Below are 70,596 nucleotides of genomic sequence, written 5' to 3' on the forward strand. Positions count from 1 at the left end.
TCTATAAACGGTTGCCCGAAGTAGCTCCCGAGTCCCTGGTCTACCTGGTTGCCCAAAGTAGCCCCCTGAGCCCCTGGTATCCCTGGTTGCCCAAAGTAGCCGGAAGTCCAGAGGAGATGGAAGGCAGGTCATTGGTTCTAAATGCAAATCCACTCAAGGGATCCAAATCCCGGCGTCGGGATCCAAATCCCGGCCTCTGGATCCAAATCCCGGCCTCTCCATGGAAGCCGAATGAGGACTTGGAGCATCCAGAAGGGGGCAGTAAAAACCCTCCACCCCCAACCCCGAGATCTCTGCCCTGGGGATGGAAAAACCTTCTGGGTGGTCCCAAAATGACACAGAAGTTTATAGGACTGAAATTCTCCTTCGAATCACGGGCGATTGTAGAAGAGAGAAAATTAGAGTTTAGAAGGGTTATGTCCATCGATGAGTGGTCCCAGGTTGGATCGTTAGAGGAAGGGTCAGGGCTGGAGAGGGGAGAGTCACGGGTGTTGGATGGTCCAAGCTGGGTCACGGGAAGGACAGTCAGGGACAGAGAGGGGAGTGTCGGGGGGGTGTGGAATGGTCCATCCCTGGCCATGAGGATGGGGGACCGGGAGATCGACCAGCGCATGGTCACACCCGATGTCCTGGCCTCTTGTCCCCCTCTAGATTATAAACTCGTTATGGGCGGAGAATATGTCTAATAATTCTGTTGCCGTCTCCCAAGCGCTTAGCACAGTGCGCGTAGTCAGTACTCAATAAATACCGCTGATCAATTGATCGTTAGCAGGTCCGACTTCAGACATTTGGCTACTCTCAGGAGGGAGGAATATGTCTCCCCTCTGTTTCCACTGACCGTCATTCCGTTACAAGGCATATATCAAACCACACGTGTCTGACATCACGGAGCATATTTGAATCCCTAAATCTAGAGCATTATTTTGGGGGGAACCCTGACCTTGGTCCCTGTTCCTATGAGACACTTCTTTATATGCTAAGTGTACTATGTGTCAAACACCGTACTAAACATTGGGGTAAGACACAGTACAACTGGATCAAACCCAGGGTCTGCCCCACATGGGTTCACGGTCTAAGTAGGAGGGAGAACAGGTATTAAATCTCCAGCTGAGAGAGGACGAAACCGAGGCGCAGAGAAGTGAAGCGACTTCCCCAAGGTCACACAGCCCGCAAGTGGTAGAGCTGGGATTAGAATGCAGATCCCCCGACCCTTCCGCCCGTGGCCTCTCCTCAAAGCTTCACGGCTAGGTGTGCCATCTCCAAATCTGGCGGAGATGAGGAAAGTGGGGGCCCCCCCTCAAGATGCTTCCAACAGAGGGACTTTGCAGATGGTGAATGACGATTCCAGGAGCCGGACGAACGAGTCACGGATGGACAATCCCCTTGCCCCCGGCCAGGGGCCGGGACCCGAGGGAGCGGCGAACCAGGCGTAGGGGGCGGGGGACCGGACACATGGTGACCCCGATCGACCCTCCCAGTCCCCACTGGGGTCAGCCCTGGGAGGGGTCACCTCTGACCCCGGTGACCCAGAGGCCTCCAGATCCGGCCTGACCCGCTCCATCAGGGCAGATGGTCCCAAGAGGGTGGGCGGAGAGTCCCCGGCGCGGCCACCTCGCGAGGCCGATTTAGCGGGGGAGGGAGGGGTGGTCGTCCCCAGGCCGGAGGACAAGAGGAAGAGAGACTCTGGACTGAGCTATACGGGAGAGCTGGGCTCCGGGAAGCGGGCCGGCTGGTGGGGGAGCAAGGGATTCAAAGGAGGGAGAGGAGCTTGGATCGATTTGAAACCTGTCAGCAGACCAAGGCCCCAGAGGAGTCCCCCTTCCTGGCCCGATTGCCCCAACTGCCCTTAGCGCCTTATCCAATCACCCCAACGGTCATTAGTGATTCAGAATTGATCGACTGTTGGTGCACTTTGGTGTTTTCCTGTGATTTTCCCTCTCGATCCCCACATGTACACACACTCCGGCCCGCCCGTCTCCTCCATTACATCGTAATAATAATTATGGTACTTGTTACGCGCTCACTATGTGCCAAGGACTATTCTGAATGCTGGGGCAGATACGAGTTAATCAGGTCGGTCGCAGTCCCTGTCCCACATGAGGCTCACCCTCTTAATCCCCATTTTACAGAGGAGGTAACTGAGGCCCGGAAAAGTGACTCGTCCCAGGTCACACGGCAGACGTGGTGGAGCTGGAAACAGAACCCCGGTCCTTCTGACTCCCGGGCCCGTGCTCTATCCACTTAGCCAGGCTGCTTCTCTAAGGTCCTCCAGGACAGGGATGGTCTCTTCAATCAATCGATCTATAATCAATCAATACTATCTATGCCTGGGGTTGTGCTCTGAGCATCATAAAAGCCCAACAGAGAGCTCTGTCCTCAGCAGACACTGCACAAAACAGGTGCCCGGAACAGTGTTCCGGGACCAGTGGATGTCCAGCACAGTGCTCTGCGCATAGTAGGCTCATTCATTCATTCAGTCGTATTTATCGAGCGCTTACTGCGCGCAGAGCGCTGGACTGAGCGATTGGAAAGTACAGTTGGAAAAAACGAGACAATCCCTAGCCAACAACGGGCTCACAGTCTAGAAGGGGGAAGACGGACGACAAAACAAAACAAGTGGATAGGCATCAAGAACATCACCATAAATAAATAGAATTATAGATACATACACATCATTAATAAAATAAATAGAATGATAAATATGTACAAATATACACAAGTGCCGTGGGGCGGGGAAGGGGGTAGACCAGAGGGAGGGAGTCGGGGCGATGGGGAGGGGAGGAGGAGCAGAGGAAAGGGGGGGCTCAGTCTGGGAAGGCCTCCTGGAGAAGGTGAACTTTCAGTAGGGCTTGGAAGGGGGGAAGTGGGATTGTTTGGCGGATGTGGGGAGGGAGGCCGTTCCGGGCCAGAGGTAGGACGCGGGCCAGGGGTCGACGGCGGGACAGGCGAGAGGAGGCCCAGAGAGGTTAGTGGAACCAGAGGAGTGGAGCGCGCGGGCCGGGATGGAGAAGGAGAGAAGGGAGGGGAGGTAAGAGGCTGACGCTTCTCTGCACGGTTCTGCCGACAGCTGCCAGCGATTAAAGCCGATAATTCGGCTACTTGATTCAGCCGCTTAGATCCTCTGACGTCTCATGAGGGAAAGGGGCCCCAGGCGGAGAGGCGGGGGCTTTCCACGACACTTATTAAATGCTCTTCCCGGCTCCGAACGACACCCTCCATCTTGTGTTTCACTCTCGCTGAATAAAACGTGTCATCCCCCCGTTCTCGCCGACGAAAATAATTAGCGTCTCGGCAACGGCTCCCCGCCGAGACCCCAGTATGGCGAGAGGGCCGGGTTCCCAACCAGCTGATGCTCGGACCCCCTCCTCCACGGCCCCTCACCTGGGGGAGGCCGCGCAGCACGAGGAGGGTAACAGGTGGCAGGTTAGCCATGATGCCGGCTCGTTGCTTGGACTCCTGGGGATGCTGGTGCCCCTTTTTAATAATAATAATAATAATGATGATGGTATTCGTTAAGCGCTTACTGTGTGCCAAGCCCCATTCTAGGCAGTGGGGTAGACACAAGGTAATCGGGTTGTCCCACGTGGGGCTTACGGTCTTAATCCCCATTTTGCAGATGAGGGAGCTGAGGCCCAGAGAAACGAAGCGACTTGCTCAAGGTCACGCAGCAGACAAGTCGCAGAGCCGGGATTAGAAACCAGGTCCTAAGCAGCGTGGCTCAGTGGAAAGAGCACGGGCTTGGAAGGCAGAGGTCATGGGTTTGAATCCCTGCTCTGCCACTTGTCAGCTGTGTGACTTCGGGCAAGTCACTCAACTTCTCTGTGCCTCAGCGACCTCATCTGTAAAATGGGGGTGAAGACTGTGACCCTTACGTGGGACCACCTGATGACCCTGTATCTATCTCCCCCTGCGCTTAGAACAGTGCTCTGCACATGGTAAGCGCTTAACAAATACCAACATTATTATTATTATTATTATTATCCACTAAACCGTGCCGCTCCTCCTAATTCTACTAACCGTGAGATGTGCTGAGCGCTTACTACGTGCCAAGCACCGCACCGAGCGATTGGTTAGACATGAGATCATCTGTCCGGACTCTGTCCCTACCTGGCCTGGAGCGCACGCTCTAAGTAGGAGGGAGAACGGGTTTCGGACTCCCCCTCTGCCCTTTAACAGATGAGGAAACTGAGGCATAGAGAGGCGAAGTGACTTGCCCGAGGTTACTCGGAAGGCAAGGGGCCAGAGCCGGGCTTAGAACCCAGGTTCTCTGATCCCCTAGCCGTGCTCTTCCTCCTAGGCCGTATTGGTTTTTTTGCGCTAAGCACTGCGGGAAGCCCTGGGGGAGGGATAAGATGATCAGACAGAGCTCCTGCCCCACACGTACTTAGGATCAATTGTATACTCAGTTTATAAATACTTTTAGGCATCTGCCCTGTTAGAGTGTAAGCTCTTTGTGGGCAAGGAGCGTCTCTGTTGCTTAGGTCGAACTTTCTTAAGCGCTCAGTTCAGTGCTCTGCGCTCAATAATGAGCCAAAGAGCCTCTCCCTGGCCCCGGTTCCAGGCCAGACCTGGGCTCTTTCTGCTTTCAGGCGTGCCCCCGTGGCTGGGGATGAGGGGCTGGGGTCTGCAGAAGCCCTGCACTTTGGGGGGGGATACACTGAGCACCTATTAAGGACTGTGAACTGTACTAAGCGCCTGGGGAGAACAGTGGAAGCTGAAACCGAATCCCTGCCAACAAGGAGCTTCCACTCTAATTGGATAGACAGATTCATTTACCCCGAGCAGTCGATCAACGGTACTCAGTGAGCACTTGCTCTACGCAGAGCACTATACCGAGTGTTTGGGTGAGCGCAATCCAAAGAAGTTGGTAGACAAGATCCCCGCCCTCCGCGGAGAAGGTTGCGGCTGTTCGGTTCCCGCCTGCCCCTGCCTAGATCGGCGAAGACCCCGCGGATCACCCACGGTGTCCACTAAGCTCGTAATCCAGACCGACCACCGTGCTAAGTGTCATGATAGGTACGAGAGATGCCGTTTAATCCACGATACGACATTTCCGTCAACCGACATCTCTGTCTCCTGGCGGGGAGCGAGGCCCGGGACTGGGAACCGGGAGGGAATCCGGCAGGGTATGGGAGCCTGGAGCCACCGGGCCTGGCGGGATTGGGAGATGTCTGCCTTGGGTCTCCCGGGATCGGCAGCCCCGTGGAGAGAGCCGGGATCTGGGTTTCGAAGGCCCTGGGTTCAAATGCCGACTCGACCACTTGCCTCCTGTGTGACCTTGGGCCGCTCACGTCACTTCTCCGGGCCTCGGTTTCCCCATTCGTAAAATGGCGATTCGATCCCCGTCCTCCCTCCTACTTACACTGTGAACCCCGTGTGGGTTGGGGACTTGGTCCCACCCGATTATCCCGTCTCCACCCCAGCGCTCAACCCAGCGCCCGGCACATAGTGAACGCTGAACAAATACCTCGGCCGTTATTACTATTGTTATTCTTCTCCTCTCGAACACTTTGGGGTCCGGAAGCAAACGAAAGAGTCCCCGTTTTCCCTTCCCCTTTTCTCAGGAAATTCGAACTGTGCTCAGAATCATTTACGCTGGCCTCATCAGAGCGCTGCATTGTGAAGAGGGATTTGTATCAAAGAGGCCTTGTGCTCCTTTGCTGTTTGTTCTCTCAGCGAGTCTTTGTTCTGCTCCCAGGAAGCCTTGTTCTGCCAACTGCAACCCGGGCTTGGCTGCCAAGGCCCCGGCTAAAGTTAGAATCCACAAACTTCCTGGGCAGGGCTGGAGCCAGAGGGCCCGGAGACCACGCCCACGGGGGGCCGGGGGGCCGACCCGCCGGACCGGCCGAGAGCCAGATCCGCGTCCGTCCGTCCGGGCCGCGGGGCCGGTGGGATCTCGGGGGTGTTTAGGAAGCGCGGCCCGGCGCCGTGGGAAACGCCGGGGTAGATACGAGCTTGCGTAAGGGGCTCGAGTCTAAGAGAGGGGAGGACTGGGTTACAAAAATGGGAGGAAACTGAATACAGGGAGGTTAAATGACTTACCCAAGGTCACCCAGCCGGCATGGGGTAGCGCCTGGGTTAGAAATCATTATTTACTTATTTATATTAATGTCTGTTTCCCCCGTTAGACCGTGGGCCCGTTGTGGGCAGGAATGTGTCTGTTTCTTCTTATATTGTACTCTTCCAACCGCTTAATATAGTGCTTTGCACACAGTAAGCACTCGGTAAATACAACCGAATGAATAATAATAATAATAATGATGGCATTTGTTAAGCGCCCCCTATGTGCCAAGCACTGTTCTAAGCGCTGGGTAGATACAAGGTCATCAGGTTGTCCCGCGTGGGGCTCACCGTCTTCATCCCCATTTTCCAGATGAGGTAACCGGGGCCCAGAGAAGTGAAGTGACTTGCCCAAAGTCGCCCGGCTGACGAGCGGCGGAGCCGGGATTAGAACCCGTGACGTCTGACTCCCAGGCCCATGCTCTTTCTAATAATAATAATGACGATGGTATTTGTTAAGCGATTACCACGTGCCAGCCAGCGCACTCAGCAGTGGGACGGATACAAGCAAGTCGGGGCGGTCACAGTCCCTCCGCCACGTGGGGCTCACGGTCTCGTTCCTCATTTTATGGATGAGGGAACTGAGGCCCAGAGAAGCGAAGTGACTCGTCCAAGGACACACGGCGGACGAGTGGCGGAGCCGGGATTAGAACCCAGTGACTCCCAGGCCCGGGGTCCATCCTCTAGGCCATGTTGCTTCTCTTAAGGCTCTGAAGGAGGGGAGAATCTCCTCAGAGGGGACCCCCACCGGTTAATTTTTCCATTCCCCCCACCCTTTCAACAAACACCACTTCAACACCTCGGCACCAGTTACTCACCCGTAGACTCACAACCACCTGTAAAACTTTCCCATCAATTTCCGTACACCTCTGTTAAGCACGAACTCATACGCGGATCCGCTTCTCTTTCCTCCTCCTGCCTGGAAATGATTTTGGCATCTGTCTCCCCGGCTGGATTCTAAGCTCCTCAAGGACTGTGAATAAGTCTCCCAAGTGATGTCGATGATGGCGATGGTATTTGTTAAGCGCTCACTACGTGCCGAGCAGTGTCCTAAGCGCTGGGGTAGATACAAGGTCGTCGGGTTGTCCCACGTGGGGCTCGCAGTCTTCATCCTCATTTTCCAGATAACCGAGACCCAGAGAATAATAATAACGATGGTATTTATTAAGCGCTTACTATGTGCCAAGCACTGTTCTAAGCACTGGGGTAGATACAGGGTAATCAGGTGGTCCCACGTGGGGCTCACAGTCTTAATCCTCATTTTACAGATGAGGGAACTGAGGCACCGAGAAGATAAGTGACTTGCCCGAAGTCACACAGCTGATGGGTGGCGGAGCTAGGATTCGAACCCATGACCTCTGACTCCTAAGCCCGTGCTCTTTCCACTGAGCCGCGCTGAGAGGTTAAGTGACTTGTCCAAGGTCACACAGCAGACGAGTGGCGGAGCGGGGATTAGAACCCACATCCTCCGACTCCCAAGCCCGCGCTCTTTCCCCTGAGCCGTCCTGTTTCCCACAAGTCTACTGTGCTCTCCCAGGTGCTTAGTACAGTGTTCTCCGCCTTCAGTAGGTGCTCAGTAAATACAAATAATTGTCTTTTTTAAAATAATATTTGTTAAGCACTTAGTATGTGCCAGGCACTGCACGAAGCACTGGGGTAAACACAAGCTGATCAGTTTGGACACACTCCATGTCGCACACGAGGCTCGCAGTCTTATTCCCCATTTTGCAGATGCACAGAGAAGTAAAGCGACTTGTCCAATATCACACAGCAGATAAGCGGTGGAGTCAGGATTAGAACTCGGGTCCTTCTGACTCCCAAACCCGAGCTCTACGATTGATTATATCAGAAGAAGAGGAAATGCATCGTCTACGCTCTTGACTCTGTCCCCTTTGGGCACTTGATATTCACCCCACCCTCAGTTCCACAGCACTTAAGTACAAGTTTATCGTTCATTTATATTCATGTCTGTCTCCCCCTCATGAATGTAAGCTCGTTAGGGGCAGGGAATGGGTACAACTCTGTCGCATTGTAATAATAATAATTATTATGGGGCTTGTTTAGCACTTACTATGTGCCAGGCGCTGTACTAAGCGCTGGGAAGGGTACAGAGAAGCAGCGTGGCTCCGTGGAAAGAGCCCGGGCTTGGGAGTCAGAGGTCATGGGTTCGAATCCCGGCTCTGCCACTTGGCAGCTGTGTGACTGTGGGCAAGTCACTTAACTTCTCTGTGCCTCAGTTCCCTCATCTGTAAAATGGGGATTAACTGCGAGCCTCACGTGGGACAACCTGATTACCCTGTATCTACCCCAGCGCTTAGAACAGTGCTCTGCACCCAGTAAGCGCTTAACAAATACCTACATTATTATTACAAGCAAATCGGATTGGACACAGTCCCCGTCCTCGTGGGCGGCTCATAGTCTCCACCCCCGTTTTTCAGATGAGGCAACTGAGGCCCAGAGAAGTGAAGGGACTTGTCCAAGGTCACACAACAGACAAGTGGAAGAGCTGCGATTAGAACCCATGACCTTCCGACTCACAGGCCCGGGCTCTATCCACTACCCCGTGCTGCTTCTCATCCCTTGAGGGTAGGGATGTTTACTAACTCTATTGGGTTGTTCTCTCTCAAGCATTTGGTACAGCGGTCTGCGCACAATAAGCACTCAATGAATACCATGGATTGATTATGGAACTGGGGAATGAGGCATTTGGATCCTAGTGGAAGCAATCAAGAGGCAGTGTGGCCTAATGGAAAGAGTAGGGAGGGAAGGAGAAGGAGTAAATGAATTTACTGAGCACCCACGAGGGCTCTGCACACAACTGATGCTCCCGTGTGCCTGCTGCTCTGTAGACGAGCACCCTAGAATGGTGCTCAACAGGTACAAATGACCTTTACAGTGCTCTGTCTCGAGTATGTGCTCAGTAGGTGCTCACTAAATACCAGAGATGACCAACCGGACTCTCCTAAGTGCTTAGAAGAATGCTCCTCACAGTAAGTGCTCAATAAATATCACCGATCGACCGACCTCGCTCCTCAGCTACATATCATTTGACCGAAACCCGTATTTAGAATGATTTTATCTTTGTTACTTTGAGGTCCCAAATCGATCGGTCCTATTTATTTAGCGCTTACCGTGTGCAGAGCGCTGTACTAAGTGCTAGGAAGAGGAGGATACAACAGAATCAGCAAAATCGGCCGACACTTTCCCTGCCCAGAACGAGCTTGCAGGGGGAAGGTATTTGCAAACCGAAAACCCGGTAGGGGGTGAAACAGGAAAAACTTGGAAATGATGCAAAGGTTTTCGGCAGAAGTCATTTGCATCCATCTGTGTCTGGAAACCAAGTCGGAGAAGTCTTTCCAATTTCCTCAAAGAATTGAAACAGAGTGTAACGTACACTCCGCGCCTCCCGCCCAGCCCGACCTGGTCTGAACCGTGACCTGACAACCCCCTTCCCGCCCCCGGCTACCTCATCCCCGTTTTACAGATGGGGAAATGGTGGTCCAGAGAGGTTAAGTGACTTGCCCGACAGCAGGCTGGTGACAGAGGGGTCCGTCCCCTAGACTTCTCCATCCCCCTGTAAATCCCTGCGGTCACAAAACGCAGCTGGGGAGAGGGCCCCTGTGGGACGATCAGAGAGTTCGTTCATTCATTCATTAAATCAATCGCATTTCTGGAGAGCTGCTCTGTGCAGAACACAGTAATAGTAATTATTATTATTATTATTATGGTACTTGTTAAGCACTTACTATGTGCCAAGCACTGTTCTGAGCACAGGGTAGATACCAGTTCATCAGGTTGGACACAGTCCATGTCCCTCACTGGGGGGGGGGGGTCACATCGTTAACCCCATTTTACAGATGAGGTAACTGAAGCCCAGAGAAGTGAAGTAACTCGCCCAGGGTCACACAGCAGACACGCGGCAGAGCCGGGATTAAAACCCATGTCCTTCTGACTCCCGGGTCCGTGCTCTATCCACTAAGCCACGCTGTACTAAGCACTTGGGAGAGCACCGTACAACGGTCAGCAGGCACATTCCCTGCCCACAAGAGCTTACGGTCTAGAGGGAGGGTCAGACCAACAGCGAGAGATTGGGCGGGCTGCGGCTTCCTGATCTCTCTTCCCTTTGGGCTCCGACCTCCAAAACCGCCCTGAAAGAGCCGGAGTGCGCAATCAGATGAGGGTCTCTCTCTTCCCTGCCACCTTAATCCGTCTCCCGTCCGACATCTTCATCCTTTGGATCCTGTCCTTTCTCTTTAAGCCGCTTCCAGACTCCAGATGTTCCTGTGGGTGGCACTTAAATCCTTATCTGTCATTTATTTATTTCCATTAATGTCTGTCTCTACCTCTAGACTGTAAACTCGTTGCGGGCAGGGAATGTGTCTGTTTACTGTTGGGTTGTATTCTCTCAAGCGCTTAGTACAGTGCTCTGCACACAGTAATTGCTCAAGAGGAGAAGTCGTGTGGCTTAGTGGATAGGGCACAGGCTGGGAGACAGAAGGATCTGAGTTGCAATCCCATCTCTGCCACTTGTTTGCCGTGTGACTTTGGGCAGGTCACTTTGCTTCTCTGGGCCGCACTTACCTAATAATAATAATAATAATAATAATAATGGTATTTGTTAAGCACTCACTATGTGCCAGGCACCTCATCTGTAAAATGAGGATTAAGAGAGCCCCATGTAGGACAGGGACTGTGTCCAACCCGTTTTACTTGTATCTACCCCAGTGATCAGAACAGTGCTTGGCACAAAGTAAGTGCTCAGCAAGTACCATGATTACGATTATTATTGTCATTATTATTAAAAAATATGATCGACTGACTGCTCTGTGGGGAGCGGGGGAAGGGGTGAACCACCCAGGGCAGCGGTAGGGAGCAGGGGCAGGGTTTGGAAGGCGTGAGATGTAACCTGATTACCCTGTATCTACCCCAGTGCTTAGAACAGTGCCCTGCACGTAATAAGCGCTTAACAAATACCAACGTTATTATTATTATTACGGTACTGAGTGCTTGGGAGAATCTGATATAACAGTAAACAGAGACATTCTCTGCCCACGCCGAGTTTACAGTCTAGAGGGGGAGATGGACATTAATAGAAAGAAACACACTGCCGACATTGGCTGAACTGCTGTGGGGCTGCCGGGGGGAAGGGGGGGGGATGAATAAAAGGAGCAAGTGAGGGTGACGCAGAAGGGAGTGGGAGAAGAGGAAAGGAGGGCAGAGTCAGGGAAGGCCTCTTGGAGGAGATGGGCCTTCAGTAAGACTTTGAAGAGGGGGAGAGTCACTGTCTGGTGGATATGAGGAGGGAGGGCGTTCCAGGCCAGAGGCGGGCCGTGGGCCAGAGCCGAGGGGTGAGATAGATGAGGTGGAGGGACAGTGAGAAGGTTGGCATTCGAGGAGCAAAGTGTGTAGGCTGGGTTGGAGTTGGAGAGTAGCGAGGTGAAGTATGAGGGACAAAGTGATTGACTGCTTTGAATAATAATAATAACAATGTTGGTATTTGTTAAGCGCTTACTATGTGCAGAGCACTGTTCTAAGCGCTGGGGTAGATACAGGTTAATCAGGTTGCCCCACGTGAGGCTCACAGTTAATCCCCATTTTACAGACGAGGCACAGAGAAGTGAAGTGACTCGCCCACAGTGACACAGCTGACAAGCGGCAGAACCGCCAGTGGTGAGGAGTTTTCGTTTGGTAGGCAGTCGTGCAATCGTGTAGATTCTTGGCTGTTCTGTGGTCTACACTGGGAAGCAGGCTAGCTAAGTGGCAAGAGCACGGGCTTGGGAGGCAGAGGACATGGGTTCTAATCCCAGCCCCACCACTCGTCTGCTGTGTGACCTTGGGCAAGTCCCTTAACCTCTCTATGCCTCAATTACCCCTTCTGTATAAAGAGGATTAAGACCGCGAGCCCAAGTTCTAAACCCTGGGTTAGAAACAAGTTAACCAGGTTGGACACAGTCCCCGTCCCCCATGGGGCTCCCACTCTTAATCCCCATTTTACAGATGAGGTGACCAAGGCCCAGAGAAATTCCGTGACCTGCCCAAGGTCACCCTGCAGGCACTTGGCAGAGCCGTCTAGGGGGGCCACAAGCGTCCGATCTCTTCATCCCGGCCCGCCACAGAGGAGGATGGGCGCAGGTCCCCCCCGATCTGGCCTTTTATTGGCTGTTCCCTCAGCAACGCCCCAAGAGGATCAAAGGGTTCTGGGTAATGAGCCGTTGACGCATTGCAGCATGACTTCTGAGGCGGCGTATTTGTGAAACATTTCAATAAGCCTTTGAGCAGATGAGCGGAACTTAATGAGAGTCAGATGGTGAGGCTGACTTTGCGACTCTGAGCGAGGCTGGCAGGAAGGCCCTTTCAGGCTTTGGAGGAAACTCACGGGAGGGGATTCTCACGGGAGGGGATCCCAACCTGGCGGGGAGCCCTCCGGGGTTCAGGAGCTCTGGGGGTCTCCTCTCTGGGGTCTCTTGCAGGAGCAGCCCCCTCGGGCAGGGGAGAGCTGTGAGCTGCCTTCTGATCCCGGAGGAGAGAGGGGGATTGCCAATTCATTCCCTCCCTACCCCATCAAGGCCTAGTGTTTAGAGCCCGGGCTAGGGCCTGGGTTCTAGAGAAGCAACGTGGCCTAGTGGAAAGAGCACGGGCTTGGGAGTCAGAGGTCATGGGTTCTTGGCAGCTGTGTGACTTTGGGTGAGTCTCTGTGCCTCAGTTCCCTCATCTGTAAAATGTGATGAAGACTGTGAGCCCCAAGTGGGACAACCCGACTACCTTGTATCCACCCCAGCGCTTAGAACAGTGCTTGGCACATAGTAAGCGCTTCACAAATACCATTATCGTTAATATTATGATTATTATTATTTCCGACTCCACCGCTCGTCTGCTGCGTGACCTTGGGCAGGTCGTTTCAATTCTGTGGACCTCAGTTACCTCATCTGTAAAAAGGGCATTAAGACTGTGAACCTCATGTGGGACATGGACTGTGTCTAACCTGATTAGTTTGGATCTACCATTAGGGCTTAGTGCAGTGTCTGCCATGTAGTAAGCGCTTAACAAATATTATAAACGTCCTCCACCAGAAAAATAAAATCCACCCTAAAACATGAGCCCTTCTTCACTGCCAAGCAACTTCTGGAGCACTCACGTATGGATTTTACAGACACTGTTTCCCTGCCCGTCTAATCGATTTCACTGTCTGTCTCCTCCAATTCACTGGAAGCTTCTTGAGAGCAGGGATCGAGTCTACATAATAATAATAATAATAATAGTAATGGTATTTTTTAAGTATTTACTTTGTGCCGAGCACCGTTCTAAGAGCTGGGGTAGATACAAGGTAATCAGTGTGTCCCATGGGGGAGTTCACACTCTGAATCCCCATTTTCCAGATGAGGTAACTAAGGCACAGAGAAGTTAAGTGGCTTGCCCGAGGTCACAAAGCCGACGTGCGACGGAGCCGGAATTAGAACCCAAGTCTTCTGACTCCCAAGCCCGTGCTCTTTCCACTAAGCTACGCTGCTCCGTAACTGCTACTTACTGTACTGTATTCTTCCAGACCCTCATTTCAGGGCTCGCACACACTCTGTAAGGTCTGAAAAGGGCTTAAGGACTCTACTGTTCTCCCTCAAGTGCTCATCACAGTGCTCTGCAAACAATAGGTTGTAAACTCCTTGAGGGCAGGGTCCAGTCTACCAACTCCATTGTAATCTCCCAAGTGCTAGTAGACTTTAAGATCCTTGAGGGGAGGGATGGCGTCTACCAACTCTGTCATACTCCTCCCAAGCGCTCGGTACAGTGCTCTGTAGGCAGTAGACTGTAAGCTCCCACAGGGCAGGGATCATTTCCATTATCTCTATTATATTCTCCCAAGTGGTTAGTACGGTGCCCGGGCCGATAGCAGATCGAAAGCTCCCTAAGGGCAGGGAGAGTTTTGAGGAGATTTTAGGGGAGGGGAGTGGTGCATTCTGAATCACTGTGTAGAAGAGAATTGAGGCAGAGGGGCGGAGGACAGACGGGAAAGGAGAGAGGCTGGAGGCGGGGAGGCCGGAGAGGAGGCTGAAGACGAGTGGCCTAGCCTGGCGGTGATGAGGGTTTGGACCAGGGAGATATTCAAAATGGAGGGAAGGAAGGGTGAAACCAGGATATGTTGTGGAGGAGGAACTGGCAGGATTTCGGGACAGACTGAATGTGGGAGGTGAAAGACGGAGAGGAGTCGAAGACCGACTTTTCATCGGCAGAACGGGGGCCCCGGTTGGCCCGGGTGGGTGGCTTCACCCCGGTGACGGGGGACCCGGGGACGGGGGAAGGCACGATCGAAGCAGGATTAGTTCACTGAAGGGAAGGGGAACGGGAGGGTTGGGGACGGGGACACCGGCGCTGGCGAAAGTAGAAACGGACGGCGGTCCGGGAGCCAAATGACTTGCCCAAGGTGGCTAAGCGGAGGGGAAGGTCAGGGAGGTGGACCGGCTCAAGGAAGGGTTAGAGATCCATTCGGGGTGAGACTTAAACTGTCTTTGCTGGACAGAAAGTTTCTTGTAGGCAGGGAATGCCTCTACCAACTCTGTTGCATTGACTGTCCCAGGTTTAGCGCTCTGCACACAGTAAACTGTAAGCTTACTGAGGACAAGGACTACCAACTCTATTGTTCTCTTCCAAGTGCTTAGTACGGGGTTCTGCACAGAGTGGGCTATAAACTCCTCGTGGGCAGGCATCGTGTCTAACGGCTGTTGAATGGTACCCTCCTCTCCCGAGAACAGTTGGGTATCTCATAGCCAATGCCATCATATACTAATAATAATAATGTTGGTAATTGTTAAACGCTTACCATGTGCAGAGCACTGTTCCGAGCACTGGGGGAGATACAGGGTAATCAGATTGTCCCACCTGAGGCTCACAGTCTTCATCCCCATTTTACAGATGAGGTAACTGAGGCCCAGAGAAGTGAAGTGACTTGCCCACAGTCACACAGCTGACAAGGGCAGAGCAGGGATTCGAACCCATGACCTCTGACTTCCAAGCCCAGGCTCTTTCCACTGAGCCACGTTGCTTCCCCTTAGCCCATCACATAACCCAACCTCACCACTTCTATCAAGATCCCCACCACCCTCGTCACCAAGAGCATTTTCTGAGTGCCTGCTGAGGGCAGGGAGCTATACCGAGCACGCAGCAGCAGCATCTAAGGGAGAGAGAATAGGACTGGGTGTCGGGAGATCCGGGTTCGAACCCCGACTCCATCACCGCCCTCCTGAGTGAACTAGAGCCGGTCGTTTTTAACCTCACTGTCCTCATCTGTACAATGGGCTAAACCAGATGGCGAACCCCATGTAGGACAAGTATAGCGTCTGAGCTGTTAGCCTCGCATCTACGCCAGTGCTTATCTCCTAGTAGGTGTTTAATAAATACTTTTAAAAAGACACCCAATTCCCGGACCTCCAGGAGTTTCCAATCGCATGGGGCGGACGGACGGAGAAAAATTATTTACAGAGAGAGGGAGCAGGGGAAAGGCTAGGACCCAACAGGAAGCATCATTAATATATCAGGCTGGAGATTGCTGAATAAACAATTGCCTATCTAAATGAATATACAGTGAAATATCTATAGGTACATAAATGCTGAGGATAAGAATGATATTGTGAGGTTTCAAGCACCCAAAATTTCTTTCGCCCAAAAGTGGATCCCAGAGAAAGTGAAATTTTCCATCTTTATTACCCAGAGAACTGGCTTGTGGAGGCCTGTGCTTCTGAACTGGCATTCTCATGATAATCACCATAATAATAACACCTGTGGCATTTGTTTAGCGCTTACTATGTGCCTAGCACTGTGCTAAGCAGTAGGGTAGATATTGTGGGCATTGAATGTGTCTGTTTATTGTTGTATTGTAAGCTCCCAACTGCTTAGTACAGTGCTTTGCACCCAGTAAGCACTCAATAAATATGATTGAATGAACAATAATAATAATTACGGCATTGGTTAAGCGTTTACTATGTGCCAAGCAGTATTCTAAACACCGGGGGGAGATACAAGGTAATCAGACTGTCCCACATGAGGCTCACAGTCTTAATCCCCATTTTACAGATGAGGTAACTGAGGCACAGAGCTGTTATGAATGAACGAATACCAGGTTATCAGGACGGACACAGTCCCCGTCCCACACGGAGCTCCCAGTTTTAGAGGGAGGGCAAACAGGTGTTTTATCCCCCTCTTAGTGCTGAGGTAACCGAGGGCCGGACAAGGGAATAATAATAATAACTAATAATTATGGTATTTGTTAAGCGCTATGTGCCAAGAACATAGCAAGTGACTTGCTCAGGGTCACACAGCAGGCAAGTGGCAGAGCCGAGATTAGAAACCAGGTCTTCTGGCTCCCAGGCCAGGGCTCTTTCCACTAGGCCACACTCCTCCAGCTTGGGGCTCTTCTTCCCGTGTGGAACTCGGGTGTCTCCACACCTCTCACCTCCCGGCTGAGAAGAAGCCCACGGCCCGGGGGGAGGCAGCTTCTTCCAGGAAACGCCGGGTCAGGCCTGGGGCTCCCCACAAAGCCGGCTCTGTGCCCCCTTTCTGAGAACCGAGGTTCCCAGGAGAGGCCGCGCCCTCCGTCTCCCCGGGGGGCAGCGTCTCGGGCTACCTTCCCCACCTTCACCGGGTCACACCCCAGGCCTTTCCCTTTAGAGAAAGGGAAAGAACGTTTAGTGGAGAGAACCCAGGCCTCGGAGTCAGAGGACCTGAGTTGTAATCCCGCCTCCGCCATTTGTCTGTTGTTTGACCTCGGACAAGTCGCTTAACTTCTCTGTGCCTCATCAGTAAAATGGGGATTCAATTTCTGTTCTCCTTCCTACTTAGACCGTGAGCCCCACGTGGGACAGGGACTGTGTCCAACCTGACTATCTTGTAAGTACCCCACCGCTTAGTACAGTGATTGGCACCTAATGAGCCCTTAAAACCACCACAGTTATCATTACTGTTAGACTGGCAACTCCTTGAGAGCAGGGATTGGGCCTTCTAGCCTATCGTAGAGTCCCGAGCGCTCAGTACAGAGCTGTGCGTTGATTCTGTCTCTCCCCGAAGACTGTAAGCTCGTTGTGGGCAGGCAATGTCACTGTATATTGTTACATTGTACTTTCCCAAGCACTTAGTACAGTGTTCTGCATACAGTAAGCGTTCAATAAATATGATCGATTGAATGAATGAATGAATTGGCACTCACTATCCTCTACTGATGGATGGTTTCTACTGATGCCGAATACAATCCTCGGCACACAGTAAGCGCCCAATAGATACGATTGAACGAATGAATGATTTGGCACCCAGTATATTCTGCCGATGGATGGTTTCGGTCGAATGGACTGAACGAAGAAAGGCCACCTCACCAGCCTCCCGCGGACTCCTGGGAAGCCGAACCGAGAAGTGAAATTCAGCTCAGCGGAAGGGCTTTGTGTTCCCAAAACATGTTCCACAAGTTCAAAGGAAAAGAAAAAAGCAAGCAGGCAAACTCCTCCCCGGCCAACCGGCCACCCCTGCCAACACACAAAAACACACTCCCACAAACACACTCACGTTTCAAGTTGAAGAAGGCCGGGCATTCTGTGAACTCCACGGTCTGGTCCCGGCCCACTCCCCGGATCCTCCGCCCTCCGGGCCTTCCCAGGCTGTAGCTTCTGGGAGGATTAATCCAGCAGTAGCCCAACCGTCTCTCCTCACATCCCCCAAAGTCAAAAACCACTGCGGTGGCCTCTCGGTCGGGGGAGCTCAGCTCTGTGCCAGCTGCGGGTGGGCGGGGGTGGGCGCTCACCGTACCTCGATCTCGTCTATCTTTTTTTTTAATAGTTTCTGTTAAGCACTTACTACGGGTCAAACGCTGTTCCGGACACTGGGATAGATACAAGTCAGATACAGGCAACGGGATGTGGTGGATAGCCTGGGAGTCAGAAGGTCACGGGTTCTAATCCCCGTTCCACCATTCGTCTGCTGAGTGGCCTCGAGCAAGTCACTTCGCTTCTCTGGGCCTCAGTTCCCTCATCTGTTAAATGGGCATTGAGTCCGGGAGCCCCACTTGGGACAGGGACTTTGCCCAACTCAATTTGCTCGTATCCACTCCGGCGCTTGGTGCGGTACTCAGCACATAGTAAGCGCTTAACAAATACCACCATTATTATTATTCTTATTAGTTTGGTTGGAAACAGTTCCTGCCCCACGTGGGGCTCACAGTCTATGTAGGAGGGACTTTGTCAGCCCTGGAGCAGATACAAGATAATCGGGTTGGGTACGGTCCCTGTCTCACACAGGGCTCACGGTCTTCATCCCCAATTTTCAGATGAGGTAACTGAGGCAGATCAAAGTAAAGTGACTTCGCCAAGGTCACACAGCAGACGAGTGGCAGAGCCGGATTTAGAGCCCAGGTCCTTCCGACTTCTAGGCCGGGATCTGGCCACCGGGTCACACTCGTGGCTCCGCCAAGGAAAGGAGTTATGTGTCGCCGTCCTCGGCGCCCGTCTCCATTAGGTTCCCGTCCAACCCCGTCTGCCCAGCGCCCACGGCGAGGGTCGAAACCCCTAGGACGGGTCACTCTGGTTGGAAGACCAGGGACAGGCAGGCCTGGGAGGGTGTGGGTGGGGGGGAAAGGCAGCCACGGAGGGGAAGTGGGTGTGATCTAATCCTATAGGATCCGACTCAGTCCCGGTCCTGGCGAACAGAACTTTTTGTTTCCAGACTGCTTTAACGAGGGTCTCCTCGTGGTAGTCTCCCAATGGTCCTCTGAGGGAGGAAGAGCCAGATCTCACTGGAGAAGCAGCGTGGCTTAGTGGAAAGAGTCCGGGCTGGGAGTCAGAGGTCATGGGTTCTAATCCCGGCTCTGCCACTTGTCAGCTGTGTGACTTTGGGCAAGTCACTTCACTTCTCTGGGCCTCAGTTCCCTCATCTGTAAAATGGGGGTGAAGCCCGTGAGCCTTACGTGGGGCACCCTGATTACCTTGTATCTACCCCAGTGCTTAGAACAGTGCTTGGCACCTAGTAAACGCTTAACAAATGCCATCATCATTATTATCATTTCCATTTTACAGAGGAGGAAACTGAGGCCCAGAGAGAATAAGCAGTTTGCCCAAAGCCTCACAACGGGCCAGGGTAATCGATCGGTCGGTCGTGTTTATTGAGCGCCTACTGTGTGCAGAGCACTGAGCTAAGCGCTTGGAAGAGGACAATAGAACAGAGTCGGCAAACACGTTCCCTGCCCGCAACAAGAAGCGCCGCGGCCTAGTGGAAAGAGCCCGGGCCTGGGCGTTAGAAGTACATGGGTTCTATTCCCGGCTCTGCCACTTGCCTGCTGTGTGACCTTGGGCCAGTCGCTTCACTTCTCCGTGCCTCAGTTCTCTCACCTGTAAAATGGGGATTAAGACTGTGAGCCCCATGTGGGGCAGGGATGGTGACCAACCACAGTTTCTTATCTCTACCCCAGCGTTTATAACAGTGCCTGGTCTATAGTAAGCATTTATCAAATAGCACAGTTACTATTGTTAATGAGTTTACAGTCGGTCTGGAGGGGCTTCTGGTCTAGAGGGCAGAGACAGGACCAGAACCCAGGTCTCCTGACTCCGAACGCCGTTCCCCCCCGCGAGGCTAACCAGAGATGGGACCGATTCTTCTCCCAGACAGGCCTTTACGTCTCTCTGCCAAAGTTTTATGAAAGGGGAGACCCTCCCCCCGCACCTGCCAGTTTGATTAGCCATTTCCATTGTGAGCCGGGAACTCCACTTTCGCTCGAAACACAAAAACCATTGTGAGGGTTGAAGAGGAGAAGTCAAAATTCAGATGCATTTTGCTCTGTGACTCTTCAGCTTGATTGGCGTTTTCGCCATCTGAACGACTCTGTGCATTGTCATTCGGAGAGATGGAGACAAAAGACGCCGCTGTGATGGCTTTTGATGGGGAGGAAGAAGAGTGGAGATGGAAGCCGAGGTCTAATGAAGTGTTTTATTGGATATAAATATGGAAAACTCAAGCCCGGAGGAGCTGCTAGGATCCAGCTGTGAGGATGAGAGGTAAAAGGTGAATGTCTCCCTCGGTCTCTGTCTCTCGGTCTCTTAATTCTCTCTTGTCTTTCTCAGCCTGTCTGTCATCTCTCTCATACGCAAATACCTTTCCCTTTATGTTGTTTAGTTCTGCCACCAGGGACCTTTATAAGTGCTGCTAAATGTAATAATTAATAGTCATAAGTATGACATTGACCTGCTAAAGTGCTGGGGTAGAATCTGTCTCCTCCATTAGAGCGGAAGTTTCTCATGGGCAGGGAACAGGGCACCTAAAAATAAAATAACTCGGAGGTGCCTTAGTTTACCACTCCCTTGGAGAGGCCTTTACATCCCTCTGAATTCTGAGGGATCTCTTTTCCATTTTCTTCTGCGTCGCCCTGACTTACTCCCTTTATTCATCCCCCCTGCCAGCCCCACACCACTAATGTCCATATCTGTCATTAATTTATTTATATGAATGTCTGCCTCCCGCTCTAGGCTGTAAATAGGCTGTGGCGGGGAATGTGTCTGGTATATTGTGTCATACTCTCCCGAGAGCTGACTGCAGTGCTCTGCACACAGTTAGTGCTCAATAAATGCAGTTGACTGACAGACCGACTATGATAAGGACATCATTTCTGTGAGACCGCCCGTTTGGCTGCCATCTTGGTGAAGGACCACACCGTTACCCCACTTCTGGCACGATGCCCCCAGGCGATGACTTACCCAGCTCACATCTGAAGCCCGCCCAGCATGGGGGAACATCCATCTTCTGATTCGTCCCCTCCCTGGATGGCGGGGCGCCCCGAGGAGGAGGGGCCCTGGTTTCAGGCTCTGCCTGGAAACTCGTCCCTCTAATTAGGATTAGGGTGAGGGTTAGGGTTAGGAACAGGGTTAGAGTTTGGGTGAGGGTTGTGGTTACGGTAAGAGTTAGGGTTAGGTTTGGGGCTATGGTGAAAGTTAGGGTTGGGGTTAGGGTTAGGATTAGGATTAAGGTTGCGATTACAGTGAGGGTCAGGGTTAGATTTGGGATTAGGGTTAGAGTTAAGGTCAGGGTTGTGGTTATGGTGAGAGTTAGGGTTACAATTAGAAGCAGAGTGGCTTAGTGAATAGGACACAGTCCTGGGAGTCAGAAGGACCTGGTGCTAATCTCGGCTCCCCCACTTGTCTGCTGTGTGACCTTAGACAAGTCATTTCACTTCTCTCCACCTTGGTTACCTCAACTGTAAAATGGGGATCGAGTGTGAGCCCCAGGGGGGATAGGGACTGCGTCCCACCTGATTAACTTGTATGTTCCCCACGGCTTAGAAGCGATTAACAAGTACCGTAATTATTTTTATCGGTTAGGGTTAGGATTATGGTTAGGGTTACGGTCAGGGTTGGCGTTACAGTCAGGGTTAGGGTGAGGGCGAGGTGATGGTTTACTCCGCTTACATCTGAAGTCGGCCCGGCTCGGGGAATACCCGTCTTCCAAATCGTCCCCTACTGGGAGGGTGGGGTGTCCTCCGAGGGGGAGGAGGGGTCCAGTTTCGACCACTGTGACTCTAAATTCGCCCCTTTAGGCTGTAAACTCCTTGAGGGCAGGGAATGTCTGTTATATTGATATATTGTCCTCTCCTAAGTGCTTAGTACAGTGCTCTGCACAGAGTAAGCGCTCAATAGATAGAATCGATGGATTGATTGATCAACATCGGAGGACCCGGAGTCTCCCCAAGGCAGAGGGGCTTACAAGGCGGCCCCCACAGAGGACCCTCACTCACTCCCCATCCCCGCCCAGCTTTGACTCTGACTGGCTCCCTCTTTCCCTTCCCTCCTCAGGATCAGGGTTGCTCCGGGCGCTTTCGTCCGGGACAATCCACGCTCCGACCCCAGTAGGAATGGAATCGGTCCCTGCGGAGCTCAGGTAAATTGTTCTGTCTAGGACTGTAGAAGGCAGAGGGGGCTGTTTCGTCAGGCTCAGCCAATGAAAATATAAAATATTCATACTATTTGGAAAATACACTAATGCCTGCCGCCTAGAAGACTGTCCCCAGGCTAATTAGCAGGGGCTAAAAGATGGAGGGAAGTCGAATGCTCCGGTGCAGTCATTCAATCACATTTATTGAGCGCTTATTGTGTGCAAAGCACTGTATTAAGCGCTTGGGAGAGTATAATACAACCAACAAACAGGAACATTCCCTGCCTACAGTGAACTCACAGTCTGCCTTTCCGACGCCTTTGTCCGTTTCTCTGATGCATATATGACCGTGAGCCCAACGGGACTGTATCGAACCCGATTTGCTTGTATTCCCCCTCAGCCCTTAGTACGGCGCCTGGCACATAGTAAGCACTTAACAGATACCACTGTTATCATTATATAAATGAGGAAGGAGCCGGAGGAGGGAGGCAAGCTTCTGACACTGGGTCGTTATTTGAGCAGTGACTGAGAACTCCTTCCTGTGCCTTGCCGGAGGGACGAGAGGTAGCGAGGCCTAGAGGACAGAGCCCAGCCCTGGGAGTCAGAAGGATCTGCGTTCTAATCCCGTCTCTGCTACTTGTATGCTGAGTGACCTTCGCTTCCCTGGGCCTCGGTGACCTCGTCTGTAAAATGGGGATTGAGGCTGTGAGCCTGCTGGATCGGATTGGTTCTTTCCTTGTTGGATCTGATCGGTGGGCAAGTGGCTGGTTTTTGATTGAGTCTTCACCCCAATCCTGTGGTTAGTCAGTCGTATTTATTGAGCGCTTACTGTGCGCAGAACACTGTACTGAGCACTTGGGAGGGTGCACTGTAACAATAAACAGATATTCCCTGCCCACAGTAAGCTTACAGTCTAGAATTAGGGAGCTCAGTATAGCACTCTGCATACAGTTAGGGGTTTGGTAATAATAGCAATTATAAAGACCGTGGTATCTGTTAAGCACTTACTGTGTGCCGAGCACAGGGTCAGGGACTGGGATAAATGCAAGATAATCAGATTGGACACAGTCCCTGAGCCACGTGGAGGTCACAGTCTATTGGAGAGGGAGAACAGGGGTTTCAACCCATTTTACAGATGAGGTAATGAGACCCAGAGAAGTGAAGTGACTTTCCCAAGGTCACACAGCAAACAAGTGGCAGAGATAGGATTAGAACCCAGGCCCGTGCTCTTTCCACAAAAACCATGCCGTTGAGCCCCCGGAGAGAGTTCAGAAGAGCACTCGGCTCCCAGAAGGCACTCAGCACAGTTTTCTGTACACAATAGGCACTCAGCACAGCGTTCTGCACCCAGAATAATAATGCTGGTATTTGTTAAGCGCTTACTATGTGCAGTGCTCTGCACTGTTCTAAGTGCTGGGGTAGATACAAGGTAATTAGGTTGTCCCACGTGGGGCTCACAGTCTTCATCCCCATTTTACAGATGAGGTAACTGAGGCCCAGAGAAGTGAAGTGACTTGCCCACAGTCACACAGCTGACGAGTGGCAGAGCAGGGATTCGAACCTAAGACCTCTGACTCCCAAGCCTGGGCTCTTTCCACTGGGCCACGCTGCTTCTCTGTGTTCTGCACCCAGAAGACACTCAGCACAGCATTATGCAAAAAGTGGTCACTGAGTCTAGCATTCTACATACAGTAAACACTCAACACCACGTTCCGCACACAGTAAACGCTCAGCTAATACTCCCGATAGCAACTCTGATATCGTAGGCCCAGGGTCCGAGGCAGGTGGACCGGGAAGATATGCGTTATCCGAAGAGCTCGGCTTTCCCTATCTCTCCGAACGGTGTCCAGGGAGGGGGGAGACGGCCAGAGTCCGGGTTGGGAGGAGTCGGGGCTGGGAGCTGGCCCGTCCTCTCGCCAACGGGATTGGTCAGAGCAGAGCCGGCCGGGTTGGGAGCCGGGCCCGCGTCTTCTCCTCGGCGAGATCCCGACTCCGAGAGGCAGCCGGCGACGTGCACGTCATCATCGGGACACGTTTCAGACCCTGCCGGCGGCTTTGGCCGTTTTCGGGGAGCTGAGAGTTTCCTGGAAAATCCACCCTTCTCCGAAAATCATCTCGACACGGTGGCGGGCCGAGGGCCGCCTGGAAAGCCAATTCAAGCGGAGTCGCAAGAGCCGTGTGCCGAGCCGGGGGGTGGAGAGGGAGCCCAGACCCCTCCCCTCCGCGCTCCGGGCCTCGGCCCCGCTGGACAGGGGAGGGTCCGTCGACTGGACACCAGTTAGCCAGAGCTTTCGGGCCCTGAATCCAAGAAATGGAACCGAAGCCCAGATCTATCCTCCCGATCATCACCCCAGCACCGTGCAGAAGGGCACGATCTATCGACCCACTAATTAATGGGATTTATTGAGGGCTTGTTGTAGGCGAAGCAGGATATTAAACACTTGGAAGAGAACGATATCACAGATGTGGCCAACACATTCCCTGCTCTCAAAGAGCTTACCGTCTAGATGGGGAGATGGACATGAAAACAAATTACAGGGGAGACAGACATGAAAATAAATTACAGATAAGGGAAGCGGCAGATTCTAAGGATATGGACTTAAATGCTGTGGGGCCGGGGTGGAGCGACTATCAAAGTGCTTAAGGGGTCCTGATCCAGGTGGAGAGGTGACGCAGAGAGGAGAGCGAATGTGGTGGGGAAATGAGAGGTTGGTCAGGGAAAGAAATAATAATTATGGTATTTTCAAAGCGCTTAATATGTGCCAGGCACTGTACTGAGCGCTGGGGTGGATACAAGCAAATCGGGTCGAACGCGATGCCTGTCCCATGTTGGGCTCACAGTCTCAATCCCCATTTTCCAGTTGAGGGAACTGAGGCCCAGAGAAGTGAAGTGACTTGCCCTAGGTCACTCAGCTGCAAGTGGTAGAGCCGGGATTAGAACCCATGACCGTCTGACTCCCGGGGGCGCGCTCTATCCACTAGGCCGGGTACAGAGCTCCGCACAGAGCAAGTGCTTAATAAATACCATCGGTTGATGGCCTGGAAGGAGCGTATTTCCGCGGGGGGGGTCCGGTGGGTGAGCTCGTTGTGGGCGGGGAATGTGTCCGATGTTATATCGCAGTCTCCCAAGCGCTTAGTACAGTGGTTTGCATACAGTGAGAGCTTAATAAATACGATTGAAGGAACGAATGAGGTCAGGAACTTCAGTGGCATTCCTTCCCTGCACCCCGCAAACTCCTCCCCGCCAACCTAGCATGCCCTGGGCTGGGCCGCCGGGCCCGCAGATAGCAGGTTAATGATCTGCCGGGGGGCCGTGTACAGATGGGTTCCCGGGAAGCCTCTCCCCATCATCCGGGACAAATACCCGGCTTCCCCATAAAACCCCAGACAGCTGGCCAGCTGCTGGACTGGCACCTGCCATCTCTCGGCTCTGGGCCAATCCCCTCCTCCCGCCCCGACCGGGCCGGGGCCGGGGCGGGCGGCACCGTGCCTTGGCAGCCATCTGCGGCCCCTGGATGGGCTTCCCGCCCCCTCCGGGGGTGAGAAGGAGAGGGAGAGGGGTCACCCTGCCATCCTTCACCCTGGGGGAGGAATGGCCCACCTCTCCCACTCCTGGAAATCCTCCCGGAAGTACTCTGCGTCCCGCCGGGCGGGAGCCGGGAACAAGAAAACCATGACATTCCCGAGGAGTGTGGCAGTTAGGACTGGTGGAAAGAGCCCCGGCCTGGGAGTCGGAGGATCTGGGTTTGGATCCCGGCTCTGCCGCTTGCTTGCTGGGTGACCTTGGGCAGGTCACTCAACGTCTCTGAGCCTCCTCTGAGCCGTTCTCCCTCCTACTCAGACCGTGAGTCCCGTGTGGGACGGGAACTGCGTCTGACCTGATCGTTTTGTCTGTAACTCAGAGCTTACTTGGCAAGGAGTGAGTGGTTCAACACCCTGTTTATCTTATCATTTCAGTTAGTTTTAGGGACTTGGGATCAGGCAGTAGGGAAGGAATCGTGTCTACCAACTCTGTTGCGTTGTAATAATCATAACTGCGGTATCCGTTAAGCACTGTACTAAGCGCTGGGATCAGTGGAAGATTATCAGATCGGATGCAGTCCCAGCCCCACAGGAGGCTGACGGTCTAAGTAAGTGAGAGAAAAGTTATCGGATTCCTTTTTTAACACATGAGGCCCAGAGACGTGAAGTGGCTTGCACAGGGTCACCCAGAAGGCAAGTGGCAGAGACGGAATTAGAACTCAGGTCCCCCGACTCACAGGCCCATGCCGTTTCTACCGGGCCACACCTTGTACCCTCTCGAACGCCTTGGATCGTGCTCTGCCCACATTAAGCTCTCAATAAATGTCACTGCTTGATTGTTTGAAGTCGCTCAGCAGTTAAACAATCATAATCTCCCATTGCACTTTTCAACATATGGGCATTTATTTACTCCACTAATCAAGTACTTCTTCTCCTAGCCTGATATCATTTTGGGTTCATCTCCACGACTAGACCGAAGGATCCTTGTGAGCAGGAATTGTGTCTTCTGCCTCCTTTTTCCTTTCTCCCAAATGCTTAGCACAGTGCTCTGCACACAGTAGGGGCTCGAAAAATACGACCAGTCGATTGATCGGTCTGTTGTTGGTTTTTTTTAATAAGTCTCGGTTCCCGCCTTTGGGGAGCTTAAAGTCAATCGCTCAAGCAGCTTCGGAGAGTCAAACATAGCAGTGCGGGTAGATACGTTCCCTGTCCTTAAGGAGCTTACAGTCTAGAGGGGGAGACAGACATTAATAGAAATAAATCGCGAATATAGACATAAGCGCTGTGGGGCTGAGGGCGGAGTGAATAAGGGGAGAAAATCCAAGCTCAAGTATGATTCAGAAGGGAGAGGGAGGAGAGAAAACAAGGGTTTAGTTGGGGAAGGGCTCTTGGTGTACAAGAGGCCTAATGGGGGAACAAGTCTATCAGTCAGTCATACTGTTTGAGCACTTACCGTGAGCAGACCACTGTACTAAGCATCGGCAGAATACGATATAACAGCACATTCCCGGCCTACAGTAAATTTAATGGAATAATGAGGTGACACGGGTTGTATCGGGGTCTTTTCTAGGGCCTGAATGATCTGGCAGCAGCAACGTGCTCTAGCCGTTAGGCCACTCTGCTGCCCACTCCGGTCTCCGTTTCCTGGGTTTCCGTGGGGAAGACTTGGGCTCAGCCTCCAATCATTCATTCATTCAGTCGTATTTACTGAGCGCTTACTCCGTGCAGAGCACTCCAGCCGGCCTGCAGACGGGGATGGGGTCGGCGGGGGGGCCGGCTCTAGCCTCCTCCCTTCCCTCCTCCACCGCCATCATTCCCTCTCCCCGCGGCGGAGAGACAGGCCCTTCCTCAGAACCAAGGATTCCAGCAGCCCGGCTTCTAAGAACGCACTCCGAGGGAGAAAGAACCCATTCTCTTGGGCTGCCATCCTTCACCCTGGCAGATGCCCTCCGTGACTAGGCCGATAAACGCTTTAAACCGGGGTACCTCCCTCCCCGCCCCCCCGCCACTCCGGTCTCACAGAAGACAGGCAGAGTCAAACTCCGCATTTCTGATCCTGGCAACTTCACTCCTTTGTCCTCGGAAAAAGAAAAAAAAACCCTTCCAATTTCCTGAAAGAATTTCCCTCCTGTCCATCTCCTCCCTCAGGGGCCAAGCTTAACCCGTTGCCGCTGCCAGATCATTCAGGCCCGGATGCAATCCGTGTCGCCTCATTATTCCATTAAACTTACTGTAAGATCGCGGTGGGCCGGGAATGCGCTGAAATATCGCGTCATATCACAAGTGCTTAGTACAGCGCTCTGCACACGGTAAGCACTCAGCGATCGATCGACAAGGACCGTCCCACCTGATGTGCTCTTATCCACCCTAGCGCTCAGTTTGGTGCCTGGCACATAGTAAGCGCCTAACAGATACCACGATAATCATTATTCTTACTGTCCGGATGGACGGCCCACGGCCCGGGGCCCATCCCTGGGCACTGCCCCCAGCTTCCTCCAAAATGCCATTCCAAAGGCAAACGCCTTCGGACGCTGTGGGGCTGGGTGACCTGGGTGATGGGGCAGGGGGGAGGGGGGTTTGCCCTGCTCTGTTTGTCTCTAAACATTGATAAATCCAAGCTGTAAATAGCCTCGGGCTTCTCTGCAGGGGAAAGGCGAACTGAAATTTACTTTAGACGATTAAGTTTGGATGCAGAGGAGATTTATCCCTCCGGCGGGCCGCTTCCGCTTTAAAGTAAATGAGGGCTGCTGGGGTTATTAATAGCCACGCAAAGGTCGCTCCTGCACCCCTCGCCCCCCCAGAGGCCGGCGGGATGGCGGGTCTGGGCTGGGACGTCCCCTTCCTTAACGGGGATCACCTACGGGAGGTTCCGACAGCTGGGCTTCGATCGATCGATCGACGGATGGATATTTATCGAGCGTCGACTATACTCGGCGCTTGTGAAAGTCCAATACGACACAGTCGGTAGACGGGATCCCAGGCCACCGCGAGCTTACAGTCCCGAGGGGGAGAGCTTTTAGAAGAAGCAGCGTGGGCTCGGAAGTCAGGGGGACTTGAGTTCTAATGCCGGCTCCACCACTTGTCTGCTGTGTGACCTTGTGTGAGTCACTTCACTTCTCTGGGCCTTCGGTGACCTCAGTTGTAAAATGGGGATTAAGGCTGTGATTCTTACTGTGTGCAGAGCACTGTATTAAGCTCTTGGTAGAGTAATAATAATAATAATAATGTTGGTATTTGTTAAGCACTTACTAAGTGCAGAGCACTGTTCTAAGCGCTGGGGTAGATACAGGGTAATGAGGTTGTCCCACGTGAAGCTCACAGTCTTCATTCCCATTTTATAGATAAGGGAACCGAGGCACAGAGAATTTAAGTGACTTGCCCACAGTCACACAGCTGACAAGCGACAGAGCCAGGATTTGAACCCATGACCTCTGACTCCAAGCCCGGGCTCTTTCCACTGAGCCACACTGACTTGGTAGACACGTTCCCTGCCCACAGCCAGCTCACGAGCTCTTGGCAGGAGGCACCATGAGCGGCACGAAGCCTTCGCTGACAATGGAACTCCCCCAGCACCGGTCAGAGGACTGAGTTCGGGAGACAGGGATCAGGCCGACTGAAATCTGAACAGTCCACGGGCAGGCGGGGCCACTGACCGAGCTCCTCGACTGCGGTACCCGAGATCGGACCAGCAAGAAACCCAGTTGTGTTTTGTTTTGTTTCTTTAATGTTATTTCTTAAGCGTTTGTGATGTGCCAGGCACTTTAGCAAGCGCTGGGGCAGGCACAAGAAATTGGGTTGGACACAGTCCCTGTCCTACATGGGACTCACAGTTTCGCTCCTCATTTTACGGATGAGGGAACTGAGGCCCAGAGAAGTAAAGTGACTTGCCCAAGGTCCCACAGCGGGCGAGTGGTGGAGCCGGGATTAGAACTCATGACCTTTTGACTCCCGGGTCTGGGTTTTAGCCGCTATGCCGGGACACGGTCCCTATCCCACAGTCCCTATCTCCCCTCTCCCCCTCCGCCCACCATCAACTCAGCCCCTACCCTAGGCCTTCTGCTTCTACCAGTCATGTCAGCCCTGTCCCTCTTGTGGAAAGGGATATTGCCCCGAAGAATAATAATGATAATTGTGGTATTTGTTAAGCGCTTATTACGTACCAGGCACCGTATTAAGGGCTTGTACAAAGGTACAAGCAAATCGGATTAGACACGGTCCCTCCCACATGAGGCTCATAGTCTCAATCCCCATTTTCAGATGAGGTAACTGAGGCACAAAGAAGTGAATCGACTTGCCCAAGGTCTCACAGCACACAACAGACAAATGGCGGGTTCGAACTGAGCCGTCTCTTCTGGGTCGAGGACATCTCCACCCCCGACTCCTCCAGACCCCCAAGCAGCCTTATGCGGTCACCCCCTCCTCTCCACTCGGGAACTTCGGTCACATATTTCAGTGAGCGTGCGCGGGCGGGCTCCGGAACGTCGGCGCCCACGTTCGCCAACGCGGATGCCGGCAGAAGGCGGTCTCGCCCATTCTCGGGGCCCAGCGGAGGAGCCCCCCCGAGCGAAGGTCTGTTCCCCGAAGGGCAGGTGGGCCGCCCCAGGGGAAATGGATATTTCTCAGGGGAGCTGAGTTGTGACACTTTTCAGGAATGACCGTGGCACGGGTGGCGGGGGGCAGGGACTCTGGGCCTGCGCAGTGGGTAGAATCGGCTTTCCCCAAGACCTTTGCGGATGAATGTCACCTGTGGCCCGGAGCAGGGGCCGGGAACTGTCTCTAAGAGGATTTGTTGCTTGGAGGAGGGGCTGGAGGGAGAGGGCTGGGCACGATCTCATTCTTCTCATTCCCCGCTCTGCTCCCAGCAGATGCTCAGCAAATACTATTGATTGATGGACTGCTGGACCGATCCATCGAACCGAAGCCAAGTCTTACACAAAGCTGTATCCCAGCTGAACACCGGGAGTGGATTCGATAACTGTTCTCCCTCCCCTTTGGATCGTGAGCCCCAGAACAATAAGAATGGATAACTGTGGTATCTGTTAAGCGCTTACTGGGTGCTGGGCACTGTACTAAGCACTGGAGTGGATACAAGCAGATCGGTGGGGCACCGTCCCCGTCCCACATGGCGATCACAGTCTTAATCCCCACTTTAAAGATGAAGGAACTGAGGCACAGAAAAGTGAAGTGACTCGCCCGAGGTCACATAGCGGACAAGTGCCGGAGCTGGGATTAGAACCCATCACCTTCTGACTCCGAGGCCTGTGCTCTATCCACTGAGTCATGCTGTTTCTCGGTACTAAGGGCTTGGGAGAGGACGAGAGATTGTGATGTTGTAATTATAGTGTTCGTTAAGCGTTTGCTATTATAATAATGGTGGGATTTTGTTGAGCACTTACTATGTACCAGGCACTGTACTAAATACCGGGATAGCTACAAGTTAATCGGGTCAGATGCAGTCCCTGTCCTTCATCGGGTTCATAGTCTAAAAGGGAGGGAGAACAGATATTTCCGTCATCCCCATGTTACGGACGATGAAACTGAGGCACAGAGAAGTGAAATGACTTGCCCTAGGTCAACCACCAGGCAAGCGGCGGAGTCAGGGTTAGAACCCGGGATCCCCGACTCCCGGGCTCACGCTCTTTCTACTAGGTTAAGCCGCTTCCCTATGTGCCGAACACTTCGCCGAGCACTGGGACAGGGGCAAGATCATCAGATCGGACACGGTCCCTATCCCGGTCCTACCAGGGGAAGGAGAACAGGTATTGAATCCACCGGGAGTTCACCTGGGACACAGCGTCACCCGAATCTTGGCTTAACTGTTTCCTCGGAACGCTCCATCTGCACTCCCGGCTTCCGGTTTGTGGATTTCGGGCCTCCACCCGGCAGCCGTCTGTGTCCCCCGCTGTCCGTCCTTCTCTCCACTTGTCCCACCCTCCGGGGTACGTGAAGGGGAGCAGAGCCTCGACGCCGGGAGACCGACGACGTACCCCACCTTCCTCATCTGGGCTCTCGCCTTGCCACTTGCTGTGCCGTCTCTTCACACGGAATGACGAGAGTGAATAATTGGACCCAGGATTTTAAAAAACCCAATTTCCACCCCCATTTTTCTTCCTAGCATTTCTGAGCAGATAAACTTGAACTCAGGGAGCCCAGATAATAATTGCGGTACTTAAGTGCTTACTATGTGCTAAGCGCTGTTCTAAGCACTGGCTAGATACAAGGTAGGTTGGACAGTCCCTGTCCCAGTCGGGCTCACACTCCTAATCCCCATTTTACGATGAGGTAGCTGAGGCCCAGAGAAGTGAAGCGACTTGTCCGAGTTCACACAGCAGACATGTGGCAGAGCCGGGATTAGAACTCATGACCTTCTGATTCACTAAGCTACACTGCTCCCAGAGGCTGCCCTGTCATCCTCGGGCCCCTTCCCCGTGCCAGCTCGCACTGGAAATGGGAACCGGCTCATAATAATAATAATGATCGTAACTGTTAAGCACTTACTACGTGCCAGGCACCGTACAGAACGCTGGGGTGAAAACGAGGTAATCGGCTTGGACCCAGTCCCCGTCCCACATAGGGCTCATAGTCTTGATCCCCATTTTCCAGATGAGGTTAGCTGAGGCCCATGGAAGTGAAGCGACTTGCCCGAGGTCACACAGCAGACGAGTGGAAGAGCCGGGATTAGAACCCGGGTCCTTCTGACTCCCAGGCCCGCCCTCTCTCCAGTAGGCCACTCTGCTTCACGCTCCACTGTCCACCCGGCCCGGCCGAACCCGGGCAGAGAAGGTCCCGGGCCCCCGTCCGTGCTCGACCTAGATTCCGGCCCGTTCTCCAAGCCCCGGCCCGCTCCCCTCGTGGCCGGAGATGAGAATTAGGCCACGGGCAGATAAAGTCTTGGGGGATAAAAGGGGATTACCTCACCTGGCCATTTGCTAATTAGGTTCGTGTTGTCCCCACCGGGGACATGGGCTATCTGTCTGATGCCGAAATGAAAGACCAACAAGGAGGGCGGGGCGGAGCGAGGGACACAGACCCCGAGGCGGGGCTGTGCCCGCTGACATGGGCATAAGAACGTAAGACGACGGAGAACGCCATCTGGGTCGGCCCCAGGGTCGGCCCAGCCCAAGACGCAGCCTCCCACGGCGGCGCCGACGTGCCCGGAGGAAGCGCGTGCTGATCGTCCTCCTGGGCACCCGTCCTCGTGGTCAGGGATGGACCATCCCACCCCCACCCCGACTCTCCCCTCTCCACCCCTGACGCTCCCTCCAGTGACCCACCTTGGACCATCCCGCACCCGACTCTCCCCATCTCCGTCGCTGACTGTCCCTCAGTGACCCAGCCTGGACTGGTCACCCACAAGATCCATCCAAACCCCCGAAGGAGCCTGCCCGAGTTTCCGTCCGCACGGCTCCCCTTGGGAAGGGATCCCAGACTCTCCCCCGCAACTGGGGAGAGAACCGTCTCCTCGTGTCGGGTTTGGACGTGCCGCCCTCAGGCTCCAGCGGGACCCCTCGCCCTGAGGGGGTGGATTTGGGGGAGCAGCAGTTGCGCGTTCACCCCGCCCACCCCCTCCCTGGTTCCGTGACACCCTCCCCGCCATCATTTCTCCCCGCTGACCCCGCAGAGAGATCTGATCTCTCCAGTCTCCGCTGCTCTGGAGACACCCCATCCCCTCGATCACCCGGTCTTCCGAAAGGACGATCCGGGGGTGGAGATGGAATGTTGGGAGATCGGTCAAGGGACCGTTCCGAGTGCCCGATTAGTACCCGACCCTCCCAGCCAGAGGATTCGAAGATTAGGATCGGTTGGAAATGGTTTCCCACTTGCTTGGATGTCCGGGCAGTGGCCCCCAGGGCTATCAGCCGGCCCAGCTCCAGTGAGGACTTTCGTTTTCTTTTGTTTTTGTTTTAAATGGCATCTGATAAGCGCTTACTAGGTGCCAGCCACTGTACTGAGCTCTGGGGTAGATACACACTAATCAGGCTGGATGCAGTCCGTGTCCCACATGAGGTTTACTGCTTTGATCCCCATTTTACAAATGAGGTAATTAAGGCCCAGAGAAGTGAAGTGACTTGCCCAAGGTCACACAGTGGACAAGCGGTGGAGTTGGGATTAGAACCTAGGTCCTTCTGGCTCCCAGGCACACCGTTGATGCCCCGTACAGTGATCTGCACACAATAGGTGTCCTGAACAGTATTTTGCGCATAGTGGGCCGCTGGTACAGAGCTCTGCAAACAGTAGGTGCCCGGTACAGTCCTCTGCACAGAGTAGTAAAGTGTTCTGCACCCAGTAGGTGTCCAGTACAGTGTTGTGCATACAACAGGAGCCCAGTACAGAGCTCTGCCCACCGTCGTTCAGAAGCTACACGACACAGTGGATAGAGCGCCGGCCAGAGAGGCAGCAGGTGGTGGGTTCTAATCCCGGTTTAGCCACTCGTCTGCTGTGTGACCCAAGGCAAGTCACTTCACTTCTCTGGGCCTCAGTTACCTCATCTATAAAATGGGGATTAAGACTGTGAGCCCCATGTGGGACAGGGTCTGTGTCCAACCCGATTACCTTGTAAGGACCCCAGCGATTGGAACGGTCCCTGGCCCAGAGTAAGCACGTAACAAATACCATCATCATTAATATTATTATTATTAAGGAGCTGGGATTGACCAGCTCCTCCGGGGTGAGCGAGGTCATCAGCGTCCGGCCCCGACTGGCCGCTGAAGCCCTTCCTGGACAGTCCGAGGTCTCCTCAGCCCTGAGCTCACGAGGACTGCTCTTTGTGGGGAGGGAACGTGTCTACCAATTCTGCCACTCTGTACTCTCCCAAGCGCTTAACGCAGGGCCCCGCACACCATAAGCACTCAGTCGATACCACCGACGGAGCGACGGACACGCAGATGACGACGAGATTCCACCGCTCCACCCGAGGGTCTCACTGGCCAGGGCGTCTGACGCCGCCACGGCGGAGCGAATCTCCGGAACGAACGTGGCGCCGTCGGGGGCATCCGCCCCATCCACAGAGACGCGGTCGGGCCCAGATTGAAGCGGGCGAATCGACGGGCTGCTCAGAGGGGAACGTGGTCGTCCATCTGGAGGCGGTGCACCCGGCTGGAATTCCAACTATTTGACAACCATCCGAACTCCGTTCAGACACAACCAACATGAAAGGCACCGGCGGGATTCCATTATCCAAGGGCTCGGGGCTTCTGAGGCACTGGGTGAATGGAATGTGGAGTTGAGGTGTCGCGCTCCTTGCTTTGGAATTCGATAACCTGGGGGCGGGGGACTCTCCCCAGCGATGGTCCGCCTGGATTCCCCCAGCTGAGTCCGTGGACGACCGAAATAGCTCGGATCCCTCCCAGAAAAACGAATTCTGAAAAGTCCACAGAAACGCACCGATCGCCCAGCCCACGGGCCCCGCTTTCTCTTCGGTTGCTCGGCTGAAATAATCGATCCATCCATCAGTCGTATTCACCGAACGCTTAATAAATACCATTGATGGATTGACTGTTAGATAGGAATTCTGCCCCTTTCAGAGAGTCGGGGCGAACCGCTGTCATCATTGTATTGTACTCTCCCAAGTGCTTAGTACAGCGCTCTGCACACAATAAGCGCTCAATAAATACGCTTCAATTGAACCGATCATGGACTTCACCGTGGTAGCTCCTTCTACCTGCGGCAAGGAGGGAGGGGCGAAGGGGAAGGGGGTGACGGAAGTATGTGTGCGGTGGGGGGAGGGTGGTGCACAGAGGGGTCCGGTACACCCCAAGATCCTGGGGGAGTTCAGACAGCCTCCCCAACCCCCCTCGCAGACCGATAAGGCTTTCCTACCGTGCCTTCTCATCAGCTTACGCATCCCTACTCCAGTGACGACAGAGAGGGAGACCGCGGGAGGGGGAGAAAACCAACTAGCGGAAAAATGCTCTGCGTCGTCGGCGTAGCAGCAGCGGCGAGGGGGTTGGTCAAGAGCCTACTGGGTGCAAAGCCCTGTTCTAAGCGCTGGGAAAATACATGGGGGAGAATTAGATCTTCTTCTTTAGAGGGCTGGGAGGGGTTGGCTACCCACATTAAGACTAGATGAAGCAATAAAGACACAGCATAAAAGAGGAGGCCCACGATAAATACCGCAAGAACAATAGGGCACTGTGGGATACTGGGGTTGACCGAGGCAGCGGAGGGGATGAGGGAGGCAGGGACGGATGGAGGGAAGGAGGGAGGGTGAAGGGAGGGAGGGAGGGAGAGGGGGGCGCGGGCCACCACCTGCGACGCTTGGATGGGGAAGCGGGAGAGGAGTGCCCGCCTTCCGCTCTTTGGGGTGCTAAAGTTGGAGAGAGTTCTCTGACACAAAACCCCTTTCTGGGCCAGAAGAAGAACCAGCTGTGAGAAGCTTGCTTTTCTCTCTCTGGAAGTGTGAACCGTTAATCGCGGCCGGCCCGGCATTGCGAGACTGTCATAATTGCTCCGTTCTGGCTCGGAATCCAGACTTCCCGGAGTCGGGGACTATTCCAGCGACTGAGGCCCAGTCGGCACATCCGGTGCCCCGAGGTTCCCGTCCCCCCGAGGGATCCCCCGACTGAGGGCCAAGGCTTTGAGAAGCAGTGTGGCCTAGCGGAGAGAGCCTGGGCCTGGGAGTCGGAAGGACCTGGGTTCGAATCCCCGTTCTTCCATTTGTCCGCGGTATGACCTCGGACAATGATAATAATAATAACGTTGGTATTTGTTAAGCGCTTACTATGTGCCGAGCACTGTTCTAAGCGCTGGGGTAGACACAGGGGGATCAGGATGTCCCACGTGGGGCTCACAGTCTTAATCCCCATTTTACAGATGAGGTCACTGAGGCACAGAGAAGCGAAGTGATTTGCCCACAGTCACCCAGCTGACAAGTGGCAGAGCTGGGATTCGAACCCATGACCTCTGACTCCAAAGCCCGTGCTCTTTCCGCTGAGCCACGCTGCTTCTCTAAAAGTCAATTCACGTCTCTGTGCCTTAGTTCCCTATCTGTAAAATGGGGATTAAGACTGTGAGCCCCACGTGGGACAGGAGCTGTGTCCAACCTGATTAGCTTGGATCTACCCCAGGACTTAGGACAGTGTCTAGCGCTTAGTCATCGCTTAACAAATACCATTAAAAAAAAAAAAGGCTCTGAAGCTGAGACGCAGTCCACGATGAAGGCAGTAGCTTGTCCCAAGTCCCTGAAAGGGGCAGAATTCCCGTCAATGAATCGATCTGTCGTATTTATTGAACACTTATTATGTGCAGAGCACTGTACTAATTCCTACTTCAAGAATCCCAGCTCCAGGACATTCTCAAGGGGAGAATTCTTTGAGCCCATTTTCCTCTTGATTCTCTCCCTTGAGGGATGAGACTAATGATAGTAATGATCAATAATAATAACCGCGGCTTTCGTTAAACGCTTACTACATGCCGAGCACTGAATTGAGCGCCGGGGTAGACGCAAGCTGAGCGGGTCGGACTCGGTCCTTGTCCCACGTGGGACTCACAGCCTTCATCTGCTTGGAGAAGCAGCGTGGCTCAGTGGAAAGAGCCTGGGCTTCGGAGTCAGAGGTCACGAGTTCGACTGCCGGCTCTGCCCCTTGTCAGCTGTGTGACTGGGCAAGTCACTTCACTTCTCTGTGTCTCAGTTCCCTCATCTGTAAAATGGGGATTCAAAGTGTGTGAGCCCCACGTGGGACAACCTGATTACCCTGTGTCTCCCCCAGCGCTTAGAAGAGTGCTCGGCACCTAGTAAGCGCTTAACAAATACCAACATTATTATTATTATCCCCATTTTACAGATGAGGTAACGGCGGCACAGAGCAGGTAAGTGACTTGCCCAAGGTCACACAGCAGGCAAGCGAAGAAGCGGGGATTGGTACGCAGCTCCTCTCACTCCCCGGCCCGTCGTGCTCCTTCCAGGAGGCCACGCTGCTCCTCAAGAGGAGAAGGACCCGTACATCCCACCCACAGATCTTTCCCTGGACCTTTGGAGTCAGGATCACATTCTCACTGGGCAGAGTGGGGCACCTAGCATATTGAAACACAGATGTGCCTCAGTTACCTCATCTGTAAAATGGAGATTAAGACTGTGAGCCCCACATGGGACATCCTGATTCCCCTGTGTCTACCCCAGCGCTTAGAAGAGTGCTCGGCACATAGTAAGCGCTTAACAAATACCAACATTATTATGGGAAGCAGCACGGCCTAGAGGAAAGAGCCCGGGTGGGAGAGTCAGGGGACCCAGGTTCGAATCCCAGATCTTTCATTGGCCGGCTGTGTGACCTCGGGAAAGTCACTTCATTTCTCTGGGCTTCAATTTCCTCATCTGGAAAATGGTGTTTACCAAGTCACTTAACTACTCTGTGCCTCAGTTACCTCATATGTAAAATGGGGATTAACTGTGAGCCTCACATGGGACACCCTGATTATCCTGTCACTTAATTTCTCTCTGCCTCAGTTCCCTCATCTGTAAAATGGGGATTAACTGTGAGCCTCACGTGGGACGACCTGATTACCCTGTATCTCCCCCAGTGCTTAGAACAGTGCTCTGCACACCGTAAGCGCTTAATAAATACCAACATTATTATTATTATTATTACCCTGTATCTCCCTCAGCACTTAGAACAGTGCTCGGCACATAGTAAGCGCTTAACAAATACCAACATTATTATCATTATTATTATTATACCCTCTCTCCCTCCCCCTTACACCATAAACCTCCATGTGGGACAGGGAATGGGTCCAACCCGATTATCTTGTATCCCCTGAGGTGCTCAGTACAGCGCTTCGCACGCACATAATAAGCACTTCACATAGACCACAATTATATTACACCATTACGCAACCGTATATCACAGTTGGAAGAAACAGCATGGCCTAGTTGGAAAATCATTCCCACAGAAATCAGTCTATCAATCATTGGTATTTATTGAGCACTGACTACTCGAAGAACGCTGCACCGAGCGCTTGGGAGAGTACAGTGCAGCAAAATTAGCAAAGCCTGTCCCTGAACATATCAAGCTCGCAGACTAGAGGAGGAGACGGACACTTATATAAATAAATAATTTATAATGTATAATTTAAAGATACGTCCATAAGTGCAAATTCACAGGCCAAGTCCAAGGTAAAGATGGGACAGCTCTGTGGATTTTGAGATATAGAAGCGTCCTTTAGCTTGAAGAGAGATAATGATAATGTTGGTATTTGTTAAGCGCTTACTATGTGCAGAGCACTGTTCTAAGCGCTGGGGTAGATACAGGGTGATCAGGTTGTTCCACGTGGGGCTCCCAGTTTTAATCCCCATTTTACAGATGAGGTCACTGAGGCCCAGAGAAGTGAAGTGACTCGCCCACAGTCACACAGCTGACAAGCGGCGGAGCCGGGATTCGAACCCATGCCCTCGGACTCCCAAGCCCGGGCTCTTTCCGCTGAGCCACGCTGCTGACGTTGACGATAAAGGTATTTGTTAAGCCTTACTATGCGTCAAGCACTGTTCTAAGCCCTGGGGTGGACACAAGCCAATCAGGTTGGACACAGTCCCCGTCCCACGTGGGGCCCACGGTCTTAACCCCCGTTTTACGGGTGAGGTAACTGAAGCCCAGAGAAGTGAAGCGACTTCCCCAAGGTCACCCACCAGACAGGGGGCGGAGCCGGGATTAGAACCCAGGTCCTTCTGACTCCCGGGCTCGGGCTCTAGCCACTGGGCCACACCGCTTCAGCAACGCTGACAGAGAGATTGGCCAACGAGAGCGTGTGTGTGTGTGTGTGTGTCTGTATGAGAAAAGCAGACCCTCACCCCACCAAAGCAGAGCCAGGACGTTCAAACCTGCAGAAACCGGCTCGGGCAAGTTGGGGCGGTTCGGGTACGACGCCACCGGCGTGGATTGGTGTTGCGAGTGACGTGCAGGACGAGGCGGCGTCTCACAAGGCAACTGTCGGTTGAGCGGTGAAAAACAAATGAGGTTTTGAGCCTGGACGACTCCCGGGCTACCCGAGACCCAGTTGCTCTGTCATAGAAGATAGGACCCAGAAGACTCAAAGAAAGACTCCGTCGGGGATGCCAAGACCCCTGGGACAACTGTAGTGATAACGTCGTGACGGTATCTCCCCCGGTGCTTAGAACAAACTCTCTGTGGGCATCGAATGTGTCTGTTTATTATGTCATACTCACCCAAGCGCTTAGTATAGTGCTCTGTACACAGTAAGCGCTGAATAAATACGATTGAATGAATGAATGAGTGAGCAGTGCCTGGTACGGAGTGAGCGCTTAACTACCATTTTAAAAAATGCTAAGAATAATAACTGCGGTATTTGTTCAGCGCTTACTATGTGCGAGACACTGTATTAAGCGCTGGATTGGATACAAGCGAATGAGGTTGGACACCGTCCCTGTCCCACATGGGGCTCCCGATCTCAATCCCCGTTTTACAGAGGAGGTAACTGAGGCACAGAGAATAATAATAATGATATTTCTTAAGCGCTTACTATTTGCCAGGCACTGATCTAAGCGCTGGAGCGGGTACAAGCAAATCAGGTTGGACACCGGCCCTGTCCCACCTGGGATTCAGTCTCAAACCCCATTTTCCAGATGAGGTAACTGAGGCACAGAGGAGTGAAGCGACTTGCCCAAGGCCACCCAGCAGACAAGCGGCAGAGTCAGGATTGGAACCCATGACTTTCTGACTCCCACGCCCATGATCTGTCCGCTACGCCATGCTGCTTCTCTAATAAAGGCTCTGAGTCTGGGATTCAGTCCATGATGAAGACAGTTCCAAGCCTCTGAAAAGGGCAGAATTCCTATCCATCGATCGATCGATGGTATTTATTAAGCGTTTACTGTGTGCGGAGCACTATCCTAATTCCCACTTCAAGAGCCTCGTCTCCATGGCATTCCCAAAGGGGAGAATTATTTGAGTCCATTTTTCTCTTGGATTGCTCTTTGGAGGTGATGGCGATGGTCAGTGATGATTCTTATTGAGTGCTTACTGGTTGCCGGGTGCTACAATACCAAAGAAGTCACGTTCATTCATTCAATCGAATTTATTGGGCGCTTACTGTGTGCAGAACCCTGTACTAAGCGCTTGGAAAGTACAATGTGGCAACAGATAGAGACGATCGCTACCCAACAACGGGCTCATGTTCCCTGCGCATGAGGCACGTACGCTCTATTAGATAGAAAAGCAACGTGACCTAGGGAATGGAGCCCAAACCTAAAAGTCAGAAGGACCTGGGTTCTAATCCCGGCCCCGCCACCTGTCTGCGGTGCGACCCTGAGCGAGCCGCTTCACCTCTCTGGGCCTCGGTCGCTTCAGCTGTAAAATGGGGATTAAGACCGCGAGCCCCATGTGCGACCGTGGCCGACCTTACGACCTCGTATCAACCCCAGCGGTTAGAACGGTGCCCGGTACATAGTGAGCGCTTAACAGGTACCATAAAAACAGCTGCAGTTTGACAGATGGAATAATCAAATAAAGACTTGATTGTAGAGTTGATACGAGCAGACGTACACATACCACAGGACGGCTACCTGCCCGGATAGCCACCCTCATGGTGAGGGATGGGCCATCCAACCCTCCGACTCCCCCCTCTCCGTCCCTGACTCTCCCCCACTGACCCAGCGTGGACCCTCCGACGTCTCTGACTCTCTCCTCTCCGTCTCTGCACAGAGTAAGCGCTCAATAAGTACGACTGAATGAACGACTCTCCCTCCAGTGACCCAGCGTGAACTGCCCTGCCTTGGATCCATCCGAACCCCTTCTACGTTTGAAAGACTATCTCCCCCCACATCCCTTCATCTGCGAGACGGATATGGGGCCTAGCGGCAAGAGGCTATGGGAGTTCCGGTCCCAGTTCTGTCCGCAACCCGCAGTGTGACCCCGAGGAAGCGACTCGCCCTCTCTGGGCCCTCCCCTCCCTGCCCCTCGGCAACGTCATGAGGACAGACGAGCCGTTCGATGCGAAACTATCGAGGGAGTGAAAGAGCCAGGGGCAGTCGAGGTGTTATTGCTTCATCTTCCTCTCAGAGGTTCCTGTCAGAATTACGTCCCTCAAACTAACCAGCACGGCAGTCCATTAGGTGGGCTGATCTCGAGGCATCAGGAAATGCCTTTTAAGCAACAATTCTAATTGCCGGGCTCTCCAGACACACCATTACGGTGAAGTACCCGGTTATCATCAGCTTTTCTCCGTTTCGCAAATCTCCATTCGGGGACGGGATGTGTTTAAGGACGGAATGAAATATCCAGCATAAACAACCGGATGCGAATTGCCCACCCCCCTCAGCCTCCTCCGTCTCAGTCTTAGCCCCCAGAGCGCTTACTCTGGGCAGAGCACTGTGCTAAGCCCTTGGGAGAGTAGAGCACAGCGGAGGTGCGCTAGAAATGTTCCCTGCCCACGGGGAGCTTGCAATCTAGAGGGGGAGACAGACATTAAAATAGACTCTAGACTGGAAAGCCCCTCTAGACTGTAAGCTCACTGTAGGCAGGGGATGTAACCGTTATATTGTACTTTCCCAAGAGCTTAGTACAGTGCTCTGCACATAGTAAGCGCTCGATAATCACGACTGACTGACTAATTCCCCGGGGGACATGAGGAGTTACAGCGTGGTTTGAGGAGGTGGGCTAGGTTCTGGGGGCCAGGGCAGCTGTCAGCACTGGACAGAAGGGACCGCTGCCCCAGGGAACCCCCCTTACTTTGGGGGACCCTCCCCTCCCTCCAACAGCCCTCCATAGAGCACCCATTTTAAAGATGAACAAACTGAGAAACAGAGAAGCGAAGTGACTTGTCCAAGCTTGGACACTCTAACCGGCTAGGGTTCTAATCCCGGCTCTGCCGCGTGTCTGCTGCGTGACCTTAGACAAGTCACTTTAGTTCTCCGTCCCTCAGCTCATCTTTAAAATGGGGTTGAAGGCTGTGAGCCCCAAGCGGGATAGGAATTGTGTCCGATCTGATTTCCTTGTATCGACCCCAGCGCTTAGAGCTGTGTTTGGGTCATAGTGAGCACTTAACAAATACTTTTTAACTTCATTCATTCAATCGTATTTATTGAGCTCTTACTGTGTGCCGAGCACTGTACTGAGCGCTTGGGAAGTACAATTTGGCAACGTATAGTGACAATCCCCTCCCGACCACGGCCTCACAGTCTAGAAGGGAGAGACAGACAACGAAGCAAAGACGTAGAAATCACTACCATCAAAATAGATAAATAGAACCATAGATAAATGCACATCATTAATAAAATTAAAAGACCAATAAATATGCATAAATATATACAAGTGCTGTGGGGAGGGGAAGGGGATAGAGCAGAGAGAGGGAGTCGGGGCGATGCGGAGGGGAAGCAGAGGGAAAGAGAGGGCTCAGTCTGGGAAGGCCTCTTGGAGGAGGTGAGCTCTCTGAGAAGCAGCGTGGCTCAGTGGAAAGAGCCCGGGCTTGGGAGTCCGAGGTCATGGATTCGAATCCCCGCTCTGCCACTCGTCAGCTGTGTGACTGTGGGCGAGTCACTTCACTTCTCTGGGCCCCAGTTACCTCATCTGTAAAATGGGGATTAACTGTGAGCCTCACGTGGGACGACCTGATTACCCTTTATCTACCCCAGCGTTTAGAACGGTGCTCGGCACAGAGTAAGCGCTGAACAAATACCAACATTATTAGATGGGCTTTGGAGAGGGGAAGAGAGTTAGTTGGGCGGACGTGAGGAGGGAGGGCATTCCGGGCCAGAGGTAGGATGTGAGCCGGCGGTCGACGGCGGAACCGGCGGGAACGAGGCCCAGTGAGGAGGTTAGCGGTATCAGAGGAGCGGAGTTTGCGGGCTGGGCTGTAGGAGGAGAGAAGGGAGGTGAGGTAGGAGGGGGCGGGCAGGACCTGGCCTTGTTCTTCCACGCTACTTCTCTGGGCCTCAGTTCCCTCATCTGTAAAATGGGGGTGAAGGCCGTGAGCCCCAAGTCGGGCGGGGACCGTGTCCGATCCGATTACCTGGTATCGACCCCAGCGCTTAGGACAGTGCTTGCACCTAGTAAGCGTTTAATAAATACCACAGCAAGAGTCATTGACCAGAGGCCCCAGCTGGCCAAGCCTCCAGGCCCGGGACCGCCCGCTGAGGTCACCTCAACCTGCCTGTCCCCCCCCCACCCACCCAGGGGTGTCCAAACCACAGTACTCTGGGAGAAATGAAATTGGCAAGTATGTTCTGGGGGGGGGGGGGGGGGGTGGATGGATGGGGACGGGGAAGGGGGTGCAAGAGGGGGAGAGGCTTCGCCCCCGAAGGTCCGTGCCCTTCGCCACCCCCGGCGTGGAGAGCGCCTTCTGTTTTTATTTTTCCAGCTCCCGGCGGGGAGGGCAGGACAGTACAGGAACGATCTTAATCCGGGGAACGCGGAGAGCACTAATCCCACGCTGACCTCGAAGGGAAGCAGCGGTTCTGTTTATTTATGAAAAGTGTTTATCTTGAGTAAACTCCCCGGGCACACCCGGAGGAGGGGAAGGGCCACCGCGCTCGCCACGTGACCCCAAGCCAGGGAGCGGGGTTACCAGCGGGCACCGTCTCTGGGGGTGACGGGGTGGAGAGACGGAGACGCCCCGGGACCCCGCCATCGTATCGGGAGAGGGCCGCGGGCCGAGGGGAGGCCGTGACCGCGGCACGGGTTCTCGCGTCATCGCCGTGACGTTCGTTCATTCATTCGGGGTCAGTCGTATCTATCGAACGTTTACCGTGTGCAGGATACTGTACTAAGCGCTTGGGAGAGGCCAATATAACAGTAAACGGACGCGTTCCCTGCCCACAACGAGCTTCCGGGCTAGAGGGGGAGACAGACAGGAATAGAGGTCAAAACACTGAAGATCTGGACAGAAGTGCTGCGGGGGTGGGAGGAGGCGATGAAGAAAGGGAGGAAATCAGGGCGACGCAGAAGGGAGTGGGAGAAGAGAAAGGAGGGCGCAGTCAGGGAAGGCCTCTCGGAGGAGACGGGCCTTCACTAAGCCTTCAAAGAGGACCGAGAGTCGTCGTCGTCGTCTGTCGGATTTGAGGAGGGAGGGGGTTCCAGGCCAGTGGCAGGCCGTGGGGAAGAAGCGACGTGAGGAGGTGGGTCAGTCAGTCGATCGTATTTATCGAGCCCTTACTGTGGGCAGAGCACTGTGCTAAGCGGTTGGGAGAGTGTAATAGGACACTCTAACAGACACCGTCCGGCCCACGACGAACTTACAGTCTAGCGGTCAGGTAGGTAGTCGTCCGTCTCCATCTCCGCTGTACGAAGGAGCAGCGTGGCCCGGTGAAAAGAGCCCCTGGGAGTCGGAGGACCCGGGTTCTAATCCTGGCCCTGCCAGTTGCCTGCCACGTGTGACCCGGGGTAGGTCACAACTTCTCTGGGCCTCAGTTTCCTCATCTGTCAAATGGAGATGAAATACCCGTTCTCTCTCTCTCCCTGACTTCTTGTCCCTAGGTGGGGTAAGGGGCTACGCCTGATCTAATGGCATATCTACCCCGGCGCTCAGCACAGCGTCTGGCATGAAGTACATGCTTAGCAAATACCCCGACGATTATCCAGTAGGGAGGTGAAGTCACTTGCCCGAGGTCACCCCGCGGGTTAGAGGAAATGGGGGGATTGATTCGTTCATTTGATCGTATTTATTAAGCGCTTACTGTGGGCAGAGCGGGGATTCCCGACTTCCGGCCCTGTGCGTTTTCCGCTGTCGATAAATCGACCAGTGGTATTTATTGAGCGCTTACCGTGTGCAGAGCACTGTACTGAGCACTCGGGAGAGTGAGATGTAACAATATAACGGACACGTTCCCTGCCCCTAACAAGCTTACATTCCAGAGGGAGCTCACAGGCTAGGCCACACAGGCTCGGAAGCCAGAGGACATGGATTCTAATCCCGTCTCTGCCACTCGTCTGCCGCGTGACCTCGGACGAGCCGCTTAACTTCTCTGTGCCGAGGTCATCTCATCTGTAAAATGGGGATTAAAACCACCAGCCCCCAGGGGGACAACCCGATTACCTCGTATCTACCCCGGCGTTGAGAACGGAGCTCGGCACATACTAAGCGCTTAACGAATACCGGGATTATTATCGTTATGATTATCAATCCGGTCTCGGACAAGACAGAGGGACGGCGACCCCCCCCCCCCCCCCCCCGCGGCCTCTCCGGACCTTCCGCGGAACCAAGGTCACCCCAGGTCTCGGGCTTCGAGGGCGGGGTTGGGCCGAGCCGCCAACGGTGGGGCGGGAGGGCCCGGCTGAGCCCTCCAAAGGTTTCCGGGCCCAAAGTCACCGGTTGCGTGGCTCTCCCTTGACTTCCGAGAGGCTGGCTACACAACGCAGCCTCCGGGAGATTATCCCGGAGGGCTGTTTTGGCTTCGGCCGGGCTGGGAAAAGTTAAGATAATAAACTGGAAATTCCTCCCCGGGCTGTGGGCCGGTCAGCCCCGGGGTACTGTGTGGGCCCGGGATTGGCTGAGGGAGAGGCTTGGGCGTGCACGTGTGTGTTTGTGCCTCTGTGTGTGCGTCCGCCCATGCTGCACACTCTGTCCTCACATTCTGTGCCCCCTTGTTCGAAGCGCCCGGTGACCTTTAGTTTGTGAGTGTGGGTTATTTTTTCCAAAAATAATCCATAATAAATCCTGGCAGCTAAAGTAAATATCAGACTATCGGAGGGACGCGTCCGTGGCCCCGAGGAAGGGAGAGAGCCCGGAGTCGGCCCGCCGCCGGTCCGGGCTCCCGGAGGGTCCGGAGGGTCCGGAGGGTCCGGAAGGCCAATGGTCCGAAGGGGCCCGGCTAGGGCGGCTGCCTGCCACGCTCATTCGTTCTTTCATTCATTCAGTAGAATTTACTGAGCGCTCACTGTGTGCAGAGCACTGTACGGAGCGCTTGGGAAGGTACAACAGAACCATAAACAGACACTTTCCCCGCCCACGGCGAGCTGACGGTCTAGGGAGGGGGAGACAGACACGAAGAGAAATAAATCTATGACGGATACGGACACGAATGCTGTGGGGCTGGGAGACGTCGGACGGGTGGCTCCGTGACCTCACCCTCACGGTTTGGCTGAAGCCCGTTGGAGTGACGGGGGGGTTCTCCGGGCCGCCCCCCGATCGACAGTTCCGGTGGGTACCCCGTCCCCCTGGGCCCTCACCCCTCAGCCCTGGGGTAGATCCAAGCTAATCGGGTTGGATCCAGTCCCCGCCCCACATGGGGCCCACACAGTCCGTCCCATTGTACGGATGAGAGAACCGCGGCCCAGAGAAGCGAAGCCGGGATTAGAACCCGTGACCCTCTGACTCCCGGGCCCGGACTCTATGCACTAGGCCACGCTGCCGGGGGCCGTGCGGTGTGGGCATCCCAGGGCAGGGCTCTTGCGGCATGGGAAGCAGCGTGGCTCAGTGGAAAGAACCTGGGCTTCGGAGTCAGAGCTCATGGGTTCGATTCCCGGCTCTGCCACCTGTCAGCTGTGTGACTGTGGGCGAGTCACTTCACTTCTCTGGGCCTCAGTGACCTCATCTGTAAAATGGGGATGAACTGTGAGCCTCACGTGGGACGACCTGATCACCCTGTATCTACCCCAGCGCTTAGAACGGTGCTCTGCACATACTAAGCGCTTAACAAATACCAACGTCATCATTATTATCATTACATTATTATGAACATCCCAGGGCCTCCTCGTGGCCGAGCCCTCCCCGCGGACACGTCGGCGGGCGATGGCCTGCGTCGCGGCGAGGAGGAGGAAGCCGTTCCCGGCCCGATGACGCTGGCGACTCTGCCCCTCCCGTCCCCCGCCCTGGGGACCCGCGGATGGTTGGCACGCTCGGGCCCTGGCAGAAAGTCGGCTGGCACGAGAGGCCCAGGGCGCCGGGATTGAGACAGCGGGTCTGCCCGCGTGCTGCCACCCTGCCTGCCCGCCTGCCCGTCGCAAGTTCCTGGTGGAGTGACGGCAGGAGACCATTCCCTTTCTCAGCCTCGTTACGCTGATGCTGAGAGAGGGCATCACTCAAGCGTATTTTTTGAGCACCTGTTGTGTGCGGAGCACTGTTTTAACTGCTAGGGATGATATCGTGCCATTTACCGAGCGTACGCTACGGGCCAAGCACTGTGCTAATGTAGATAGTGGATCATCAGAGCGGACGCACTCCCTGTCCCACGTGGGGATCCCAGGCTGAGAGGAAGGCAGATCGGGCACTGAATCCCCATTTTCCAGAGGAGGGAACCGAGGCCCGGAGAACTGAAGTGACTGGCCCGAGGTCACACGGCAGGCAAGTGGTTGGAACCCCGGTCTCCCGTCTCCCAGGCCCGGGCTCTCTCCGCTAGGCCACCCTGCTTCTTGGGAGAGGTCAGTAGCCTCTCTGGGAGCTTAAGATCCGCCTGGGGTGTCCGGCAGTAAAATGAATTCCAGATCGGAGAGGCAGCGTGGCCTAATGGAGAGAGAGCGCGGGCCTGGGAGTCAGGAGACTTGGCTCCACCATTTGTCGGCTGTGTGATCTTGGGCGACTCACTTTGCTTCTCTGTGCCTCGGTTATCTCATCTGCAAAATGGGGGTTAAGACTGTGAGTCCCATACGGGAACACGCAGATACATATACACAAGCCTATGCGCACGTACGCACACACACAGACACACACCCGGTTGTATACACAGCAGACCCAGTGGCCCAGTGCTTTGCACACCACACAGTGAGCACTCAATACTGAACGCCCAGCTGATTAATCCCCCTTTCCTTAGTTTCCTTCCTCCCCAGAACCGTCCCGGCCAACTCAGGGATATCTCAGGGTCACCGAGGGGGAGCCAGGTCAACCTGGGTCCCGGCTCAGTGGAAAGAGGCCGGGCTTGGGAGTCCGGGGTCACGGGTTCGAATCCCAGCTCTGCCACTTGCAGCTGTGTGACTGCGGGCAAGTCACTTCACTTCTCTGTGCCTCAGCTACCTCATCTGTAAAATGGGAATTAAAAATGTGAGCCCCACGTGGGACAATCTGATCACCCTGTACGGACCCCAGCGCTTGGAACAGTGCTCTGCACATAGTAAGCGCTTAACAAATGCCAACGTTATCGTTATTATTATTATCCTGGACCGCACCCCCTCTTTCCCACCCAGAGGGCCCCCAGAAATCTGTCCTCCGGGGTCACGTGGCCAGGAAAGGGGTGTGGGTCTGGGTGTGTTTGTGTGTGTCGTGTGCGTGTGCGGGGCTGGAACAGGTGGGGATTTGAGGATCCCCCTCCCAGGTGTTATCTGTCACGTGGGCCCAGTGGCCCGAGCGGTGGCCAGCGTCCAGAGGAGGGTCCGGCCGGGCGGGGACGGGTTCTCACTTGCAACCCCAGTCGGGCCGGGGTCCCCTCCGCCTCAGCGGCCCAGGCCGGCGGGGCTACCGTCCGGGCGATAGTCGGAGCCCCCGCTCCCGTGGCTCCCCCTGGGCTGGGGGGCACCGGACGCGTCCGCTTTCCCCACAACCCCCCGGGGGGGTGGGAGGCCTGACGGCCCCGGCCCCGCCGGCCCCCGCCGGCTGGGCGGGAGGTGGAAAGTCAAACATCAAACAGTGGAAACCGTGGGCAGCTGGCGAGGCTCTCACGGGCGAAAGGCCCCAGAGGGGCAAGAGGGGGCGACGGGGCTGAGGGGCAGCCCCTCCCCCTCACGCCTCCCTTCGGCCTGTCCCGCTCTCCCAAGCAGAGGCGAGAAGACCGGGCCCCCCTCCCGCCCCCCAACCCCTCGATCCCTCGCCCCCCTCCATCTCACGATCCCCTCAGACCCCTCGGTACCCCAACGTCACAGTCCCGCGGCCCCCCGGCCCCCTTCCACAAATTAAATAATCAAACCAGATAATCGACGGCACGACCGATTGAGCACGGTCGATATAATCAATGGGACAGTACCGTGACTGTCCCGGTGATTATATCAATCGTGCAAATACGTGCATGTGCTCATCTATATATTTCTGTGTGCGTCTATATACACACATCCACACACACACACACACACAGCGCCGAGGAAGTTAATGAAGAAATACGGAGGTGGCCGGTGGGCGACGGCCGCAACCGGGCGCCCACGCCGAGCGAAGCACTACGCCGGGTGTTCCTGGACGCCGAGCACCGTGCCGGGTGCCTGCTGGGGGCAGAGCGCTTGAGCAGGCACCTGCTGGGGACAGCGCACTGTGTGAACCTTCTGACTTTCCCAATGGAAAGTGGAAAATTGAACGAGCCCCGCTGGAAGATAAGCTTCCACGGAATGTTTGGGTTTTATTTTTGGAGCAGAAACTTTCCGCTGTCCGAGCCCTGGCTCTAACACAAGAAGATATCTTGGCTCTGCACGCTTCACCGGCGCGATCTCTGGCGACCTCAAGGGCCGCCCCCCACCCCGGCCCCGGACGCCGCGGCCGGGGGACCCGGACCTCGACCCCCACCATCCGCTCGCCCGACGCCCCCAGCGACCGCCGCGCGCCTCTCCCTCGACGACGGAGAGTCGGGGCCATCGGCCTCGAGACTCGCTCGCTCCCTGTTTCCACTCTCCTTTCCCACTTCGCCCCAGCTCGCCCTCTACACTCCAACCCCACTCACCTCCTGCCCTTTCTCCACTCTTTGGTCCCAGACCGAAGCTGGAAAATAATAATAATAATAATAATAATAGCGTTGGTATCTGTTAAGCGCTTCCTATGTGCAGAGCACTAAGCGGAGATACAGGGTGATCGGGTTGTCCCACGTGGGGCTCCCAGTTTTAATCCCCATTTTACAGATGAGGGAACTGAGGCACAGAGAAGCGAAGCGACTCGCCCACGGTCACACAGCTGACGAGTGGCAGAGCCGGGGGTCGAACCCGTGACCTCTGACTCCGAAGCCCGGGCTCTTTCCACTGAGCCACGCCGCTTCAAGAAAGAAAATGGGCTGGGGGGAGGAGATAGAGGGGTTGTTGCCCCCGTCACCCTCTACCCCAACCCAGACTCTGGCTCCTACCGTCTCTCGGACCCCAGCAGTGCCAGATAATAATAATAATAAATAAGGCTGGCATTTGTTAAGCGCTTACTATGTGCCAAGCACTGTTCTAAGCGCTGGGGTGGATACAAGATAATTAGGTCGCCCCACCTGATGCTCACAATCTTTATCCCCATTTTACAGATGAGGTAACTGAGGCACAGAGAAGTTAAGTGACTTGCCCAAAGTCACACGGCTGACTGGTGGCTTAGATTGCTCTGCCGCTGGTCAGCTGTGTGACCTTGGGCAAGTCGCTTAACTTCTCTGTGCCTCAGTTACCTCATCTGTCAAATGGGGATTAAAACCGTGAGCCCCATGTGGGACAACCTGAGCACCTTGTATCCCCCAGCGCTTAGCACAGTGCTTTGCACATAGTAAGCGCTTACCACAGTTTATTTTATTTTTTAGATTGGGGGAAGGAACCAAGATGGCAGCTCCTCTCCTTACCCTCCCTCACTGGGCCCATCTGGTCCACCAAGTCAGAGAAGGAGTGTGGCCTGGTGGAAAGAACACAGGAGTGGGATTCGGAGGACCCGGGTTCTAATCCTCCCCCCCCCATTTTTCTGTTTTGACCTTGGTTGGGTCACAAAGCTTCCCCGGGCTTCAGTTTCTCCCATTGGTAAAATGGGGCCATAGCCCTAACCTCGACCCCAACCCCAACTCCAACCCAACCCCAGAACCCGACCCCCTTCGATGGGAACAGGGAAGCGAGGAGCCGAGGCCCCGCTGAGTCTGGAGGGAATAGGGATGGAAATGTGCTGAGGCTGCAGCTTCCAGCTCACTCACAGAGCAGGGGGACTCCCGGCGCACATCGTGTGCACGTGTGCGCGTGTTCGGAAGGGAGGGGGGACGTGTAGGCAAGCGTGTGTGTTTGCGCCTCCCGGCATTTGAGCACAGTTGTGCAAGGGGAGTGTGCGTGAAAGGGGGGTGGGGGTGGGGGAAGAATGTGGCTCAGTGGAAAGAGCCCAGGCTTGGGAGTCAGAGGTCATGGGTTCGATTCCCGGCTCTGCCGCTTGTCAGCTGGGTGACTCGGGGCAAGTCACTTCACTTCTCTGTGCCTCAGTTCCCTCATCTGTAAAATGGGGATGAAGACCGTGAGCCTCACGTGGGACAACCTGATTACCCTGTATCTCCCCCGGCGCTTAGAACAGTGCTCTGCACATAGTAAGCGCCTAACAGATACCAACGAATACCAACATTAAACGGGCACGGACCTCCAGGATTTGGGGGGCGAGGGGCGTCCCCGGGCATCAGGCTCCGTCCCCAAAAAGCGTTCCTAATTCCGAGGTGAATGAAGACACTTTTAATAATAATAGTAATAATAAGAATAATAATCACAACGGTAGTATTCGTTAAGCGCTTGCTACGTGCCAGGCACTGTACTAAGCGCTGGGGTGGATACAAACAAATCGGGATGGACACAAGCCCTGTCCTACGTGGGGCTCACAGTCTCAATCCCCATTTTACAGAGGAGGCCACCGAGTCCCAGAGAAACGAAGCGACCCGACCAAGGCCACGCAGCAGACAAAGGGCGGGAGCCGGGATTAGAACCCATGACCTCCTGACTCCCAGGCCCCGGCCCTAGGCACTAGGCCACGGTGCTCCTCATAAGCGCCGCCGCCGCGGGTCCCAGCCCATCCCCGCCGCCCGCCCCCCGGCCGCCTCCGTCCCGACCCACCCGGTTGCCGGACCGGTCGGACCGGCCGGGCGCTGGGTAGGCGCCCCTGGCTCTGGGCCGCCCGCCCCGGGGGGCCTGGGGCCGGCAAGGGGGGCATCGGGGCTCTTCTCCCTCCTGAGCCCCACCAGCGGGAGCACCGTGCTCCGGGGCTGGTGAGCGGGTGTCCGTGGGTGTGCAGTACGTGATCAGAAGGGACCCAGCACGGTGCTCTTACACACAGTACGCAGTCGGTACAGCGTCTCGCCCGTCGTAGGCGCTCAGCACAGTGCTCTGCAAGTGGTACTGCGTGGCCTAGTGGATAGAGCCAGGGCCTGGGAGTCAGAAGGACATAGATTCTAACCCCGGCTCTGCCCCTCGTCAGCCGTGTGACCTCGGACGAGTCACTTAACTTCTCTACGCCTCAGTTACTTCATCTGTAAAATGGGGATTAAGACCGTGAGCCCCATATGGGACAGGGACCGTGTCCAACCTGAGTAGCTTGAATCTACCCCAGCGCTTAGAACAGGGGTTGACACATAGTAAGCGCTTAACGAATACCATCTCCGTTACTGTTATTATTATTATTATCCGCTCCAGATCCCTCGTCGAGAGCCTCTTTGGAAGGAAGCGGAAAGCAGCGACATCTGGCCGGATTCCTGCCGTCGTCTCCGTGAGATGAGGATAGATGTGCGCCTCTACGGGGAATGGCGGCGATCGTTTGCTCCTACTGGATGGCGCCTCCTCCAGCTCCCTCCCGCCTCGGCCGCTCTGCCAGACTACAGACAGTTCTGTCGCCCCAGGATCCCGTCGTTCCCCTGAAAAACCGACCCACTGCCCATCCCTTACTGGGTACTGGACGCCTCCTCTGTGCAGAGAATAATAATGTCGGTATTTGTTAAGCGCTCACTATGTGCCGAGCACTGTTCTAAGCGCTGGGGTATGCAAGGTAATGGGGTTGTCCCACATGAGGCTCACAATCTTCATCCCCATTTTACAGATGAGGTCACTGAGGCACCGAGAAGTGAAGTGACTTGCCCACAGCCGCACGGCTGACGAGTGGCGGGGCTGGGATTCGAACCCATGACCTCTGGCTCCCGAGCCCATGCTCTTTCCACGCTGCTGCTCTGTCCGAGCACCTCCCGTGGGCAAGAGCACCGTCCTAGGCCCCTCCTTTGTGCAGAGCATTGTCTTGGACCCCTCCTGAGTGCAGAGCACTGTAGCGGGCCTCGCCCGGGTGCAGAGCTCATCCTGGGTGCCGAGCACTGTTCTGGGTGTCGCTGGTGTCCAGAGCATTGTCCTGGATCGCTTCCGTGCAGCGCGCTGTCCTGGACACCCTCTGTGCAGCGGTTCCCGGGTCCTGGAGGAGAGGCCGCCGAGGAGCTCCCCCTCAATCTTCAGTGGAATTAAATTGGGATTCAATCTTCAATCCCCCCCAATTTTCTCCCCCCGACCTCCCCCCCGATCCCATTCCCCCATCCCAACCCCCACTGAGAAGCGGAGTGGCTTAGCGGAAGGAGCCCGGGCTTGGGAGTCAGAGGATGTGGGTTCTAATTCCGGCTCCGCCGCCTGTCTGCTGCGTGACCTTGGGCAGGCCACTTCACTTCTCCGGGCCTCAGTTCCCTCATCTGTAAAATGAGGATTAAGACTGTGAGCCCCGCGTGGGACAACCCGACGACCTCGTATCTACCCCAGCGCTTGGCACATAGTAAGCATTTAACAGATACCGTCGCCCTCACTCCCAGTGCTTTTCCCAACCCACCCTCCACCTCCTCCCGCTTCCCACCTCAACCCCCTCCCAAACCCACCTCCTCCCCCATCCCATCCCCTTCCCTCCCCTCCGACACCCCAACCCCGTAATCCCCCTCCGTCTCCCGGCCTCCCTCCTCCCCGGCCGCCGTCAGCTCCAGACCTTTTCTTACACCCTGAACCTAATCGATCAATATTCATAAATTAGAGCTCTCGGGGGAGGATTATGGAAAACAGGCACGAATTTAGATCAAATAATGCTAAAAGCCTTTCCGTCATAATGAGCCGCTGCTGCTTCAACCGCTCAGGAGAAAAAAGCTCCGGTGAGACCCTCCCCCCCTCCCCCCCCAACCTTCTCCCCCGACCCTCCCGCACCCCACTCTCTCACCCGAAGCCCGCGGGGTCTCCCTCCATCCCGGAGACGCGTGCGGAGGCCTCGCTCATCAAACCGGTGATTTGTATTTTTAATCAAGGAGAAAAATGGGAGTCGATCGGACCTTGGGTGTAAGGGAGCTAATCTGATTTCTTTCCTTCTTTCTTTTTTTCATTTTTCCCCGCTTCGTTGTCATCCAGCCATAATTAGGACTCTGGGTGGGGGAGCTGCGAAAAATAAAAAATGTCAAGCGTCTCGTCGTCGCCGATCGATATCAGGAGGCCGCGTGGGTCGGGGGCCGGGATTGCGCGTTCTGCCTGTGTGTGGGTGCGTGTGGGCGCCCGACTCTCTGTGGGATGGGAGGCAGCCTGTGAGTAAAAAAAGGACCCTATTTTAGCCTTCCATAAATAAGTCAAAAAACGGAAATCGTAAGAAAGGCGCCGAACATCTCCGACCTCCCCTCCTCTGTCTCCCTGCCTCTCCACGTCTGTGCTTCTCCCTGATAGTCCACAGTAATCGTTGTAGTACTCAATGATAATAATAATAATAGTGATTGTCCGGCCACTGTACTAAGCACTGGGGTGGATACAAGCAAACCGCTTGGACGCAGTCTCTGTCCCTCATGGGGCTCACGGTGTTCATCCCCATTTTATAGATGAGGTCACCGAGGCCCAGAAAAGTGGCTTGACCAAGGCCTAACGGCAGAAGAATGGCAGGGTCGGGATTAGAACTCATGACCTGCTGACTCCCAGGCCCATGCTCTACCCACCGTGCCACGCTGCTTCTCCTGCCACCTTAAGCACCCACCGCGGGGCAGATCCCCCCCCCCCCATCCCTCGACAGGGGAGGACTGAGCCGGGGGGTGGCTGGAGGTTTTTGGGGTGCTGGCTCCCCACTGAGTCCCAGAGACTTTGGAGCGCTTCCTTCCCCGGGCAGGAGGCTGGGCGCTGAAGAACCGGCCGGGGAGGACGCGGGGCGCCGAGGTGGGAGGGGGCGACGGGGCGGGAGACGAGCGGCGTGGTGTAGTGGCTAGAGCCCGGGCCTGGGAGTCAGAAGATCATGGGTTCTGATCCCGGCTCCGCCTCGTGTCTGCTACGTCACCTTGGGCAAGTCACTTCACTCCTCTGGGTCTCGGTTACCTCATCTGTAAAATGGGGCTCGAGACCGTGAATCCCACGGGGGACAGGGACTATGTCCAACCTGATTTGCTTGTATCCACCACAGTGCTTGACACATAGTAAGCACTTAACAAATACCACAGTTATCAGTAGTAGCATCACACGGGGACAGGTGTCCTTCCTCGGGCAGGAAGCCTGGAGCTGGAAACTCACCAGGGAGGTGCCGCGGACCTTGGGGGGGGAGGGCGAGGGGCAAGCTCCTCGAGGGCAAGAAATGTGTCTAGGTTGTAGTCTCCCAAGCGCTTAGTACGGTGCTCCGCACTCGGTGAGTGCTCACGGAGTAGGGGATAGAGCCCGGGCCCGGGAGTCAGAAGATCACGGGTTCTAATCCCGGCTCCGCCACATTTCTGCCGTGTGACCTTGGACAAGTCGCTTCACTTCTCTGGGCCTCAGTGACCTCATCTGTAAAATGGGGATCGAGACTGGGAGCCCCACGTGGGACGGGGACTGGCCAACTCAATTGGCCTGTATCCCCCCCCCCAGTGCTTAGTTCAGTTCCTGGTACAGAGTAAGCGCTTAACAAATACCGTCATTATTAATAAATACCATTGAATGAATGAACGAAAGGGGGTGGAAGACATATGGGGGCGGGGTCCTTCCCCGGGGAAGGATGCTGGGGGGCGCCAGAAGGGGTGGGGGGAGAGGAGGGCAAGTGGGGGCGGGGGGACCTTAGCTCTGACATTTCCTGTTTTTCTGCACCAGGGCGACCCCCGCCCCGCCCGGGCTATTTTCTGTCGGCTCTCCGGAGGGCGTCCGGGAACTGACCCTTTCCAGGGTGGACAATAGGAAATCAGGGTCGCGTGTCTGATCCTCGGGCAAATTCCAGGAAAGGCTATCGGCGCCGCGGGCCGGCCCGGACTCCCTCCGGCCGGGAAGCGGGACCTGAGTTCGGACGGTGCCGTCGGCCCGCCCCGGGCCCGTGGATTCGTCCGGCCCGACCTCGCGCACGCCTAACTCCGGTGCGGGCCGGCCTGCGGTCAGCCGGCCGGGGTCGGCGGACTGCTCGCAGCCACCGCCACCGTTTGAAGCTGCTGCCAAACCAAGCCAGCGCGGGGCGGTCCTTGCAGGGTCACCGGGGGACGGTCGGGGACGGAGAGGGGAGAGTCAGGGGGGTCGGGTGGTCCGGGCCGGGTCCCTGGGGGAGAGTCAGGGGCGGAGAGGGGAGAGTCAGAGACCTTGGATGGTCCGGGATGGGTCACTGAGGAGAGTCAGGGGTATGGGATGACCCGTCCCCGACCATCAGACCGATCGTCCGGGAGGACAACCATCCCACGGTCCCTCCCGGCCTCCGGGACGGAGCCGCCATCGGAGACGGAAGTCCTGGACTGAATGGACAGGGATGGGCTCCCCCGGGCACGGCGCCGCTCGGGGCTCAAGTTTCTGTGGTCCTACCCGAAACGAGCGGGATCGGGACTCAGTTTGCCTGGAGATGCCAGGGCCAAGAGAGATAAATGAAACTCGTAGTTGACGGAAGTACTCCCATAGCAAAGAGGGATGGGGGGGAAGGAGAGGCCTAGACGGAGAAGGGGAGAGAGAGAGAGGTGGACAAAGAGAAAAACAGCGGGGCATACAGAATGACAGAGGCGGAGAGGCAGAGGGACAGAGATGGAGAAAGAGACAGGGAAAGGTAAACGGAGGCAGAGACAAAGGCAGAAAGACAGAGATACAGAGGTGGAGACAGACAGAGACAGAGAATCCGGGATAAATAGAGACAGAGGCGGAGAGACAGAGATAAAGAGACAGACTGTAAAACAGAGAGAAAAAGAGACAGAACTTCTATCTATCCCAGTGTTTAGAACACGGCTGGGCACACAGTAAGCGCCCAACAAGTGCCAAATTATTGTTATTATTCTTTCCCCCGGTTCCTGGCAGAAAGCAGAGGGAGAGTTTCCGGGGAGATGTTCTCCACCTCTCCTGCTCTCTCCGTCTTACTCTTCCCCTAGAGCGGTCACTCTCTCCCTATCTGCCTCTTCATTTGTCTGCCTGCCTCTAGAGATCTCTGATTCTCCAGGGCTCTGATGCTCAGGGTCTCTGTCTCCGCCTGTCTCTGTGGGTCTCTGTTCTTTTCCCGTCTCTTTCTGCTTCCTCCTCGGGTCTCTGGCTGTGCTTCTGCTCGTCTCTGTCAATCTCCGATCAGATCCTCCGCGTCTCAGTGTATCCCTGTGGGTCTCCGACGCGCCGCGTCTCCGTCCGTGCTTCCGTCCCTCTCCGCGGGCCTCCGTGCGCTGGATCTCTCCCGCCGTTGTAGGTTGACCTTAGGGTAGGGCGGAATCGTCGAGCTCCTCGGCTCTGGCGTTGGGCGGGAAGGACGGTCTGGTCCTCTGCCAGAGTTTGGGTTGCTATGGCAACCCTGGAGGGGGATGCCGAGCCGGTGCTTCAGGCGGGGTCTCCGGCCCAGATCCCTCATCCTGGCACGTCCTGCCCTGTCCCGGGGACATCAGCGTACGAGTTCGTGTCTGTCTATCCGTGTGCGTCTGTGTGTCCTGGCCCTCCCAACACCCCAAACCGTGTGCGTGTGTCCCGTTTTTGGGGGGGCGGTTTATGGTACTTGCTAAGCGCTTACCGTCTGCCAGGTCCTGGGGTACTTACAAGCTAATCAGGTTGGACACGGTCCCTGTCCCACAGTCTCACAGTCTCAACCCCCAATTTACAGACGAGGGAACTGAGGACCGGAGAAGTGAAGTGACTTGCCCAAGGTCACACAGCAGGGGAGTGTCAGAGCTTGGATTAGAAGCCAGGTCCTCTGACTTCCAGGTCCAGGCTCTTTCCCCTAGGTTGCGCCTGTCAGTTCTCACTCCGGCTCCTGTCTGCTGTACGATCCCGGGTAAGTCACTTCACTTCTCCGGGCCTCAGTTCCCTCATCTGTAAAACGGGGATTGGGCCCGGGAGCCCCACGTGGGACGGGGACCGTGTCCAACCTGATTTGTCATCTCCCCCAGCGCTCGGTACAGTGCCTGCCACATAGTGAGCGCGTAACAAACGCCATCGTTATTGTCATCATTATAATCAGAGTGGCGGCATAGCATCTGTGAGTGGATGTGTCTGCACGCATTGGGGTGTGCGTGCATACTTGCGTGCGTGCGTCTGTGCGTGCGTACGTGCGCCCGCACGTGGGGGGACGTGTGTCGGTGTATGTGTGTTTGTGTTAGAAATGCACGCACCCGCACGTGTGTGTGAACACGTGCGTGTGTGCCCGCAAGCGCCCACATCCATTTCCCGGTCCCCGGAGAGGACCGCGGCCATCTTTCACGGGACGATGAATGAACGGCTCCCTCTGCCTTTCTTGCGTTTTTTTTTTTTTAATTGCTTTAAGTTTCTTAAAAGGCTCATTTTTTATCCATCCCCCCTCTCCAGACTGCCAGGCCACCGCAATTTATAAAAAGCTGCCCGGCGCATCAAGGCCCAGATGGCCTCAGCGGCCAGCAGGCCGGACGCCTCCCGGGGGTGGGGGGGGGCCGGGGGAGAGACGGGGCTGGAGGTGGGAGACGGGGGGAGAGGGGGGGTTGGTGACGGGGAGGGGGCTGGGGGGGGCCGTCTCCTCCATCTCCACCCTCCCACTCAGAGCCGACCGGCTTGAATTGGGGCGAGGGTTGGGGGGCGGGGGCCGGAATCAGGCCGGAGTCAAGAAATCCCGACGCCTCATCCCCAGACTGAACGATTCTGGCGGGGGAGGTTTCGGCGGGAGGTCCGGCATTTCGCGGTGAAAGCTGAAGGGGCAGAAGGCAGGCAGCGTGGCCTATTGGAAAGAGCCCGGGCTTGGGAGTCCGAGGTCATGGGTTCGAATGCCGGCTCTGCCACTTGTCAGCTGGGTGACTGTGGGCGAGTCACTTCGCTTCTCTGGGCCTCAGTTACCTCATCTGTAAAATGGGGATGAAGACTGTGAGCCTCACGCGGGACAACCTGATGACCCTGTATCTCCCCCAGCGCTTAGAACAGTGCTCTGCACGTAGTAAGGGCTTAACAAATACCAACGTTATTATTATTAATCCTGGCTCCGCCGCCTGTTTGCTGTGTGAATCCCTCTGGGCGTCAGGTTCCCAATCTGTAAAATAGGGATGAAATATACGCTCCCTCCCCCTCCTAGACCGTGAGCCCCACGCGGGTTAGCGACTGTCCAACCTGACCGCCTCGTATCAACCCCAGGGTCTAGCACAGTGCTTGGCTCATAATGAGCACTTTTTAAAATTTAAATTTAATTTAAATAATAATAATTATCACTGCACTTGTTAAGCGCGTACTGTGTGCCAAGCACTGTTCTAAGCACTGAGGTAGATACAAGCTGATCGGGTTGGACGCAGTCCCTGTCCCACCCGGGGCTCACAGTCTCAATCCCCATTTTCTAGATGAGGTAAGTGAGGCCCAGAGAAGCGAAGTGACTCGCCCAAGGTCACACAGCAGACCAGTGGCAGAGCCAGGATGAAAATCCAGGTCCTTCTGACTCCCAGGCTGGTGCTCTATCCGCTAAGCTACACCGCTTCCCTATTTGTTAAGCGCCTCCTCTGTGCCAGGCACCATACCGAGCACTGGGGTGGATGCGAGCTAATCAATTAGGACACAGTTCTTATTCGTTCAATAGTATTTATTGAGCGCTTACTATGCGCAGAGCACTTTATCCCACCTGGGGCTCCTAGTCTCAATCCCCGTTTTACAGATGAAGTAACTGAGGCCCAGAGACTCGCCCGAGGTCACACAGCAGACAAGTGGCGGGGCCGGGATTACGATCCCAGATCCTTCTGACTCCCAGATCCGGCCTCTAGCCACTAGCCCGAGCACTTAATAAGTAGCCTCACCCCTGCCCCAGCCAAGAAAAGCGGGAGGAAGGTTTCTGATTCGAGGTCAACCTCCCCGGCGTGAAAAAACAGCAGTGGCTCGATCGATCGATCCATCGACGGTGTTAGTCGAGGCCTGCGGTCCCACTTCAGAGGAAGCTTTCACGCTACCTGGGGACCGGGATAAAGGTCATCTTTCTTCCAGGTAAGACTCCGCTTAATCGGTCATCAGTCAATGGTATTTACTGAGCACTTACTTTGTGCAGAGCGCTGTGCTAAGAGCACGATACCACAGAATTAGCAGAATTGATTTACATTAATGCCCGTCTCCCCTTCTAGGCTGTAAGTTCGCCGTGGGCAGCCACCACGTCTACCGACTCTGTTACGTCGGACTCTCCCGAGCGCTTAGTGAAGTGCTCTGCCCGTAGTGAGTGCTCAATAAATGTGAATGATCGACTGATCATCAGGAGTTAATTAGATCATCAGAAGATCACTAGAAGGCTAAGGGCAGACTCCGTGACTCCGAAGTGGACTTTAAACTCACCCCCCACTGACCGGTTCCCCCGACCCCCTTCAAGCTAGAATGAAGCCCTTCTGAATCCAGCCACCGAGCCGATGGAGAATCTCCAGCCTCGGAGAGATTTAGAAATAGGTCCCGGCTCCGTCGCTTCTCTGCTGCGTGACCTTGGGCAAGTCACTTCACTCCTCTGCGCCTCAGTGACCTCGTCTGTAAAATGGGGATTGAGACTGTGAGCCCCACCTGATGATCGTGTATCTCCCCCAGTGCTTAGAACTGTGCTGGGCACCCCGTAAGCGCTTAACAGATACCGTCATTATTAGTAGTACTGCGGTATTTGTTAAGTGCCAAGCACTGGAATGGATTCCAGATGAGCCCACCCAGGGCTTCCCATCTAAGCGGCGGGGGGAATGGGTCATCTCCGTCGTACAGATGAGGAAACTGAGGCGGGAGCCCAGGTGACCTTCCTCCCAGGCCCGGGCTCCTCGCACCAGGCCGCACGGCAGCCTCCCGCCTCTCCCCGACCGGCCTCGGTTGGCACCGAATTTGGCATGGAGGCCGGGGGATGGACCCGGCGCCCCTGCCCGGTGCCCCTCCCCGGCCGGAGGATCCCGGGACCCTCGGGATGGAGGCGAGCAAGCTGACCTCTCCTCTGCCACCGCGTTGGACGCCCCTCCCCGGTGTCGGCTGCAGGGGGGCCACCCCTCTGGGGCCGACTGGCCGGGGGGGAGCTTCCCCCGCATCCCGCTGACGCCGGCCGCCGGGCGGGCAGGGGCCGGGCAGGGGTTAAACGTTAACGGCACGAGGGCACGGCGGCCCGGACTCTGCCCCCGCGGGCGCCCGGGCGAGGCGGGGGCTGGGCCCAGGTGGGCAGCGGGGCTCGGAGCCAAGGAGATGGCAGCGGCCTGGACTCTGCGGGCGCCCGGAGGGGGCTGACGGTCACCCAAAGACCACCGAGCGACCTTGCCGCTGGAGGGGACCGGCTGGACGGAGGCCTGGGGAATCAACAGTTGTCCCCCACACTCGTTCACGTAAGCCACCACGCGCAGAAACACACACCCGAAGGCACACAACCCTCCCAGGACACACACACAGACCCTCATGCACAAACCCTCGTACCCACAGACACATATACACGCACGCGCAACGGGCAGAGTTTGCGTCCCTCAGGTGGCCGCCTCGGGCTCCCCCGGCCCCGTCCGTCGTCGGCCCCGAGCTCCGACCGGCCCCGGCCCCCGGAGGCTGCCCGTGACTTGCGAATCATCGTCGTCGTCGCGGTGGTAATAACGGCGTCCGTTAAGCTCTCGCTACGGCCCGGACACCGTATCTAGCGACGATTATCCCCCGCGATGCTATCGTAGCTCTAATTATTCCGATCGACTATCTGGCCGTTATTTGTTCAGATTTTCAAAGTGCTCCCCGGTCACTCCTCGGTGTGGAAGGGGAAGGGGGCTGAGGGCAAAGGAGGGTGAGCGAACCACCCCCCGGCCCTCCCTCCCTGCCCCGCCCTCCCCCCACAGCCCCATCGTGTTCCTTTGGGGGGTCCCGGTGAAGGCGGAGGGGGGCCGGGCTGACCCTAGGATGGGTCAGAGGACCCTCAGACTGGGGTGACCAGAAGAGGAGGGGTGTGCGGCGTCCTTCAGCTGGGGTGGATACGAGCAAGTTGGGTTGGACGAAGTCTCTGCTCCTTGTGGGGCTCCCCGTCTCAATCCCCATTTTGCAGATGAGGTCACTGAGGCACAACGCAGGTCACACAGCAGACAGGTGGCGGAGTCGGGATTAGAACCCATGACTCTCTGACTCCCGGCCCTTTGCTCCATCCACCACGCCGCGCTGCTTTTGACTTGCGATTGTCCCCCAAGTGCTCGGTGCAGCGCTCTACGCCCAGAGAACCTCCAACACGATGCTCCGCACCCGGGAGGCACCCAGCACACCGCTCCACGCGCAGCGGACGCCCGGTACAGTTCTCCCCACCCAACGGATGTCCAGTACACTGCTCTCCGTCTAATACTCTCTCCCCAGTAGGCTCCCAGTAAGGCTCTGTTTGCACGGAAGGTGTCCGGTACACTGTTCTGCACACAGTGGGCCTCCAGCATAGTGTTCTCACATCATAAGCGTTCAGTACAGCGCTCTGTACACAGCGGCTGCCTAGTATTCTGCACAGAGTAGGCACTCGGTTCATAGTACTCGGCATACAGAAGTCACCCAGTACAGTGATCCGTAGGGCACAGACGCCCTCCGTACTTAGGGGGAGCGGTGTGGCCGGCCTAGAAGCCGGAGGAGCCGGGTTCGAGTCCGAGCGGCGCTGCTGGCCTGCCGTGTGACCGCGGGCGTGTGGCTTGACTTCTCCGGACCTCGGCTTCCCCGTCTGTAAAACGGGGCTAATAACACCCGCCTCGTCTCCCTAGCTCACAAGGGTTGACGTGAGGGGTGAGATGAGCTACTTAATGGGAGAGCGTTTGGGTAATAAAAACGCTGTAGCGAAACAGTTGCACTCTGAGCCCCCCGAGGGACAGGAACTGGCTCTAATTCTCAGCTGGGTATTCTCTGTCAGTGCTCAGTACAGGGCTCTGAACCCAGGAAGCGCTTAATAAATACAAACCGGTACTCTTTCTACGCCCTCGGTCTAACCCGGAAATTCTGATTTTGCAACTTTAAACACGGCTTCACTCTCCGAAAGCTCGTCGTGGGCAAGGGAACGCGGCTACCGGATCTGTTGAACTGTCCCCCCCGCGAGCGCTTAGTACGGTCAGCGCTGGATCGATATCATCGACGATGAAAGCTTCGCCCGATCAGTACGAGAGAGCGGGGGCCTGGGAATCAGAGGGTCACGGGTTCTAATTCCGGCTCCGCCACTTGTCTGCTGTGTGACCTTGGGCCAGTCACTTCACTTCTCTGTGCCTCTGGTCCCTCGTCTGTAAAAATGGGGATGAAGACTGTGAGCCCCACGTGGGACAGGGACCCACGCCTGGCCACTCCAACCCGATCGGCTTGTATCTTCCCCAGGGCTCAGAACCGTGCCCGGCACATAGTAAGTGACTGACAAATAACACAGTTATTACTATTATTATTACTTGAATGAATGAACAAATGAAAGATGATCCTAAAATCCCACCCCCTCCGCGAGGCCTTCCAGGACTAAGCCCTCCCTCGTGTGGCTCAGTGGAAAGAGCCCGGGCTTGGGAGTCCGAGGTCATGGGTTCGAATCCCCGCTCCGCCACTCGTCAGCTGTGTGACTGTGGGCAAGTCACTTCACTTCTCGGTGCCTCAGTGACCTCCTCTGTCAAATGGGGATGAAGACTGTGAGCCCCACGTGGGACAACCCGATGACCCCGTATCTACCCCAGCGCTTAGAACAGTGCTCTGCACATAGTAAGCGCTTAACGAATACCAACTTTATTATCGTTGTGGATCGCCTTGTGTCCTTTCGAGCATTTTGCTATGAGCCCACACTCGGCTCCACGGCACCGCCGTCCGTTTCCTTGTCCTCCTCTGCTTTCCCGCCCTCTATTTTAAAGCCCGTCTCCCCCTCGCAGACCGTAAGCCCCCGGCGGGCAGGGATCGAGTCTACCGACTCCCCCAGCGTCCCGCTCTCTCGGGTGTTGGGTGCGGCGTTCGGCCCGCACGGCGGGGGCTCGCTAAATCCCCGGGTTGGATTCGAAGTCCTGAAGACGAGCCCCACGGGGAGTCCCGTCAGAGGGGGTGCCGGCCGGCGGGTTTGGAGTGGCCGGGCAGTGACCGGGAAGCCCGGCCCAGTCGTCCCCGCCGGGCCGGGCTCGGGCACGTGGCCCAGGAGGGAAGCGGGAAGGACCGGTGGGCCTCGGGCGGGACTCGGCTGGCCCGGGAGGGGTCCCCCGCCGGCCCCTCCCCACCCCGGCGCCTGGGGACGGACTCTGGCCTGCTCCTCTTGGCAGCCTTCTCGGCTTTTACAACCGTTTCTCGAAAACGGAACAGCGGTTGGGGGCGGGGAGGGCGGGGGTTGACGGGGGGGTCGGTCAGGGGCAGCGGTGAGGAGGGGGGGGCGGCGAGGAAGGAGATGGCCGTCGTGGGGGGCGGCGGGGGGACGGCCGGGGCGTCCTCGGGGGAAAACCAACGGTCATCGGGGAGGACGGTCCCGTTCGGGATGGCGAAGCCCGGGGCTGGTGAGAAACTGGGGGGCTTCCCACGGGAAAGGGAGAGCGATCCGAAGTCCGGGAGTCAAGGGGAGGCCGGACCGAACGGGACCCCCTTGAAGGTCAGGGGGCCGGAGGAGGTCCCACCCCAAGATGCCGACCACGCGAGGGAGTGGGCAGGCCCAAGTCCGGGGCCGGATGCGGGAGTGGGAGGAGGCGGTCACAATCCACGGGCCGGGCAGGTTACTGGAAGTCTGCGTCGTCTTCCCAGGTCTGCGGGAGCACGCGCGTGTGCATGTGTGTGTACACACAAGGTGTCCGCCCCTTTTCCTCCACAGCATTTTCAGAACGCATCCCTTCCTCTCCACCCAAATGGCTGCCTTAGGGATCCAGGCACTTGTCACAACCACTGTGACTTCTTCTGCATCAGCCTCCCCCCGGGCCTCCCTGCCTCCAGCCTCTCCGGTCCCCCCTTCCCTCTGCTGCCCGCCTCATTTTCCTCAGACATCTTTCTGCACAAGTCTCCCCGCTCCTCCGAATCCTGCGCTCCTTCAATAGACCGGCACCCTCCCCACCTTCAAAACGTTAAGGTCGCTCAGAGACCTTCCCCGGCCCCACTCCGCTTGCCGGAGGTCTCTGCCTCTCGCCGTTCCCCTGTCCCATGCGAACTTCGCTCCTGCCCTGGAAATGCAAAGGAGGAAGGGCAGGGTCCTGATGGCCACGGGATTCGGGGACTCCCGGGCTCCGGGAGCGAGGGCTCCAGGCTGAGCCTGGCCTGGGCAGAGGCCCCGAGCCGGAGGGCGCCGTCCGAGGAATCGCAGGGAGGGATCGGGACGAGGGTAGCCGGACGTCCGACCCCGCTTCTGGACGCCCCCCGGGGTCACGGGACTGAGCCCCTTCCCGTTCTAGACTCTAAGCTCACGGTGGGCCGAGATGCGTCCGTTTATCGCCGTGCTGTTCTCTCCCCAGCATTTAGCACAGCAAGCACGGTGAGCGTTGGAGAAATACGACTGACTTGTGATCACCCCGCCGTCCACCCTGACGGAGTTTCAGCTACACCGGGAGGGGAGTCGGGTTTGACTCTAGACCGTAAGCTCACGGTGGGCCGAGGTGCGACCGTTTATCGCTGTACCGTCCTCTCCCCGGCAATTAGCGCAGCAAGCAAGGTAAGCGGCCGATAAATACGCCGGACTCGAGATCACCCAACATTCACGCTGACGGAGTTTCATCTGGGTTTGACTCTAGACCGTAAGCGCACGGTGGGCCGAGATGCGTCCGTTGATTGCTGTACTGTCCTCTCCCCAGCACTTGGCACCGCAAGCACGGTAAGCGCACGATAAATAGGACGGACCGACTTGTGATCACCCCGCCGTTCACGCCGACGGAGCTCCGGCTACCCCGGGAGGGGAGCTGGGTTCGGAGTGAGGAAGAATTTCCTGACAGTCCGGGTCTGTAAACACGAGGTTGAGTCATCGAGGGAGAAAGAGGAATTTCCTTTTCTGCAGGAATCTAAGGGCAGGAGAGATTCGAGCCGCCGGAGAGGAACCCCTCCTCTGAATTATTCCCGTGCCCAGCGCCGTACGGTCAATCATCTATTTCCCTCACTCTATTCGTAAATATTTTTATGCTCCGTTAGAGTGTAAGCTTCTTCCGGGCTGGGGACACATCGCTTCTACTTTACACTTTCCCCAGCGCTTCGTCCAGTCGTTTGCACAAACAGTCCCGGGTGAAGTTCACGAGGAGTGGAGACTTAACGAGAGCGATATCTGTTAAGCGCTTACTCTGTGCCAAGCACCGTTCTAAGCGCTGGGGTAGACGCAAGGCAATCGCGTTGTCCCCCCTTGGGGCTCCCCGTCTTCACCCCCATTTCACAGATGAGGGAGCGGAGCCCCAGAGGAGTGAAGTGGGAAGCAGCTTGGCTCAGTGGAAAGAGCCCGGGGCTTGGGAGTCAGAGGTCATGGGTTCGAATTCCAGCTCTGCCACTTGTCACTTGTGTGACTGTGGGCAAGTCACTTCACTGGGCCTCCGTTCCCTCATCTGTGAAGACTGTGAGTGTCGCGTGGGACAGTCTGATGACTCTGTGTCTACCCCAGTGCTTAGAACAGTGCTCTGCACATAGTAAGCGCTTAACAAATACCGACATTATTATTATTATAAGTGACTTGCTCAAAGGCACCCAGCTGACAGGTGGCAGAATTAGAACCCACGACCTCTGACTCCCAAGCGCGGGCTTTTGCCACTAAAGCCACCCTTCTTGAATGAATGAATACATGAATGAATGAATACATGAATGAATGAATGAAGGTGTGAAGGGCACACCTGGGGGGAGGGGAGGCCCTTGGGCCTCGCACGTTGTCCGTACGTCACCCTGACGTCGCCCGTACGTCCTGACGTCATCCGTACGTCGGCCAGCCGTTGGCCGGCATTTCTCGCAGCTCCGGCGCCCTCTATAGGCGCCGCGGGGCACGACACGGTGTCTCCCCGCCCCTGCGTCCAGGCCTTCCCGGGGAAACAGAGATGCCAAGGAGACACACACACACACACATATAATAACAACAACAATAATAATAGTAGCCATTAAGCGCTATGTGCAAAGCACTGTTCTAAGCGCTGGGGGGAATCCAAGGCGATCAGGTGGTCCCCCGTGGGGCTCACGGTCCTCATCCCCATTTTCCAGATGAGGGAATCGAGGCCCAGGGAACAATAATAATAATAATGTCGGTATTTGTTAAGCGCTTACTATGTGCAAAGCACTGTTCTAAGCGCTGGAGGGGGAGCCAAGGCGATCAGGTGGTCCCCCGTGGGGCTCACGGTCCTCATCCCCATTTTCCAGATGAGGGAATCGAGGCCCAGGGTATAATAATAACGCTGCTGTTCGTGAAGCGCTTATTTTGTGCAGAGCACAGTTCTAAGCGCTGGGGTAGATAAAGAGTCATCAGGTTGTCCCACGTGAGGCTCCCAGTCTTCATCCCCATTTTCCAGATGAGGGAACGGAGGCCCAGACAATAACAACAATAATGTTGGTATTGGTTAAGCGCTTACTATGTGCAGGGCACCGTTCTAAGCGCTGGGTTGGATACGGGTTAATCGGCCTGTCCCATGTGAGGCTCCCTGTCTTCATCCCCATTTTCCGGATGAGGTGACTGAGGCCCAGTGAAGAGACTCGCCCAGCCAGCTGACAAGCGGCAGAGGCCGGATTCGAACCCAGGACCTCCGACTGCCAAGCCCGGCCTCTCTCCACCGAGCCACGCTGCTTCTCAAGCTACATAAATACACAGACACCCAGGCAGACGCACGCAGCCCGAGGAGTGAGCGCTCATGTCAGACACTGCAGGGTGTGTGCCGCTTGCCAAGCCGAGGGCGGGGAGTCTCCCGATCGGGCCCTCGCCGGAAATAAATTCACCTGGAAGACGTTCAATTTCAGGGCAAAAAACGGGATCCCTCCCCACCCCCAGGCCCGGCGGGGGCATTTTCGAGGTTCCCCGGGCCGGTCCTTGGGGCCCCTGGAGCCCTCGGCGCCCCTGCCCCCGTTTTCTCGAGGCGCTCGGTCCAAGCCCCGCGTCTCCTCCCGCATTCCTCAAATTCCAGGCCGACATTCTACCCGGAATCCCGCCGCTCCATCCGGATTCCGAGCACGCTCGGCCGAGGATGCAAACGCCCTCCCCCTTGGATGGGGGCGGGGGGGGGCTCTGCATCCTCGGACGGGATGCACGCTTCGAAAGAAGGGGGCGGCGAAGGGGGGGGGGTCTGCAAGGGGGGACCTCGACCGGGGGGGGGGGGGAGCGGGGCGCCCCGCTTTGCATGGGCAGGAGGGGCGGGGGCTGCTCCTGATGCCGCTCCACCCTCCTTTGCAGACGCCGCGTCTCCGCCGGGAAAGAGAGAGTGACCTTTCCCGGCGCAGTTTGGAGGGGGAGGGAAAAAAGGGGAAAAAAAAAAAAAAGGCGCGCCTAGGAATTCCCGCCCCGCCACCCCCGTCCCTCTCCGCGCATGCGCGCCCCCTCCCGTTTCCCCCCCCCCTCCTGCATATGCAAATCACCCCCCTCCGGGATTGGCTGCGCCCCCGCGGCCGTTTGAAACGCCCGGCCCCCATTGGCCCCCGCGGCTCCGCCCTATGCAAATGAGAGAATCTTCGACCGGGCCGAATGAGTGCTCGGGTGTGTGGAGGGAGGGGGGGGAGGCCGCGCACGCGCGGCGGGGTGTGTGGCGCGGCGGGGTGTGTTTCCCGACGGTGTAGCCCTGCGCGTCGCTTACTACAAAAAAGTAGTTCCCGGCGGGGGGGGGGGGGCGTCCGGGGGGCGCCTCCCGCCCCTCCCCCCGCGGGGCGTCCACTCCGGGGTGGGCTCGGGGCCGCCCGGCGGCGGGGGGAGGGGATCGGGCGGGCGCTGTTCGATCGGAGAGAGGGGAGGGGTGGGGAGGGGGTCCCCCGGCCCCTCCCCCCGCGGCGGAGGGATCCGTCCGGGGCCGCTTCTCCCCCCCGCGTCTAAAGATCGGGAGTTAAGAGGCCGCTGTTGTGTGGGAGCGGGCTCAGACGCCGCCGGGCGCGCGCGGGGCCGGGCGGGAGCGCGCGCGCGCGCGGAGCGGGAGCGCGCGGGGCAGGGCGCGAGCGCCGGCCGCTCCCGGCGTCCACGCCGCCTCCACTGCGGCGGGGCGTCTACACCGCCGCCCCTCCCTCGCCGTTGCCTTTTCCGCCCCCCACTTCGGGGGGGATTTTTTTGGTGGGGGGGAGAGATTTTCCCCCCCCCTTTAGCGTTTTTTCCATCTCCAACGTTGCCTTTTTCGTGCGGTTTTGGGGGGGGGTGGCCCGCATCGACCTCGCCGGCGAAGGGGCGTCGTTGGGGGAGGTGTGAGCGTCGTCGGGGGAGGGGTCGGGGCGGTTTGGGGGGGAGGGGGTCCGGCCCCCCCACCCCGGGGAAGATGCTGCTGTCCAAGTTCGGGTCCCTGGCGCACATCTGCGGCCCCAACGCCGTCGACCACCTGCCCGTCAAGATCCTGCAGCCGGGTAAGGACCGTCCCCCCCTCCCCCCGGGGGGATGGGGGAGCTGGGGGACCCCCCCCCCCTCCGCACCCCCAGATGGAGGGTCTGACCGGTGGGATTCCCCCCCCCTCCGCCCCCTCTCTGCAGGCAAGGTGGAGCGGGAGGCCTTCGAGAAGGTGTACCAGGTGGGCTCCTTGCTGGGCAGCGGCGGCTTCGGCACCGTCTACGCCGGGAGCCGCATCGCCGACGGGCTGCCGGTCAGTGCGGGACATCCCCCCCGACCCCCCCCTCCCCGACCCCCCACCCCGGGGGCACCCCGCATCGCCCCGGAAGCCGGGGAGGGGATGGGCTGCACGGTCCCCAGCTCCCCCTACCCCCTAACTGGGGTCCCCCCTGCTTCCTGCCTCCTAATTGGGGTCCCCCCTGCTTCCTGCCTCCTAATTGGGGTCCCCCCGCTCCTTCCCCCTAATTGGGGATCCCCTACTCCTCCCCTTAATTGGAGTCCCCTTGCTGCTTCCCCTTAATTGGAGTCCCCTTGCTGCTTCCCCCTAGTTGGGGACCCCCTGCTCCTCCCCTTAATTGGGGACCCCCTGCTCCTCCCCCTAAATGAGGGGCCCCCCTGCTCCTCTTAATTGGGGTCCCCCCGTCTATCCCCCTAATTGGGGTCCTCCCGTCCGCCTCTTAATTGAGGTCCCTCTGTCTCTCCCATCATAGGGGTCTCCCTGTCCCTCCCCCAATCGGAAACCGCTTGTCTCCTTTAATTGGGGTCCCCCTGTCCGTCCCTCTAGTTGGGGTCCCCCCCCATCTCTCCCTTAATAGGGGTCTCCCTGTCCCTCCCCCAATCGGAAACCGCTTGTCTCCTTTAATTGGGGTCCCC

The 70,596-nt window shown here is 56.0% G+C and overlaps 1 protein-coding gene and 2 long non-coding RNA genes across 3 annotated transcripts in view; 2 read left to right on the plus strand and 1 right to left on the minus strand.

Moving 5' to 3' along the window:
- The first annotated feature begins 19,874 nt into the window (after positions 1–19,874).
- On the plus strand, positions 19,875–34,372 carry LOC120638827. The gene is made up of 3 exons (XR_005660807.1): positions 19,875–20,085; positions 21,867–21,951; positions 34,284–34,372. It is a non-coding gene; the product is annotated as an uncharacterized LOC120638827 (long non-coding RNA).
- Positions 34,080–44,764, minus strand: LOC103169063. Its single transcript, XR_485615.3, has 3 exons — positions 44,649–44,764; positions 39,278–39,383; positions 34,080–34,669 (listed from the first exon to the last, which is right to left on the minus strand). It is a non-coding gene; the product is annotated as an uncharacterized LOC103169063 (long non-coding RNA).
- A 24,548-nt stretch (positions 44,765–69,312) lies between these two features.
- PIM3 (Pim-3 proto-oncogene, serine/threonine kinase) overlaps positions 69,313–70,596 on the plus strand; it is a 5,363-nt gene continuing 4,079 nt past the window's right edge. Inside the window, exons 1-2 of the mRNA XM_029079398.2 lie at positions 69,313–69,743; positions 69,867–69,976. Coding sequence (XP_028935231.1) covers positions 69,659–69,743; positions 69,867–69,976 — 195 coding nt within the window. The 5' untranslated portion in view covers positions 69,313–69,658. The remainder of the gene's footprint in view (positions 69,744–69,866; positions 69,977–70,596) is intronic.

The sequence above is a fragment of the Ornithorhynchus anatinus genome, chromosome 14, assembly GCF_004115215.2.
Source record: "Ornithorhynchus anatinus isolate Pmale09 chromosome 14, mOrnAna1.pri.v4, whole genome shotgun sequence".
Taxonomy (NCBI): domain Eukaryota; kingdom Metazoa; phylum Chordata; class Mammalia; order Monotremata; family Ornithorhynchidae; genus Ornithorhynchus; species Ornithorhynchus anatinus.